General features: G+C 36.9%; 1 long non-coding RNA gene across 1 annotated transcript; it reads right to left on the reverse strand.

The window, feature by feature from the left end:
• Positions 1-25803: 25803 nt before the first annotated feature.
• Positions 25804-40725, reverse strand: LOC114136573 (uncharacterized). The gene is made up of 3 exons (XR_003593839.1): positions 40652-40725; positions 39188-39313; positions 25804-26483 (listed from the first exon to the last, which is right to left on the reverse strand). It is a non-coding gene; the product is annotated as an uncharacterized LOC114136573 (long non-coding RNA).
• Positions 40726-72089: the final 31364 nt, after the last annotated feature.

Below are 72089 nucleotides of genomic sequence, written 5' to 3' on the forward strand. Positions count from 1 at the left end.
TTGGTAACTGGAAAATGGACTGTTTCAAAAACCTTCCGGAATGTAACAAATCAGCAGGCACTGCCCGTCACCTAGCAACCAAAGCAAAGCCCAGCCCGTTACCTAGCAACCACAGTGGAACTCCGCCCCCTTGGGGTTCTTCTTTCAGAGTAGTTCAAATTCAAATATACTTTATTGATCCCAAGGGGAAAGTAAAGGTTGTTGTAACTCATGTTATTTTAAAAGTCTTTAAATTGTTACAGTAGGTACTGATGGCTGTCGGCAGGAAAGATCTACTAGTAATTCAGAGTCAAAAAAGTACAAAACTTGTACATTTCAATAAAATGCCTCGTTCTTGCAATCATTTCATTCATTCCTTCATTTTGAAAAAAAAAAACAAACAGAATCTGGTTAATAAAGTGTCACCAGCTGCGTTTCTATAAAAATGGGCAACTCGAAATTACGAAAAACTAATTTGTTAATGGAAAAAACCCAATTTGAATTTTGACTTTTTTGTTTTACGGCCGAATCGAAACACTTTTTTCACATCACAAGAGTCACGTGACCAACAGCCGATATGGCAAAAACAATCTAAACTAAACACAGTTGTATGATAAATTAAAAATAGATTTATTTGTGAACCTTAAATTTAAATATGTGTTTGTATTTAGGTGTATAAAAACCTAAATATAAAAACTATCAAGAAGTTGCTTGAAGAATACACATTCATTTTAGAAATAAACCGGAAAAACTGGAAATCCTGCATTTTTTTGTTATAAACATTGATTGTTTTTGAGCAGAGATAAAATGTATTGTTGAAGTGTCGATACACCCACCAGCTGATGCAGTAGGCCTTAACATTGTACAGTGATGTCAAGTGGATATTCAGCTTTAAATAATGAAACCACATGGGAGCACTTATGTAATTTTTACCTATGCGGTTCCCATTGAGTGTGTTTTTTATAATAATCTGTTGATCTAAAGGTCTGGTCAGTGTGACGTGAATACAAGCGGTGGTGATTAAGATTGATATTCTGACATTCTTTTTCAGCCACAACAAAGCGCTCCTGATGGGGCCCCTTATTTATTGTTATTCTGAACACACGGCTGGAGCTGCAGCTGAAAATAATGTGTGAAAACAACAGGTTTAATTCCAGGCTACATCATTCTGAGTGCCTCCGTGACTCAACAGGAAATTGGAGCAATACCGAAGAAAACAAGCATCGATCTTCCAATGAACATCCCCCCCAAGTCATGTTGGAGAGCCGCAAATATTAATTGCAAGTCTGCAAGACGTAAAAAACAGTCCAGATGATTCGGAGAGGAGAGAGACTTTGGTGTTTTTGAGCTGGTTTTTCTCTCCTCCAGCCGGGAACACTTCAGGTCACACTTTGAAACTGACCAGAGGATTGTTCTGGTCCCAGCGGGGCCGTGGAAAACTCCCAGCAGCAGACAGTAGCACAGCTGCGGACGCCCGAGGCAAACCTTTCTCTCCTCGGCGCCGGACTTCGTCACATCTAAACTGGGGCAAAAACTTTCTGCAAACAAACACAGACAGCAGGACTTTCTCATCTTCCCTTTTTGTGCAACCTACACGAATGTTGCAGCACCGAGCCAGTGTGGAGAAACAAAAACCCCGGCAGCGTCTGTCACAGCATTTCCACGTTTCTTTACTATGAGACATCAGTGATTAATCGTTGTCACAATGTTCTTGGATAAAATACAGCAGGTGTGGAAAGCACAACATTCACGATAATCCTGGAAAAAACCCAAGCTGGCTTTTTCAGTCTTTTGGCAAGAATACTTTCCCCACTAACAAGTATCTAGCTGAAGCCTGAAATAGGTATCTGCTCTGAGCCATGGGCTCGGTTCCTGCCAAAAGACATGCTGTTAAAACACATCAGCGAGCTGTGTTTCACTGTGCAGCGCTTTTCCTACACATCGTTTTATTTCAAGCCTGACCATGTGGATTATTCTTTACAAGATCTGCTATAACCTCTACACTTTATCTCTGATTGAATTTAAGCCCACCTTGTCTACTTTCGTTGGATTTAAAGGGCATCTATTAGAAATTCACATTTTGCGCGTTTTTGTACTTATATTTGGGTTTTTCTACTGCTTCTAAAAACAGACCAAGTCCTTAAATACATATTTTTTTGTCTCTGGAAAATGAGACGTTTCAAAAACGTTCCAAATTAGCAGGCACCACCCGTTACCTAGCAACCCCAGAAGAGTTCCGCCCCGTTACCTAGCAACCCCAGCAGAGTTCCAATAAGTTTGGTCACCTGGTTTTATATGTGCTGTACAATGGCTGCTGGAACAGACGTGTTTTGTTGTTGACTTACCATTCAGGAACCAGTTGCTGCATCTTTGTTGGTCGTGCAGGAGGCTCTACTTCTGCTTTTCAAGTATGTACGGTTGTATAAGTTGCACATCTATTTGCAGCCATTTTCACATCCGAGTAAAAACGTGAAAAAACAACAAGACTTTGAGAAATATTTATTTCTGATGTAAAAACAACACAGTAAAATACTGTAGGCCGTTTAGTTTTTAAAAATAAAAATAAAAATATTGTCAAACATACCTTACCACATTGTTTACGCTGCAATGCATTCTGGGTAGATAATGTCTAACAAGTCCTGTAGTGCTAGCTTTGGATCTACAAGCCCGTTCCTCCAAAAGAAAATCTGATTATTTGTTTAGTTAAAATAGTTTATTATTAAGTAGGTAAAAACCAATAATTTTACTGAATTTAGTTTTTTAAAATTAAATATTTTGGATCCAATGTTGAAGACTAATAAGGCCAGAAAACGACGAGAATTATTGCTGGCATAGATGGTTCTACAAAATATTGGGCATTTTTCCATACATGTGAATATTGGAAAAGGTTCAAATAAAATGTGTATGTAATATATACTTTTATATTTGCACAGTGCCTCAGTGCTCTGAATGGAATTTGATTGTTTCAACACAACTGAGAGCAAAACATACAAACATCTAAATCAAGTCTCGCTACTTGCAGCAGAAATACTTGAAATCTTACAGAAGCGATATGGCTTGTGGTGCTCACTGTGGGTGGTACAGTTTAGATTCAGTGAGGAATATCCACAGGTTCAAAGCAGGATGGATGCCAAGAACGAGAAGGGCCGCAGTGAGAGACGAGTCTGAGATTTAGTCAAGAGTGGAGGCATGCCGAGCCCGGCAGGAGAGGAGTGGGACTGTGGCTGTGGTTCAGGAAAACGCACGGAGCCAATAAAGATGTCTGAGTGGAATAATGATTAAATGAGTGCGGCGCATCACTGAAAGAAACAGGGTCCAAAATATGTTCTTCAGCTGTTTATTTATAAGAAGAATCTTGTTTCAACTATTGTTGAGACAGATGATTACATCTATGTATAGGTTAAAGCATTAGCTTTAGCCTATACATAGAAAATAAGTAAATGTAATTTAATTTTTAAATTAAAATGTTCAAAGATAGAAAGTTAGTTTTTCCTATCCAGCAGAGCTAATGCTACTCTGTCTGTCTATTAACCTGTTAGCATATGTAGCTAATTGCTGGTAGAGCTGTTGTTTTAGAGCCAGGTTTGAAAGAAAACAAAACTCTAAAAATGTAATATAAAAATTAGAGACCAACCAATATGATGGTTTATGTTAAAGTAAGCAGAGTTCCAATAAGCTTCAGGAAGTTAGCTTTGAATGCCTCCTTGCTAATATGAATACTTTTTAGCTTGTTATCTTTAAATGTCTTACAGCTAACCTCTCCTTGAGCGGATTGCTTATTTTTGCAACACACATGACACAGCCCAGCAACAAATGCATGTTAAAATGTCTAAGGTGAGAAAGTTGTTGCTATCCATCTGCGCTAATGCCTAACAATCTAAGAGTAGCTAAAATAATCTACTCTTATTTTAGCTGATTCTCTTCTCATGCTTCTTGAATTGCACCTGGTTATTTTTAGAAAAACAATAGAAAATTGTGTAAATAAAATTTTAAAGTTGAATTTTTTTAAGTTTGAAAAATTGACGACCGCAGATTCTACCTCAACAACTCGCAGTCAAACAGTAAAATATGCTTGGCCCCAATTCCAGACCACGGCAAAGTTTCTTTGCAAACATTTCTGATTAATTTTACAAGTCAACACACCTACTGTGCTGAATTCTTATATTTTGCCTCATAAATTGCTTCCCCATCCCTCCACCAGTTGGTAATATTCACAACAAGTGCCATTTTTTGGCCCAATTTTTCCGCCACCCATTTGATTGATGGTAAAGCCGGGCCTCCGCAGTGGGAGCCGGCTGTTTACGCCGAGGTGAATTGGCTCCTGGGAGTTTTCAGCTGGACTTAGAAAAACAAACAATATTCGTGTCATGATCTTCTGCGGCTCTGTGAAATAAAACAACAGCTCTGGATTTAGTGGGTTGTTTTCCTGAAACGATGTTTGTTTGCAGGTTAAAGCAAATGTTTCTTAGTTTGACTTTGAGTCTCCAGCCGATGGTAGCACCTTTTAGTTTTCGGGACGTTTTGTGTTTTAATTATTATCTGGCTTCATCCACATAATAAAACCGAATGTGTGCGTGTTGGAACAGCTGCTACAAGCTGTCACGCATTAAAAAGAAGCTCTAAAACAGAGAATGAAGGAAATTGGCACAGACCTACACAGGCAACAAAAATGTCATCTGTCGTGGAAGATTTGGAAAGCTCCCATGAAGAGTCTTGAAATGATATTGCACGTATAACCGCAGACAAATAAATAAGCGGCACTTTCTCAGCTTGAATTAAATCAGCCTCAGACATTGATTGGAACGAGAGTTTCATAGCATGTAATTGCCTCTGTGATTCTGATCATTGATCTAAATCTAAACAATTGTCTCAGAAAAATATTATTACTGCGGTCTACAACTGTATTTCATTACGAATGATTTCCATATCAATGCAGATTGATTTTGATCATTGAACACATTCAAAGGAAGGGAACTCGAACCCCCAGGGAAGCTTTTACAACAACAGGCTGTCCCCAGTGTTTCTAATAGTTATTTTAGCTAATTTTCCCTTGGTAACTGAATGAAATGTAATTTCATAGTCTATAATGTAATAACAGGAAAATAATTCATTTGAGGAAGGGAATGGGAGCTGACTTTTCTTCCTTTATTGCAGTTAAGGACATTATAAGTCCGTTTAGGCCGATTTAATTCAGCTGGAGCTTATTTTTCTTGAAAGTCCGGTTCGTTTGGGGAGGTGTGAATACGAAATCAAAAAAAGAAAAACAGAAACAAACTCTGGTCCGCCTACAAATCTCGGTCTCTGTTTCAAGTGAACTCTGGCGCGGTTTGAATTATATGAATGCCAAGCAGACCAGAGACCGCTCCAAAAGCAGGAAGTGGACTACAACCAGAACAAAGAGGCTAGCGTTAGCGGGACAAATGACTCGTCTTTTACCAAAGACAGACGAGAAATTTTACTGAACTTTGACACCACTCCATTTTTGTTTACATTTCATGAAGAAGGAAGTTGCGCTCATGTCTGAGGTTTTTCTGTGGTTTCCTTCAGTGGGTCTCTGTGCAGCGCCCCCACAGGTGAGGAGGGGAACAGGTTTTTCAAAGGCACAGATGACATCAAACACCCCAACCATTTTAGTTTCGGACAACAGCTATTAAAAATGGTGATTTTATTTGTGACCGGCTGATTTAGGTTATTAGTATGTACAATTTAATGCCCACCTGAGTTCCTAGCCTCATTGCTCATCTGTGCTGCCTGGACTTCTGCACTCTTTTGTGATCATCATTAAACCATCATTTCCACCATAACCTGGGCCTACCCCATCAATCCTCACCACTCTACACCATAATTCATGACAGAAATATTTTATTTTGCCTCATGACTTGCTTTCCTATCCTCAACCAGTTGATAATATTCGCAACAAGTTCCATTTTTTTGATAGTTGGTGCCATTGGAACCACACCAGCTGAAAACAAGATTTTTTCTTTGGAAAACTTTGATTTGCCCCAAAGCACTAGACCCTCAAAGTAAAGTTTGAATTCATTTTAACATTTGAATAATGAAGAAATCTAGTCTTCCAAACGTTCTTCAAATGCCACGATACTGTTTATGCTTTCTTTGAGCAACAGTGACACCATTTGCAGTCAACGCCAATGGAATCACACCTGCTGAAAATGCAACAAATGTGGCAGTTCTGGTCCTCAATCGAAAGAAGTGACACATCAAGACCAAATTTGTCATCGAAACTGACGCAGCAACAACAGCTGTTTGGTTACGAAAACTGCAGCAATGTAAACAACGTCAAAACCGCTAATCCCATGCAGCGAGGTGGTGATTGCTGAAAACAAACTGCGCCTTCAGAGACATCTAAATATTCTCCATTAGGGCAACAGCAATGCTTTTCCTCTGCCAGGCGTTTGACATTTGATGTGGAAAGAAGTGGCGTGAGTCAGAGCCGGGTCAGAATCTATATTTAGACCTGCCACAGCCGCAGTTTAATCTGTGGGCGAACATTGCCCATTTGTCGATTAAATATGAACGCTGACAGTTTACAGAAACCATAATGGATTTTCGAGCAACCTTATCAAGAATGTTCTTTGAAGAGCAGCTGTATCCTGGAGGCTTTTTCACTAAATTCAAAGAGTAGATTCCCTGTAGGATTCAGTTTTTTTCTTCTACTACTAACAGGTGAGAGTGCACTGAGTCAGCTAATCGAGAGAGTTCGATTATTTTAGACTCTCCAGGTCAACTTTGGTGCTCACATTAAATATAATGTTGCCTCTGTGAGGAAAATATGAACATTGGACGCTTGCTAACCAGCCCCAAAGAGCTTGATACTCAAAATAAAGTTTGAATTCATTTTAATGCCTGCATAATAAAGAGATCCAAGCTAATTAAGTAAATTCTCTCTCTTTGAAAAATAGATAACACTGACCTTCCCAGATGAATTTAAAACAAAGCCAAGAACACTAGAATATTCATTAAAAAGCAACGTTTATGTAACACTGAGAGGTTTATATGACTTTGCTTCCCAAAGGAAGGGAACCAGAAGGCAAGGTTGAAATATATAGTTTTAGCTTCAAAGCATAATACTGTATATTAGGTTAATTAATTCTGGTGCCTAGGGGGGTCTGAATGAAGCGTAGCAGCAATATATGCTTACATCAACTGGATATTTGCTTCAAGTTGAAGTCATTTCAGCTTTATTTTCTTTCTCCAGGAATTGCCGGTGTGAAAATGATTTCAGCAGGTGTGACAAACCTTTTAAAAGCGGGAAATCTTGGCAGGAGTCTGTTGGTGGGTGTTGACACAACGCCAGGAGGAAAAGACACCAGCAATGACCTTAGAGAAGCAATCGTTGCTGCCTATCAATCTTGGAAGGGTTAGAAGAGCATTTCAAACTCTCTGAAGTTTATCACAGTATTGAGACACAAGATTATGTAGTGCCAATCTTTCCAGGAGTGGCCTTCCTATTAAATTAACCCATGGACAAACTGTACAATACTCAAAGAAATTGCAAAAAAACCACCTGAGACTCTTCACAGTTCTTGAGAAAACAATTAAAGCATGAACCACAAGACTTCTGGAACAATCTTCTGTGGACAGACGAGACTAAAGTAGAGATATAATCCTTTGTACAGTGGTGGATAGGATATAATTGGAGCTTGATTTGGATGTGCACTCATTAAGTGAACAAATGACTGTAGAAAACCAAAGTTTTCTAGAGTCGAACATGAGGCTGTCAGGCTTTGGCAGGTAATCTTTGACAGAAACTTTACAACGTGGCTGACAAAGGAAAGCAATAAACCTTGACTTGGTTAAATTGACTCAACTTTGCGGGACGATAAAGGCTGTTTCTATTCTGTTCTATAAGATATACAGACATTATTCTCTGGATCAAAATCCTTTCATAATCGCTAGATGTGTTTCCATTGACTTTATAAATGCTCAAATTGGAATTACAAACATAAATATGCTTAATATACAATGTCTGTTTTTTAAAAAAAAAACTGTTAGAGAAAAGGTTTTTGCGATATGATCAAGTGGTTTTATGCCTGTACTGAAATTTGTTTGGCAAAACTAGAATGGAAACACTTTTTTGTCATGAATCACGTGATCGACAACCGGATGTTACTACTGCCAGAAACAACAAAGAAGACTACAGGAAGTGATATGAGGATGAGGTTTTTTAATGATTTATCACGTGAACAAACATAATCACTCATGATTTTAATTATGTTTCTTCTTTTTTTTTTTTCAAATTGTGTGTTTCAAAACTTGCAGAAAATTGACAGTTTTGTGCACATTTGTAATGGAAATGGAACTAATGGTAGTTGCTAACCATGGTTCAACAACCTGTTGGGTCATCCATGGAACAAATTTATTAGAAAAAGCTAATAAATAATAAGCTAATTTTCTTATAAAAAACCAGGTGGAGATAATTCTGCCTTAGCTTTATGTCTGTTTAATAAAATATTACAGAGTCCATTGGGTGTTCATGTATGCTTTAAATTCATAAAATTGATGAGTAAATCTCAGATTAATTTCATTTTGTCATGAAATGATAGAACTGAGTTGTTAAAGTTCGATACCGTCGGCCATTAAAGGACACACTGGTGTAGCGTTTTGTTAATGGATGATAAGACACGGACAGGACGAATCATCAATACCATAAAAAAGAATTTCATAAAGGTGAGCCCAGTGTCATGTTGTTAGTAGCAACAATTATCCATCAACCAGCGAATGAACCATCAGCGTTCACTGCCAGCTCTCCATCACACAAATCAGTCTTGATGGCTGCATGGAACAAGCTCACAGCCACCTTTAGATCTGCTCTAATGTCAGATCCCATTCCTTTAATCCCCCACATCCGCCATTAGCACAGTCGTTAACCATTTTTGTACCGGTACCTCTCTGAGCTTTAGCTGGAAGTTGCATCACCTCCCTTTGGGCCACATTTGGAGCTTTTTGCAGTGGAGCGTGCTGAAACGGCTGGGCAAAATAAAAAAGCACAGTAATATGCCAAATTAGGTGCCTAGCAAAGTAAAGTCTAAAAATAATCACACAGCACAGACATTTACAAGGAAGTCGTGTGTTGTATCTATGCTTTGGAAACCATCTAATCTGTTTATAAAGTTGGGATTTGAAGGAAAATAAACTGGAAAACATCTACTAACTAATTAGAATAATTGGCATCAACTTAACAGAATGACTGGGTATAAAAGGAAGTAAGGGGGTACTTAAGGAGACAAGGGGAGGAAGACGATGTGGGCTAATTGTTTAGTAATTTCAGAATAACAATTCTGAGAGTTAACTTTCAGATTAACTACGTATTTCATTATTTATGTCTCAGAAACATTCAAAGAAATCTCTGAACATGATTTAATCTACCTAAAAATGATTGATGCTCTTTCAAACTTTGGTGAAATTTATTTATGTGTAATAATACCAAATATTTTGGTCTAGTTTAATGTCAACTTTGTATTAAAAGTGTCATGATTTACCAAATGACACTTTATGACAAGTCATAAATATTCATGAAGACTTACTCATGTTCATGACAGGTGTTATGTCATGTTTATGACGGCGTCATGACAGTCTTATCATGACGCCGTCACATAAAGTGTTACCAAAGATCTTAATTCAGAGTTTCCTTGTACTAGCCAACCTCTGGAACAATACACGTCTTTGTTGCATCTGTCCGATCAGCTTCCTGACTGCTACCTAAATGTTCGTAATATTCAACCTACATGTCACACTGGTAGCTTTTTTTGTCCTTAACTACATTCCTGACCGTGTTTAAATATAAAACTTGTACCTCCCATATGACGAACTGTTGAACAAACCTCTGCAGTCTCTGGAGGCAGGATATGAGTTTTTGATTTGGATCATTAAAGATGTCCTCCAGCAGAGCCGCTTTAATTCCTGGCAGTGGGAGCTATTCTTGCTGTTCTTTGTCACTCATGCGCTCCCACACAGTCAAACTCAGCTCATTCTCCATTTGGTTACCATCACTGTCCAGTAAGCCTCTCAGCCATTATCTCCGGGAAGACTCAGCGGCTGATCTCTGCTCCTAAAAATGTATTGCTATTCTGTCCTAATGTCGTTCAGACCGTCTGCAGCGCTCCTGTCTGCGGCTTTCACTTCTTCCTCTTTGTCAGAAAGGGTTCGGCCCCGGCCTCCATCAGCCATCTGTTTACCCCGCTTCAGCATCGACACCAGTGTTGAGACAACAAGGGCAGTTCAGTCATCCTGGTTTTAATTTGCAAAACTACTGTGACTTCCATTTGGGTCTCTACTGCTTCTAAAAACCCAAGCGCTTAAAACCCCCCCCACCTAGATGGGTTTTTTGGCAATAACTTCATGTTTGGTTTTTTTTGTTGTCTGGAAAATAAGCCCTTTCGAAACAAGTCGCATTCCACGGGCAGTGTGCCGTTACCTAGCAACCCCAGCCAAAGCCAGCCCCGTTACCTAGCAACCCAAGCCGAGTTCCATTTGAAATAAAACAAAACTAACTTATAAGTAACTTTTCAGCAAGAAACAGGAGCTTGTTTTCAGTAAATAATTCCTTAATTTTGAGAGATAAATTCACTTCTCACATGGTAAGAATATTTTGTTATAATTTAAATAATCTGCCAGTGGAGCTAGCGCTTTTTCATCAATATTAAGGAATTATTTACTCAAAACAAGTCGATATATTATGCTGAAAAGTTACTTGTAAGTTGAATAACACAAAAGTAAGATATTTGCACTACAACGTAGACCAGAATTACTAACGATTTTGTGTTTTGGCAGTGTAGTTAGTACAATTCTATCCATTTAATAGATAATTTTAAATTTTTGTTGTGTGCTATTTGGGGACAAACAAAATTTCGCCCCCTCTGAGGATCAATAAAGTATTGTTATTATCATTATGTTCCTAATTTAACTAAAGACTATTTAACATGTGATATAATTCATTAGTGTAAATCCACTATAAAACTGTCAAATTTGAGCTTCTATAAAGTGAGAAAAAAAATGCCTAAATGCATAAAGTAGAATGAATTTATTAGCAACTGATGGGCTTGTGGACTTTGCCGTTCTGTCAGCTTTGTTTACCCCTTTAATTCGCAGAAGAGTTGATCTGATCTCCGTTCTTCCCTCACCATCTGTCGGTGTGGACTAAGACGTTCTCCTCGTTCTCACCGTGGAGTGGTTCACGTCCCCGTTGACGAGAGATTTTCATTTGCATTTCATATCAAAGTACAAATTACTGGCTTGTTTATGAGCCGGGGTTTTACATCAGCATCAGCAGGCTCTTCTGGGCATTCTGCGGTTCATAAAAAGAATTAAAAGACCCTGTGTGTTTCTGTACATGGATGTTTTTGATTAATAAATGTTCCAGACAACAGGCTCGTGAGCTCTGCTTGCAGAAAAGAGTAGCTGTACCACAGGTGTGAAGATCCCTGCAGAAATGTTTACCTTATTAACTTTTTAATCAACAAGAGGCCAAAATTAAAGCAGAGAAGATTACACAAAGTTCACGAGGTGTTCAATCATAAACAAAAACATTGAACAGCTTGGAAAATTAATCTGGGACTTTCTGAAGAAAATTGCTAGATGCCATTAAGCTGGTCTTGTTGAATCCTACTGTACTTTTATTAGTTTAATTAAATCCATTTTTATATAGTGTTATCTAAAGGCACTTAAAGAAAACATCCAATTTGTATACATATTGGATGTTTGTAAATACATAATGCATTACAATTGAATACTAAATAATGCAGTTAAGTTTAGTTCATCATTCAAATTTGGAAAGGAAACAAAGCAGTTTGCTGTGAATCAGTAGCTGTGTTTTGATTGCAAATGTGCACCAAACCAGGGTAGAAAAAACACTATTTCACAATCGCAGTGTTTCCATTAACTAAAAGACAGAATTAAAATCACATGTGACTAAGTTTGTTCACATAATAATTCATTTAAAAAATCACTTTTGTACTATTTCCTGTCGTCTTCTTTGTTGTTTCTGCCAGGAGCAACATCTGGTTGTTGATCACATGCTGGAAAAAAAGTGTTTCCAGTGCAGTTTTGTGAAAAACACAAAATTTGATACAGCTGAAAAAACATCTCTTCCTAGTATAAAAACTTACTAATGGAAAACGTTTCTTTTTTCTTTTGCAAAATTGGCTTTTCCTATTTATTTTCGGAATTTCAATTTGTGCAATTTTGAGGTCAATAGAAACGCAGCTAGTAGCACATCCAACTTGTTTTGAATTCCCATTATAAATGAGCGTAAAACTTTGTCGATATTTTGCTTGTCAAAACACAATTTCTATATTGCGATGTTTTCATTCCATCCATCCATCCATTGGTGTCTATAACCAGCTGTCAATGGGCGAGAGGCGGGGTCACCTGGACAGGTCGCCAGTCCATATCAGGGTTCATTACATAATAAACCCAATTAAAATCACATGTGAATAAGTTTGTTCACACAAGGAGTCACACAAGGAGACATGCAGCCCCATCTTTGTCCTACCACTTCCTGTCGTCTTACCCGTCGTTTCCCCCAGTAGTAACATCTTGTTGATAAGATGACTCGTTTGATGTGAAAAAAGTGTCCATTGCTGTTTTGCAAAATACACAAATTTCTATGTCTGAAAAACCAACTAATTTTAGCAGTTTATTTTTTAATTGGCATGCCTCTATCAACCAAATTTATTTTCGTAACTCTTAATTTTTTTTACGGTCAATGGAAACACAGCCAACTATGTAGTTTCAACACTGATAAGTTTAAGAATTTTTTGTTTTTTTAACCATAAATGCAGTTTGTCTTCAAAAGCTAAACCCAGTTGAGCATTCCTACTTTTATATTTCAGAGTCTAACCAATATGCATTTAAATACGGATGGAACGTGAAGTTTCTAATTTAAGTCCTATCACTTTCAGAGTTCGATCCTGACACCTCATTGTGTTTGTTTGTGTTTGCTCCAGCAACTCCAGCCTTTCAGTTACTTTCTTGAAGGATTTATTCTATTATAATCCTTCTCTGTTGTTTTAATTGACAGCTTTCTTGTTAGGACCCCTTTTCCTGTCAAGCATCCAGGTGCAACAGCTCATTAAGGCCTACAAGCCCACCCTTTCCTATTCAGACTCATTTACATAATAATTCTGGCTACTTCTACCTGGAGGTGTAAATACAGCAACGTAAAATTCACATCCCCTGCTGTCTGTGGGTTTGATGGAGTACCAAGCAGGTTTTATGTGTTTACCTGCTTTGATTTAATGAACCATGATGGAGTGCTGTTTGTGTAACCTTTTTTAAAGCCGATACTCTTCGTTTATTTAATTAATGATCCAGTTATTATCAACAGCTGAGTCCATGTACGTGGCTGACCCCATTAAAGATGTCTTAACCACACCGTAGGATAATTAACATCACTTGATCTGTCATATAGTTGGAAACAAACGCTTTAAATCCAGAAGGCAATACCTTGGATGTGTAATACTAGCACAAAAACCTTTAAACGTTTCTGGAACCTTTTTCTTTTAGCGGTGCAATATTATCAATATTGCTAAGAGTATCTTTTCACAGATCATTGCGAAAAAAGTTACAATCTAACAATTGTTTCTCACCCAGGCCTTAGCAGAATGGGATGTTGCTGATTTAATTTATTTTGGCATTTTATGATCTACTAGACCTAGAACAGATTATGGAATTCTGTGTTTGTTTTCTCTGAATATTTGCTTCAAATTTATCACTTAGTCTGCGTATTAGCTGGACAAACTAATGACTGAAAACTAATTACTGGTCACTTTTTGATGATTCGAGTGAATAATTGGTTGAATTTAGCTTTCATGTAGAAATAAAAGTTTGTTTCTTTTTATCCAGTAAATGTATGGTGAGATGGGAAACAGTAGCTGGGTAAAAATGCACAAATTGAAATTATGAAAATTAATTTGCTTACTGGAAACATGACAATTTTGAAAAAACTTGTTTTTCAATAAAAAAAATTGCTTTAGGATTAGGTGATTTTTCAGCTAAATTAAATTAATTAGTGTATTTTAAAAAATTTGCAATGGAAACACTTTTTCGCATCACATGATCAACAACAAGATGTTACTGCTGGCAGAAATGACAAATAAGACGACAGGAAGTGGTAACAGGATGATGACTTGTCATGATTTTAACATGTAAACAAACTTTTTCAGATGTAATTTTAATTGTGCTTCATCTTATTAAATATCATTTAATAAGATGATATTAAATACATCTTATTTAATAGAAATACCAGAACTGTGTGTGTGGTGTTTTTTTTATATATTAGCGGATTATCAACAAAGTTTTATGCATATTTGTAATGAAAGCGCAGCTACTGACAGCAACGTCAAAATAACTCCAGACGTTCAGTTTGAAACTTTCTGTACAGTTAGTCACAGACAGGTTTGAGTAAATGTGACTTCATGTCAAAGCTGATTTTACATGCATTTCATGACAAAAAAGAACTAGTTGAACATATTGGCCTAAATATGTTGTCATTTTCCTCTTAACCTAAATGTTTTTGTTTGTGAGCTTGACATTTTGCTCATGCTAACTTTGTTGCTAGCTAACTAGCTAAAGAAATACTAGCTCCACTGGCAGATTATTTCACTTATTACAACATATTATCCCCATGTTTTAGGTCTTCACATATAACTAGCACATTTTCATTAGTATTAATGAATTATTTTGTTAATATAAGCCCAGATTTCTCACTAAAAACTTACTTGTAATTTAATACACTTGAAATAAGACAAAAACTTGACATTTGCACTAGAAACTAGACAAAAATACTTAAGACTTTTTGTCTGTGCAGTGTACTCACTATCTGTTGCTGAAATATTACACATTTTACTGATATTTTACACAATTAACACCATTTTTATGAGAATCAGGTACATTTTTCTGATCTTGTTTATCAGGAAACAATTACCTACATCTTATTTGGTTATTTTATCCAAACAACAATAATTTTTCAGTTTTATTTTTGAAAAGGAGAGAAACTTTGACTCAATTATTTAGCTATAAGTGCAGCACAGGCTGCAGTAAAAGCAAGGCTATGGCATGAAAACATCGTGTTGCATTCACAGCGTGAGCCTGAGCCCAAATTGGTTGTGAAATAAGTGTTTATTAAGGACAAAAGATCAGCAGAGATAAGCCTCGCGCTGCGTGCAGACTGAGGAGAACGTGGGGAGCTCAAGCCTGGCAAACACGGGGACAGCTGGAGAGTCGCAGCTACAAACAGTTGATTCTCACTTTATGCCACATGAGGAGATTTGAATAGATTTCCAGCTCTTTGTGTCGGTTCTGCTGTCGCTCCAGTCTGAAGGGAAATCGAGAGTCCACCATTTGTAGGATTTCGTGGCGTTACATTGTCATTCAGCGAGCGTGTGAGAAACCCCGGTCAGTTTTTCTTGTCTTTCTACCAACTAAACTCATTTAACCTTCCTCCTCTTTGATCATGTTCTCTTCGCAGGAGGAGGCCGCGGTGGCTCCTCTGGCCACGCCGCACAGCAGACTAATGATTAAAACTTCTTTAAATAACGTCAGAAATCCCTTGCTTATTATTTCTCCCTCTGTTCTTCCATTCTATAATGACAAATCTTGGACCTTCAGAGTATACACAATTATTATTCCTTTTTTCTTCTGCTTCCCGTGGAGACGCTGCCTGGGTTGTTTGATGAGTGAATCCTCTGTGGTCTTTCTCCATTGTGCCTCTAAAATAAAGCACAATTTAAATTAAGCCCTGCTTCGTCTCTCATGTATTGCGCTGTATGTTTCTTTTTTTTATCCGACACTGCTTCCAGGAACTGGAGTTTTCTAGCTGAGAAAATGTAGTCTGCCGCTCCCGATTGTTTTTTCTTTCTAATCTTCTTGTAGAGCTCTGATTTAAGATCTTCTGGTTTCGCTAACCTTCGATTTGGAAAATCTTTTGTTTTTCTGCCGCGGATGGGGTTCAAAAACAGTGCAGAGGTTCAGGGCTTATAGGTGAGCATCGCATTCTGAAATTAAGTTGATCTTTAGGAAAAGTAGAAAAAAGTAAGTATTTTTGTGAAACGTATTTCTTTTAACATTTGTTTTCTGAATACTTTAAAACATAGATTTCATAAATTTGACTGACTCTTTAATTTTCTTGTTTTGTTTAATTGATTTTTTTTTTTTAATTAAATACGGATTATTTTTAATTTTTGTCTTCAAATAACGGAACATTTCCGCTCATTTTGTGTTAGTGTGTTTTGTTTTGTTTTAATTCGTGTTTATCTAGTTTTTTTTTATATTGCCCACATTTTTATTATTTACACAGTGCTTTACATACTCATTGTTTATTTAAAAAAAGTAAATATTACTGTGTATACTGCAACTATACACCATTAAACATGTAAACTGTGTAAAGAAAAAGCAGCTGAATGTATTTAACAAACGCATAATAATTCAGAAACAAACAATAACTGTGGCTCACTTTTTATGTTTCAATTTAAATTTTGTGAGAAATATTTACTGCTTATAATAATTACAATAATTATTTTAGACTTTAATTCTTAAGTAATAATCGGTCTATAGTGATTTCCAAAAAAAAAGAAAGAAAAAGAAATCCAGATAATTAGAACAGAATAAAAAACAGTTTTAGTCATTGCTTTATCTTATAAACCTTTAAAGGCCTTAAAAAAAGTCTTAAATACATTAGAAAAAAGATACGTTGGCCTTAAATACAATAATTACAGGTCTTAATTTTGTGGTGGCAGAACTATTTTATATTGTACATTTGATGTTTGAGTCGTGTAGACATCTTCACTGCTAACTAGCTGCTAGCGTGGCCTTCCTAGCTAGCTGCCTAGCTAGCTTTTGGCAAACTTGTTTACCACTGGGTCACTTTTGTTATCAACCAAAAAAAGCCCTGCAGTATTACTATTATACTATCTAAAACATTAGATTTTCTTTTGTATATTTCTCTCATGATGAAAGTCTTCAATTTCATTCATAGCAGTCTTAAATTTTGTATCTAAAATTAAGGCCATAAAAAGTCTTAAATACATTAGAAAAATGTAAATTGGCCTTAAATACATTAGTAACAGGACTTAGATTTTGTGGTGGCAGGACTATTTTACATTATACATTTGATGTTTGAGTCTTGTTCAGATATCTTCACTGCTAACTAGCTGCTAGCGTACCCTTGCTAGCTAGCTTTTTGCCACTGGGTCACTTCTGTTCCCCCCAAAAATACGACCTTTGTACTACTACATTAGTATCTAAAACATAAAATTTTCTTTTGTATTTCTGTTATGATGTACAGTAGGTCTTAAATTTCATTCATAGAGTTCTTAAAAAGTCTTACATTTTACAAATCGGCAAAACCCTGATTTATGCTGTGAGTAAATGCATTTACTAATTACGTTACTTTTGAAATGCACACCACTTTTTTCTGTTGGTTCATAAAGTCCCAAGAAATTCAAAGTCAGTGTTTGGAAACTGATACGTTTCCACCTAACTGCTGTTGTTTTTCACATATTTTTGTCCCCTCTTTTTAAACTTTGCATTGATGTTTTCCCCTATTTTGTCATTATATCATCTTGTCACTGTAGTTTACGCTTTGGGAGCCCCTGCTTTCTGGTTTCTTTCAACTATTCATCCCCTGATGGCTTGGCCTGCTTGAGTCATGGATTTGGACACTGCTTTCATGTGAAAAATTACTTTTACTTCACTTTTTTTCTGTATTCCCTAACCCCACATTTGCACTATCCTTCTCTTCATTGTATCAACCCTTTTCCCTCTCGAGTATTTGAGTTTCCCCCCAGTTGGGGTGAGATATTTTGGGAAGTTCTTGGGTTCTGCACGCGTGTTTGTCATGTTTGGTCCACGCCTCTCCGAGCATGTCCCTTCCATATCTCTTTTTCACAGACAAGGTCTCTGTGGAAGACAGATCTCGTCTTTCCCTCTGCGCCGGCACACACTGTGGTCCCGTCTTTCCAATTTCCCTCCCTTAAAAGCAACAAGAATACATTTCACACCCAGTTTGCATGATTTTTTTTCCCTTTTTGTACAACTTTTCATTCCAACCTCTAAGCTTTCGCTTCAAGCACTGGATTTAAATTTCTTTCTGTGTTTAACTCACCTTCAGTTGGTGTAAAACAGAACCGGCAGCGTTCAGGATGAAAGTACTCTGCTGTGTTCAGAGACGTTTGCCCCTGTGGGCTGAATTTCAAAAAACGGTGCAAATCCATACAGATCTTCGCCGATAGTTTTGGAAGATGTTTCTAAATTCTGTTGCATGTTTAAACACCAACAAAGGAGCATTTTCTTCCAAAGGTGGGCTGGGCGGTTGAATCCACAGTGAGGGAATCAGGCTGTATGCTGTGACTACCCAAGCAGGGTGGGAGGAAGAAAAAAAAAAGAAGAAACCGGTTTCGGGTCAGTAAGCAGGGGCACGTTAATCTTACGTGACTGCCCAGGTAGCATGATGGGAAACAAATGGAGTGTCATTTCCCACCAAATGACTCAGCAGCATGGGACAAGCGGCGGGCCGAACAGAGGAAGTAAGCACGATGTGACGCACCGTACACAGAAAACAGGACGCTGACAAATGGCTGGGCAATAAAACGTAGAGGACATTATTATCTGGTGACACGGTGGCGGACAAAGCTTATCTAACTCTAAACCCCAAAGTCTGGAATAAATATATTAAATCAAAACTCTTACGTGTTCAGAATGTTAATGAACTAATTCATTCGTAGAGTGTTTTCAGACTTGGTTTGACTGGCGATATCTACACAGCACCTGTAAGATGACATGAAGTAGGCCTAAATGGCTCAAAAAGCAACATATCAAACCTGAGAAGATGAGAAACAAATTCATTGCCTTTTGCCTATTTGGAAAGGGAAAATGAGGAAAATATAGACCAGTCAGAGGAGTGACCATCCTCCAAAAATGTAACGTCTCACTTTGTTTTTGTTTTTCGCATTTAAAGGAGGTTTCTTAAAGTCTTCTGTTCAGTTCAATTCCAAAATGCTTTATTTGCCCAAATATGAAGTTAAGGGTGTTTTCACACCTGATAGTCTGCTAGATTCAGTTCGATTGGGGATCAGAGTTGCAACATTTGTTACATTTTCAGAGGCTGCCGGTTCACTTTCACACTAAACTATGTCAAACAAACCAAACTTTTGAGCAACATCTTCCCCTCCTCGCCTTTGGGGGTGCTACACCAAGAACCTCTGAAGGAACAATTTAAATTAAACAACATGAAAACCTCTGAAGAAGACACTGAGCCTAACTACCTTCTTCACAAAATAACAAAAATGGAGAGACATCAGATTTTAGTGTTTGTTGGATTTCTCTTTTTCTCCCGCTAGCGCTAGACTTGTGCGTTTGTTTTGATTGTATTTACCCAGAATTCCCTACTGTAGCCCACTTCCTTCTTTTGGAGTGGTCTCCGGTCTGCTTGGCGTTCACATATGCATTCAAATCGCACCAGAGTTCAGTTTAACCAAACTGAGACCGAGGTTTATAGGTGGACCAGAGATCATTTTTTTTGATGACCATAACTTCCTTCTTCACGACATGTAAACAAAAATGGAGTAACGTCAGATTTTAGAGGTTGCAGGATTTCTCTCGTCTTTGGTAAAAGACAAAAACCATTTCTCCTGCTAGCGCTAGACTCACATATTTGTTTTGGTTGTATATCTGCCAGTCACCAGAACCTTGTATTCACACAAAGAATGCGTATGTTTTTTACAAATCCATTTAAACACCGACTATATGAATTGATAGATTTCAGGCTGTGAAGTTCCTCCATTGTGTATAAACTCTTTGTGTTCACTAGTTAGTTAACTACGTCACAGTAGATCGGAGGCAGCATGTCCACATCATCTGACATATTTTACTTCTCCGTCTTATACGGGTTGATCCCAACAGCAGCCATTTTGTTCATGTATCGCTTTCTCGTACATTGGTCAAGAGTGTCTACATATTTTCTTTTTGTTGGTCTCGAAGCCATGGGTCTGGTCTTGCCTACCAAGATGGCGTGGATCACTTTCAGTTGAGACTTGTGGTAACTATGCATAAAGCATTATAGGGAGATAGAGCTTCTCATTCAACATTGGCATCTGACTTCAAACTCCTAAACCTCATGAAAAGCTTTCCCAGAAGAGTCGACACAGCTATAACCTCAAAGGGTAGACTGACAAGTAAATGGTACAAGCAGCAGGTAAGACTTTTATGACATAAATTGAGAAGATTTAATTATTTATAGCAGAAGTATGTTATGATTGAATAGCAGGACACAGATTGACAGAAGCATTTTCCGTTGGTCCCAGGCTCCTGGACATTTCCCCATAGAGCTTTAACAGACTCAACCTGCTAGGTAAAGTCCTCAGGGTTGAAGAACCAGGCCTTGCTGCAGGGAGTAGATCTCCTAATTGGCTTGGAAGCTGTTTGACATTCTCTCCAAGAAGTTTTCCAGGACACCGATTCGCACACTGACATGGACAAAGCAGCTTAGCTGAAAAGGAAACTACCTCTCTGTTTATATTTCCACATAAGTGGGTAAATATGTCCTTCAGCCTGGTGTATTTCTTCTCAGATGCTTTTTTTAAAGGCGGTTCTTGCTGCTGCGAGGTAATTTACTTTGAACAGTTGGGATGTAAAACACAGTGACTTTCATGGATAATTGTGTAGAACAAGTGAGCAGTTTGCCGCGTCAGCTAAAAGAAAAAAGGTCCAACTTTGCAGGTAAGAGTGGAAAGAATGGGAAGCAGGAGCCTTCAATGATAAATAATTCATCCAAATATATTTAAAAGACTTCTGACATATTTATTCAGCGTGAAGCTGTAGAGGATGTGTCTACTTCAGTGGTTTTGATGCAAAATAGGCGTCTGTTTCTGATTATCATCTGTTTACTAATTGATTTAACAGCTGTATTAAATTCACAGGAAACTCATTGTTTATATCAAAGAATATCGCAGTCCCTCAAATGTTTGCGCGTTTTCTCACGATTCAAACACAAAGGATGTCCACACATCCTTAAAAAGTCTTAAATTAATGTATCTTAAGTCAAGGCATTAAATGTGGCTGGACTATTTAATCTCGCATTCTATGAATACTTAAGACCATTTTAATGCCATAATTATATTAACAGATAGGTTGTAAGGCCCTAAATGTATTAAGTTCATTTTAAAAAGTTACATTGGCCTTAAATATGTTCTTAAAGCCTTAAAATGTCACAAACTCATTTTTAAAAGCTAAGTTTGACTCAAATATGTTAATCATAGGTCTTAAAGCCTTAAAATGTCTTAAATTAATATTAAAATAGCCAAGTTAATCTTAAATATGTTAAGTGCAGTTCCTAAGGCCTTAAAATGTCTTAAATTCATTTTAAAAAATTACACTGGCCTTAAATATGTTAATCATAGCTCTTAAATTTAGTTGTAGCCAGACTATTTAATCTCATTTTATATGTAGTTGTTTTTTCTTGTGGAATTGCTTCATTGCATTTTGTAACTCAAGGCCATTGCGGCTAATGGTAAACAGCTGCTAACATACACTTGCTAGCTAGAACGAGTATATTAGCAGCAATATTAGCAGGAACCATTGGTTCTGGTTTCTGCAGAACCAATGGAGGTATGAGGAAAATGTAGCTAGCTAAAAAAGCTAGCTAGCTAGGATCTTTTGACTTAAAACAAGCTCCTATATCTTGCTGTAAACTTACATATAAGTTAATTTTGTCTTATTTAAAGTGCAGTCAGACTTTTACCCAAGAAACTTGACCAAAAATACAAAGATTTTGTGGATTGGCAGTTGTTAGCATTACATGGTGACCAAACTACTAGCTCCCAAAAACGCGATGTAAACAAAATTCCTGATTATTGGAAAATTAAACTGTAGTATCAGATTTATATGGAGATTAATACTCTAGGTTTATCTGCTTTTTTCTCTTTTTATGGTCACGTAAAAACTAAATCTGAAATATTTCTTGCATGTTTTCTCAGACTGAAGCAAAAATAAAGCTTTCAGCATCACATACAGTCTTATGTATGGTAATAAGCATTGATTTTTCTCTTCCAAGATTGTTTCTTTTTTGTTTCTTTGGACGGTGGCCTTTCCCCAAGTCTTTCTTGGAAACTTTTTAGATTAATAAACTCCTGACAATCAATAGCCAACCAGAGCGTGCAAGTGACCAGGCTTTGGTGCAAATAAACATCATCTTTCTTCTCATACTTTTACATTTTCCTCCTCCGGATTATTTCCTTTAGTTTCTCAAATCTGCATGTCGGCTCTCTGGAGCTGCCCGTCAACGCCGGACCGTGCCGACAGATCCAGACTTGGAGGCATCGTAGCGTGATCCGAGCCGTGACTGGGGTCAACCTGAGGGAGACAGGTGTCAGAGAGACCAACAGGTCCCATGTGGGTAAAGGTTCACCATTAATGCCCTGAGGGCTCCTTTGTGGGGAGCGACATGAGGTGGAAGGATCCGGATGAATACTGATGATGCCAGCTTCGGCGCGCAGACTAAAAGCAGCAGGTGGTCGAGAAGAAGAGGGCGCAGGGATGATATTATTTATTTATCAACTCAGGAACTGGGAAACCTAATCTGAAAATTTGATGCGGTTCTTGCATCATTTTTTTTTTAACAAAGATTAAAACACGTCACATGGTGACTTGCTGGAACCTGAGAGACTGTTTTTAATTAGAGCAGGCATGTAGAGAGAGTATAATTTTGTTCTTATCAGCTGGATGCAGCTGGATGCAGCAAATTTATCACAGTTGCTCTCATCTCCTTGATAAGGTTTTCCTCCTCAGACTGGTGAACGTTCAAATAAGACACAGAGCGAAGCTTTCTGACAGATTGTTGCTGGCAGCTTTGTGAAACAAGTAAACCTTGAGTCATTCTGTACACTCCTTTGCACAGATATGGGATTTCTCCTTCACTTGTTGGTTCTTTCATTGAAGATTTTCTGGTCTGCAGCTGGTATGGTTTTCATGGTTTGTAGATTTATCAAATGCACTGAAAATGTTTTCTCTTGGATGGGGAAGCAAAAAGAAAGAGGCAAATCACAGTTTGATAGTGGAAGAGTCTCAGCATCACTACAAATCCAATAAAGTGAAGATAGATATGACCTCAAAGAGACTCCTTGGAAGGTAAAGTATGTTCTAAAAGCAAGTTTTGTCAACCAATATCCCCAAGAAGCATTGTTGAACCACGATTCTGGAGCTTTCAGAGCTCCAGAAACCAAACCATTTTGGAAAGATCTTTGGTGTTTTATAGTTCACCAATCCATTTTTGGAAGCCAAAGTAGTAGGGCTACATAAACCACAGGCCCTACTTGTAAGAGGCAAGTGAACAGAAGACTCTTTGGAAGGTAAGTTGGGCTGTAGAGACAGGTTCCTTGCAGTTTGACTAGTGTTGTTCTCTCTAAATTGAAAAAGCATTGTTGAACCATCGTCCGGAACATAAAATGGCGTAAGGGTCTAAGCTAAACTATCCATCCATCCATCCATCCATCCATTTTCTAGCAACCTTGTCCCCTAGTGGTGTCTATTACTTAGAGAGGTGCTGCTGCCTCTCCAGCTAATGTTCCGGGCGAGAGGCGGGGTCACCCTGGACAGGTCGCCAGTCTGTCACAGGGCAACACAGAGACAAACAGGACAAACAGCCATGCACACACACACTCACACCTAGAGAGAATTTAGAGAGAACAATTAACCTAACAGTCATATTTTTGGACTGTGGGAGGAACCCGGAGAACCCGGAGTGAACCCACGCATGCACAGGGAGAACATGCAAACTCCATGCAGAAAGACCCCGGGCCAGAAATCGAACCCAGGACCTTCCTGCTGCAAGGCAACAGTGCTACCAACTGTGCCACTGTGCAGCCCATAAGCTAAACTAACATGGGCAAAACTAGAGAGAGAGAAGCCAAAGTGTTAGGGGTGAAGGTGTATTGGTCTTCAAGGAGTTTCTAAAGACAGATTCTTCAGAGTTTAACCAGTCTGGTTCTCCTTACATACAAACGGCATTGATGAACCATCGTCCGGAGCATTTAAAGGGGTTAAGAGCCTAAACTAAACCAGCCTGGACAAAACTATGGGGAGTAGTAGTACCAATCCAATGTTTGTGATGTCAATGGAAGCTTGATTATTAAGTATTATTTAAATCACTGCTAGTAAGGCCTTTAAGGAGAGTCCTTGGAAGGTAAGGTGTGTTGTCACAGCTGTTTCTTTGAAGTGTAACAAGTCTGGTTTTCCCACTACATTTAAAACAGACTCTTTTCAAGAGGTAGGACCTAAACCAAACCAACTTGGAAAGAACTCCGGTGAGTTATAGCTGACCAATCCATTGTTTGGATTGTAGAGGGAAGCCAAAATTGTAGAACTACATAACTCCATACTTGTAAGGTGAAGGTGTACTGGTCTTCAAGGAGTTTCTGAAGGCAGATTCAGATCAAGGACCTAAACTAACTTGGAGAAAACTGTGGGGACTTATAATACCAATCCATTGTTTGAGAACGCAAGGGAAACCAGATTATTAGGTCTATTTACACCACTGATAGTAAGGTGAACGTGGAGAGACTTCGTAAAGCCTTCCCAGAAGAGTTAAAGTATCAAAGATTGGGCCAATGATTAAATTAAATGTTATATGTTTGAAAATATTATCAGTGTATTATAGCTAGATCTCATTTTAATCCTCCCTCTCTACACTTTAACATGAAATAAAGCAATGAGCATCAACAGTTGCCTTTAAATTGCTCCAGCTCCCATTTGATGTCATCGTTATTTCAGACTCATTGTTATGAGGGTTTTGTTTTCTTTCTAATTTGAAAAAAAAAAGAAAAATGTCAATATTGTCCACAAGGACAGGCCGAGTGCTTAGAAACATGTCTGTCACTCAGAGAGCTGGAGGTTTTTCAAATTGTTTTTATTGTAATGGAGAGGTTACTGCCTGAAATGATGCAAAAATAAAAATAACCCAAGCGCTCCACTTTGAAAGTGTCGCAGCTCGACCCTTCATCCATTTTCTGTGCTGCTTTTGAAAATAGGAACTCAAAATCCTAAATTTGACATCTGTGTCGAAATGTTGGAGACTTACTATGAAAGTTGCTTTCTCTAGGTAAAAAATAACATTTTTCATGTCGCCGTTTCTTTTATTTTAAGTTTCTTACAAGATTGAGACCGGTAAATCCAAAAAAATATGACAATATACAGTGATACGCATTAACATATACGTATGCCAGATTATAAAGTTGTAGACAGTTTGGATCAACTGGAGAGTAACAGACGTTTTAAGAATTAAACTCTACATACCCCTTTACGACAGGGTATTTACCGCATTGTTGATTAAAAAAAGGAGTTAATATTTTATCAAAATATCAAAAACATTTTTGCTCAAATTTGCTAGAAAAAACTCAAAAATTTTGAGATAAATCTAAGAAATTTTCTAGAGAAAAAATGGGAAATTTCTGTGTTTGAAAAGTAAAGAATTTGCTCAGAAATTTTGAGATTACTCTCAGAAATAAAAGAAAACATGTAAAAATCTGAATTTGAAGTCAAAAACTTGCAAGAAAGAAACGCAGAACTTTTGAGATCAATCTGAGAAATTTACATCTTTTTTTTCCTCAAAGATTTCTGAGACTGATCTCAAAAGTTCTGCGTTTCTGTCTGAAAACTCAAAGAAAGATCAAAAATTTGCTAGAAAATCTCAGAAATTTGGAGGGAAAAAAACATGAGCATTTTTGAGATTGAAAAGTTTTTTGTTTTAGAAAAAAATGCAAATTTTCTACAAAAATCTTAGAAATTTCTGGTTTTTTTCTAGCCGATTTCTGAGCTTAGCCTCAAACTTTCTGTGTTTTTTAGCAAATTTTTGATTTTTCAAATTTGTTTTCTCTAGAATGTTTTTTGGCAGAAATGTACTCCTACATAATTGTTTCTACCTACATTGACGCCATTGTTTCACATTAGCCTTTAGCAAACTTCTGACATTTATTTGATCACAAACATCTAACATAACATCAGAGAATATCTGAGCTTTTATATTAGTTTATATTAAACTATTTTATTTTATGTCTTTCCCATTTTGGACATAAAATTGAGCTTTTATATGTGAAAGGTGTACAGTCTTTATTAAGTATACTTGTAATGTTTAAAATAAGCTGATAAACTAACATATTTAATAAATTTATGCCTTCAAACAAATTTAGCACATTTATCCTGCAAAATTGGGACTTGAGGTAAAATTCTTTGACACATACATGAGGGTATTTTGGTGAAAATTTGCTCTTTGTTGTTTTACTTTGGTCTACATTTGGCCCTAGCAGTTTTTTTGTGTGTGTATTGAGTTTAAAAGTAGCATAAAACTCCAGAAAGAGATCTTAAGATTTATCAAAAGCACCTGCAGTTCGGCGTGGATTCCTCTGCAGTTGGTCCTGCTGTTCATTAAAGCCTCTTCCAGCCTGCGGCCGTGGAAAACTCGGACTGCCCCCTTCAGGTTGGAGCATCTGGAGGTTTATCTGAAATATTGACGTTTGACAAAAACAGAACAAATCCATAAGCAGAAATAAAAAAAAACAACCTGCAGGCTTATCTGGAGAGAAACGCACCACATAATCACGGACGTGTTTTCGTTTCAACTCTTTGTGGTTTTGTTTTCGCTGGCCTTATCTTTCATTTCTATCCTCCTGGTAAAACAGCAGCAGGAACAGCTTGCTGAAAGTCACCGCGTATTAAAATAAAAATACGATATTCTCCTCAACTCCAGTTTCCTTAGCAGGTTTTTATTGCTTCTTCATATTCTATTACTTTTCCACATTCTTCTTGCTCTGTATTTATGAAGTCCAGGGTTCAGCAGTGGCATCGTCAGCTGCAGCTCGAGTCGAGTTACACTGTTGTCCCTCCAGGCATGAAGGAAATAACCAAAAAAAAACAGGATAAAAATGAATCCATAGAAACTGGAAGTGAAATAAATGACACTGTCTGCTCTTTCACACTCCTTCCATTTAAATACTCGCATTGCTAGAAAGAGAAAAGGCCTGAATGTAGCTCGATGAAACGTGTCCATCACCGGCGTTTTGAGGGATATTTACAGATATTTCTAAGCACGGAATAAAAAGACACATAACCTTTTTTATTCTCACTGTCTTGGCGCCAGATAAAAATAAAATGTCCATGTTTTAAGTGAAATCAGGGTTTGTATCGTCAATTTACAGTTGAAACCAGATATTTACATACACTTATTAAAAAGAATATATTTTTTTTCACCGTCTGAAATTAAATTAAACTTTTCTTAGTTTAGGTCAGTTAAACTATCTCTATTTGCTCAATGCTTTTTATTGTATTTATGAATATTTAATATTCCTGGTGGCTCAATGATTTAGTGATCTGTGTAAATTAAATAAAGGTTGGCCTGTATTTTATACATCCAAATTTCAAAACACTGAATTTTGTTTGTCCCTTCTGTACAGCATACAATACAATCAGAAGGTATATTTTCAAATATTTTGTTGTGGATTTGGATTGTTTTGTCTCCAAAATGTGTTCAAACTTCCCGTCGAATACTTGAAAAGAAAACGAGTTCTGTCCTGACCCGGGCTGAGGTGCCGCTCGGTGGGGAAGAAGCCAAATTACAGTTTGAAAATGAAGTCAAGGACAAAGAGAATCATCTTTAGAGACAATATTTAGTCATAATGATGACGCGAAAGATGAGGAAAAGAATATTGAAGCGACATCTCAAAGCATTTACCAGGAAGTTGGATGCAAATTGGTGGAAGAAAACCAAAAACGTTTAACACACATTATACAAAAAATACTAAACAAATGTTCTTAATGTTGTTCCAGATTTATACGTATTGCAGCCTGAGGTTGAAATAATAACGTGGAAAATTATTTTCTTTAATTTACATTTTTAATTTATGTATTTTATATATAATTTTATCTTATTTAATGTTCTTATTTATGTTTATTTTTTTAAATTCAATAAATTTATTTAAATGTTTTTATTTATTTTTTTATTTGTATAATTTTATTTAAAATATTACTACTTTATAAAAAAAGTTAATTTTATTTAAATATTATTTAATTTTTTATTTATATTTTTGTTTTTTCTCTATTTTTTTGCCAGGGTGGGAGCATGCTCTCCTGAGTTTGTTTTGTCGGTTCCTTGTGTTTTCTTTATTTATTTTCTCATATTTGTTTTACTTTCATTTACGGTACTAAGAAGAAAAAATGTTGGTCATTTTAACCAACTTGTTAAAACTGTCTTCATAAAAAGCAATTGCTTTGATTAAAAAAGTAATTTCAACACCTTTCATGCTTTGAATATGTTATTTTCCCCCTTTAAATAATATATTTTTATTTAATAATCAGTTTTGCTTTTAATATTTTGGGGTTTTCTTACCACTTTTTCCCCCTTGAGTCAAATGAATGCATCTCATTTAGAGATTTGACAAGATTATTCATGTTCTAATGAGAAAACACAAACTGCATATGAGCAACCAAGATGAATTTCTCTAAAATAAAGCGCTCATATCCAACGTTTACTGTTTGTTTCACACCTTTTCTGCAGAGAAAATGTGCCGTTTCTGATTAGATCTCCATCTGTGGAACCATTTTTCTGCCACTTTGTTGAATTCTCTAAAACCCACAGATTTCAGCAGCGAGGATATGCGAGCGCCATGTTTATTAATAGTATTTGTTTTGCATGGATTCCCAAGACTTGTTGCTGACTCGGAGCCTAAAGGGGGAAGAGGAGGAGGAGGGGAGGGGATCTTTGGCGCTGCAGCTGCTGATGCATTTTCTCAGATTTTTTTCTACAGTTCACTTGGCTGCAGAGCTAACAGGAAGATAAAGCGGCGCATATATCTGTCAGAGGCTTGGTACGCATCACTTCCCCCTGGGAGGACGCCACGCCCAGGAGGGAAACGCCTCGATGATTACAACTCAGATTATGCAGGCGGGAAACCGGATGAGAAGAGCGGAAAAGTGTGAAAAAGCAAGGTGCGTGCGCTTCAGGACAGATATCAGGAAGAATAACGAATGGCTCACGATGTTAAAAAATAAATATTTACCCCGAATAGAGTTATTACTTCTTGTAAATGTTTAATGTTTCAATGGCAAAGGTTGGTACGGTAAATACAAAGATCAGTTTTAGTGACTGAATTTATGAAGAGGAAAAACTATCCAAAGTAAAGTAATCAAACCCTAAATGGACTCGAGTGAGAAGAACTGATTCAATTAATTGATCAAATCTGATTAGCCAGACAGACGGATGTTTGATTGTAACCTTCAAAAAGTTTCCAGTTTTGTTTCGTTAGTCTTCAGAATATTTTCTCAATATTTTTGGGGAATCATTAAAGGGAATCAATTACACAAAATTCACTTTTTGCACATTTTTGTATTTCCATTTCTAAAACCCCAAACAGCAGTTCTTTCCATCCATCCATCCATTTTCTGTTCACCCTTGTCCCTAATGGGGTCGGGAGGGTTGCTGGTGCCCATCTCCAGCTACGTTCCGGGCGAGAGGCGGGGTACACCCCGGACAGGTCGCCAGTCTGTCGCAGGGCCAGCAGTTCTTTGCTGTACTGTAATTCTGCGGTACTTTGCACTTTTTGAAACATTCCAACAGTTTCTGAAATGGGAGACGTTGCGCTTTCTACCCAGTATGAGGTCATTACGGTAATTTCACTCGTACCGTTGCAGGAAGCAGGTTTTTCTTCATTTTAATCTGGTGAAACTCTTTTAATAGACGGTAAGTTGCAAATAACTGCTAGACATTGAAAGTTTCAGTTGTTATAGAGAAATAGGTTAAATTATTTACTCACAGGGGATTTAAAGAACTTTGTACAATTAAAATAAGCAAAAATATCCAGGCGGAGATTTGATACGCAGTCCTTAAAGGGTTATTAAGAGATTTCTTCATGTTTCTTTTTCATTCATTTTCATAAATCTTAATTTATTTCAAACAACGACCATTGGTTGTATGAGAGAAAATATGAAAACAAAACTATGTTTGAGGGGGTGAATACTTTTCCACGGCTGATTGTAAGTGGGTTGATATATTTGATGGATTTTCTGGACCTTATGAAAGTCAACCCAACACCTCCATGTGTTCCTCCTGCTCTAAGTTTTCTTTTGCCTCCAGCAAATCAGATTAAAGTTCAACCTTTCAATGTTTCTCAGACGAGCTGAAGAGCAAAAAAAAAAAAGTCATATTGATTTTTTTTCTTTAGCACTTATCATATTTCATTTTGTCTCCGAGTTAATATTTCAACAACAGCATGGCAGGTTGTACAGGCTTTCTTTTTATCTCTCCGGCACTGAATTCAAGCGGAGCAGCAGAATAATAAAGAAACAAGACATTTCATAATATCAGTCGTTGTGAATCGCTGTCTCTGAAAATATTCACAGGATCTCGGTGCTGCGCCTCAAACGCCTCTTTACAGGCAATAAATATCTCTAAAGTACTCCGCATCTCCTGCTTGCTAAATACATCTGTCTGTCTTTCGCCAAATAAAGCTCCCACAATGTGCAACTCTTCAGGCAATTTCCTCTTTCAGAGCATATTTTGTTCTAAAAACCCCTGCGGTGAATAAAAGTTCTGAAATGCGGCTTCATGGTCGGTGTTTTTCAAGCCATAATCGGGACCTGTAGCTTCTACTTCACGTTTTCTGGTTGATGCTTGACAATTATCTATAATTTTGCTCGTATTGAAGACAGACATTGAAGATTAAAGATATTTTATAATTGCAAAAAGTTGCTGTCTAATGAAATTTGCATCCAAACCAACCTTGTCCAATGGGAAAATAAACCCATCTGCATTCTTACACCCTTAGTATTTTTTGGTCAAATTTACTGATCTGTAGGATAAGGAAAAACCTCAAACTGTACCTGTTTGACAACACAAAGTGGGCTAAAAAAATGCCACAACTTTCTCCAGTAGAATAGAAACAAAACTGAAGTTATTATCACTCAACCTAACAGCTTCAGTTATTGTAACTAGAAACCAGCAATAAGGTCCAAAATGTGACTGTAGTGATGGACTCTGACCTGATGGACTGACCTGAACCTTCAGTCACATGAAGACGGTTACAAAGTCGGCCTTCTATCACCTGGAGAACATTTCCAGGATTAAACAAGATCTAGAGAAACTCATAAATGTGTTTGTCTTTAGGCGCACTGATTTCTGCCACGGTGTCTTTACAGGTCTGCCTAAAAAAATCAATCAGATCCAGAACGATGCTGCTGGCATTCTGACTAAAACCAGGAAGATGGAGCACATCACCCCAATCCTAAAGTCCGTACACTGAGAAAATAAATCACTGAACCACAATACATTAAAGATCTGATGTTGAAGAAGCAGCATTCAGCTTCTATGCAACACAAATCTGGAACAAATAGGCCTGTCACGATAGCAAATTTTGCTGAGCGATTAATTGTCTCAAAAATTATTGCGATAAACGATAATATTGTTTGAAGACCTTTTTACACTGATTTAATGGAAATGACATAATAATCCATGTGATTTCCTGCCAAAGATAGATACACTTTATTTTCAAAAGAATATTTAACACTGGAACTGATAAACAAAATAAACAAAACAACCAAAAACAAAAATAAAATGGTCTCCATTAACAGAAAACGCACTTAAAAAAAAAAATTAAACAACATAAAGTAAAAGTGGAAATAAATACTGCATTCAACCAAAAGAGTGCAGATTATGAAGTCTATATACTATATTGCCCTTCAGTAATAATTAGATTTAAATAGAGAAAATGGGCACATCGACTACCTGATGCAATAATTTACACTACATGATTTTTTGCTCCTATTTTTCCCTTTACAACAATCTTAGAACGTTGGTCTTCCTAAGATTGTGTGGTGTGTTACGGTAGATCATCGTTGCCGCTCCGATCCAAATCAGGGGTTTTCCCCGACTGGGAGCTTTAACTCAGCCTGTTGAATGTGACAGGTAGCCAATCAGAAAGCGAGGATTCTCCTCCGCACTTTCTGAGGGGAAATTACGTCGGGGAATCCCAAACAGCTGATACGGCGCAACCCGAAGTCCAGCCGACATTGGAGATGATATGTGGAAACAACATTAATGTTTATTCAACATGCAAAAAATATAGAAATGACAAGAGGAGGAGTTGGAGTGAAATTACTACCGCAGTTGATAAACCCGGTAACTTTTCAGCTGTTCTTCTTTAACGTGACGTAAATATGTTCTAATGATTTTCATTCAGTCAGGACTTTATGCTGACACTAGCAACATGCATTGCAGGTAGATTGTAGTAAAGCATTGATTAATGCCTGGTTTTAAAATGAGTTCACTGGACTTGTAGCCATTATTTTGTGCCCATTGTTGGACACCACACGGCAGGAACGAATCCGATCGAACCGTTATACCTAGGATTTCTGTCGGATTTCTGTCGGCTAATGTGTGGTCTCAGGTTTTGAAAATGGGCCGACAATCAGCCGACAGATCTAAGATCGTGTCGTGTGCGCTGGGCTTTATACTAAGGAAATGAGGAAGGGAGGAGTTGAGCCTTTTTACATTCAGTGTCATTAACAGAAAGAGAAAAAGGCCGGAAGAGACGATAATGCCGATAATTAAAATGACGTCAATAGTTTTAATGTATCGTACGATTAATCGATTTATCGTTTATCGCGACAGGCCTAGGAACAAACTTCCAGAAAACTGCAAGACAGCCGAAACACTGACTTCCTTTGAATCAAAGCTAAAAAAGTTGCATTTTATTAGTTGTAACTGAAACATTGATCAGCATTTTTTATGTATATTTGACTGATAACTGCGTTTGACAAATAGGATGGTTAATTACTTGCTTCATAATTGTTCACTGCATTTTTTATGATGTAAAGCACTTTGAACTGCCTTGTTACTGAAATGTGCTGCACAAATAAGCTTAAACTTTAGCAGATTTTCCACTGGTATATTAAACTAAAAGACAGCTGAGTGTCTATAATCTACAGGGAGGCACAGAAATTAATTATGCAAAAGACGTTACCAACAACTGCATCGTCTTTAGCATCCCACATTTAAAAATAGGATATAAAATAATCAAAATGTAACGTTTTTGTTATTTCTAAACTTTCTGAAGCTGTGATATACCTCCACGCTGACTCACACCTATTGCAGAAGCTGGATATTTGCAGTTGCCGGTAATCAGGGCTGCTTTGTTGTCTGCAGAAGACGGCTCAATGCTACTTTAGGAAGAGAACAAGAATAGCCTGAGTTTACGGTGTTTCACAGCTTTAATGCTTCCAAAGAGCGTTCAATAACAACAGCTAAAACACCGTTCTCCATCGGTAAATGTGTGCATCCCTCCGATCATCTCCACACACGGCGTTACGAGCCAATAAATAGCCTCTGCATTCATCTGCAGCAGATAAAGCACAATCATCCTTCCATCGCTTTGCCTCTAACTGTTCGATGTGTGTTTTTATTCCAGACGTTTCTTTTTGACTTGAACTTCCACAGCTGATCGCTTCTTCTTCTCCTTCTTTTTTTCTTTTCCCCATTCAACAGTTTCTGCTTTGTTTATGATTCAAGGCATCCAAGAACCAGAAAATAGCACACATTTCCTTCGCTTCGCCAGTGAGAGTTTCAGGAGAAAAGAAAAATGTGCCCTTGCTTTTGTTCTCGGGTCTGGTTAACAGGGGTGGAAAATGACTTGGAGACAAATAAAAATAGCAAATAAACTCTAAACAAGAAGAAGTTCAATGAAAAGTTTACCTTTTATCAAACAGCAGGGATTTTCTTTAATTTACACAGTTGAAAAGAAGGCAAGAGATACTAATTTCAAGCTAACTTTGTGTGCAAATGAACCTCCAATACAAAAAGAAAATTTGGTCTTATCCTGTCTGGATGTCTCCTTAAAGTTTTCAGTTTGAATAAGCTGTCAGTGACAATGTTCCTGATTTCTAAAGATTAAATATCTTTTTTCTTTCTCCTGCGATTTCTAAATAGTTTCTCATTCATCTTGAGAAACAAGACATTTCTCGACAAGATAATGACACAATTAACTCCTAAAGATCTCCAATAATAACGCACCAGGAAGGTGAAAACTGCATCATCTCCACGTGTGAAAACATTTTCTTAAAATAATATATCTGGATTGAACTGAAATTTACAAGTTGCAACATGTGAAATGTTGCAACTTTGGTCTCGAATCAAACCAGCACCATCACTGCAATAATTTGCTAACTTGCATCTTTTCATGTATTTCTAATATTGTATAAAAAATGTAATCTGCAAATTGTGCCGATTTTTTAAAAATCCAATACATAACTAAAATAATCATTAGTTGCAGGTCAAATTCTAATAGGTTAAAGGGACAAACAAATGTGCAACAGCCTCAGTTTTGAATTAGTGATGTCTAAACACAAGGTTAGAAGAACAAAAAAATGGAGTTGCTGCTGATGAAATGTTATCATCGTCACCCATATTGTAAACTCATCACGATACCTCAATCACTGTAATAACCCTGGCAACCGAAACTCAGCGATGTCTGCTGGCCAGCCGGGCAAGCATTTATAAGATCTTGTGCCAGGCCCAGAAGTCTGACATTATTTGGCGGAGACAGTAGCTTGGCAGAAGCAGCGCTAACAGGAGGGGCACAGAGAAACTGACAGGCAGCCAACAAAACCCAACTACAGTAATGCCTTTAAACGACTTGAAAGTCAAACTAATGTTGCAGCATCTTAGAGGAAATACGGGGCAGAAAAGTTAGGCTTCTGAACAAGAAAAAGCAACTGAGTCAAATCAGAGAAGCTTCTGGTTACTTAAAAACAGAAAACCTGTAGCCGTCCATCTTCATTTCTCGACACATTTGGACCAATGGAAGAAGCTTTTTCCATCGGTGCGTTTCATGTGGCTTTGAACCTGGGGAGAGTGTCATTTCTTTTCCAGCAGTGTGCATGTCAGGGACACCGCAGCAACAAGGTCCCCAAACGAAACGGGATATTATTAAGGACTTGAGAGACAAGGCAGACGAGATGAGGGGCACAGTGGCAGGATTGTGTTTGTGGAAGATTAAGGCTCTTCAGGACGGACGGATGATGGATGGACGGGAGTCCTTCATCCATCAAAGCCTGTTTACATCACCTTTAAACAGGCCACAAGTCTTGCTCTGTTTGCTCACTCTTAAAGGGACGGTGCTGATTTTTATTTCATCTTATCTTCTGTAGACGTCACAGCTGGATGTGGTAGAATATTATCAAAATGTTTCATTAATTTAAACACAAAACAGTTGAGTAATCAATCTATTTCTGTTCATTTTCTGATTAATACGGCTTATAGGGAGTGAAAAACCCAAACCAGAATGTACAAGGCTTCTTATTGCTGTTTTAGGCTACTTTATCCCCTTATAGTCTGGTAGATTTGGTTTGATTTGAAACCAAAATTGCAACATTTGTTACATTTTTAACTGCAATCTGTTCCCCTCCTCGCCTGTGCACCAAAAAACAACTGAAGGAAACGACAAAAAAACCTCTGAAGACGAAAAACGCAACTTCCTCAGTCACAAAAATGAAGTAACGTCAGTTTTTTGCAGTTGTATGATTTCTTTTATGTATTTGGCAAAGACTACGAGTCATTTCTCCCACTAGCACTAGGCTAACATTTTTCTTTTGGTTGTATTTACCCAGAATTCCCTGCTCTGTAGTCAACTTCCTTCTGCAAGACAAATGAATTATGTTTTTTTTTCTTTTTTTTGGATTAAATATCATATTGGCTTGCCTTATTGATAGGCCAAATTGGTAAGCATTCATGGATGTGACAAAAAGACATATGGAGCTGTTTACCCTCCACCTCCCGCCTGTTTTCTTCTGCTGAATCGGCGTTTTCACGCTGCATTACATCACTACATTTTAAACCCATCATTTCCCCTGAAATGTGACACCCTACTCTCTCCATCATTCATTCGTTTAGCGGTAAACACGTCCTGCTGTCCGCTCGGTTCCTAAGGAGCCCAAATGAGACGGGACCGCTGCCTGTCATGGTGGCTTTCCAGCCGTTATCAACAGCCAGACTTTTATCTGATTGCTTTCATTTCGTAGGCTTGAAACGCAAAGCGCCTTTTCAGAAACAGGAATTCAAAGCGAGCTTTCCGAACTGTTTTCACCAGTTCACAAAGAGCAGCCTTATTTCAGGATCCAAACTGGTTTCTTATTAGAGATCCCAGACTCATAAAAATTCCCTTTGAGGTTGGTTTATAGTGTTTCCCCTTATTTATAATGAGTATTTCCCCACAGTTTTAAAGCTGTATTTGAAATGCAGTTTGAAGTGAAAAGATTCTGCTTTTTTCTATTGTTTCTAAGCAGCGTAGAATCAAATCTGGAGGAAAAAATATTCCAATATATTGTATTTAAATTAAAAATATCTTCTAGTAAGTGTAATAATCTGCCTGCGGAACTAGTAAATCTTAGCTAGCTAGCTAACAACAACACTAGTGTAGAAAAAATGTCTTGTAATATGTGGAATAATCTCTTTTTTTAGCTAAATAGTTAGCAACAGAGCCAGCTAGCTACCTATTTACATAGCTTTGTTGCTAGCATGGGGAAAATGTCTTGTAGTAAGTGAAATAATCTGCCAATGGAACTAGTATTTTTAGCTAGTTAGCTAGTAATAAAGCTAGCATAGGAAAGTGTCTTGTAATAAGTGGAAAATTCTGCCGACTAGTATTATTTATCTAGGTAGCTAGCAACAAAACTAGTTAGCTACCTATCTGGCTAGTTTTGTTGCTAGCATGGGGAAAATGTCTTGTAGTAAGTGACATAATCTGCCAGTGGAAGCTCGTATTTTTTAATCAATGTAAAGGAATTATTGACTAAAAACAAGCTCCAAAGTTACTTGTAAGCTAGTTTTGTCTTATTTTAAGTGTACTAAGGTATTTGCAGTAGAAACTAGACAAAAATATTTGGTAAAATCTTGTGTTTTTGCAGCGTCCTCACATTTCCTTCACTTAGAAAAGACACTCAAAGTGGTTTCTTTGAACACAAACGAAGCTGGTGTCTAATTTGCTCTTGAAGGGTTATTACTAGAACTCCCTCTTCTTCGTCTCTTCTTCACGCAAATATGATTACAGATATCAGTACTTCCGTACATAATTATTAGAAGCTCTCGAGGATGGACCGCTTTTATTCTTTGGACTATTGCAAATATTAACCTTTGCCCCCTTTTCTTTCCGCTGGTATATTGTCAGATAATATTGAATTCCTTTATCTCCCTCTTGCAGTTACCTATATCATGCCGACCTGTTTAACCAGTCATCTACAGTGGGCCCGGTTTGCCACAAAGCGGCTTCCCAGGAGGAGCTGCATTATTCAGCACCGCTCTCTGGCTTCTCTCGGCCTGGTAATCTCCACGCCAGCAGGTCCGCCGAGGAAAACAGGAAGACCTCCGCTGCGGGTTCCTTCATAAAAAGAAATCCACCAAGGCGCTTTGTGGAAGACAACAAAATGTAAAAGAGAAATTACATGCTTCGTAGTTTTCACTACCAACTTTGCTTGTGTTGTAAAATTCAATTTAATGGACTGTATTTCCATCATTTGCTGGTGAGATGTGAAATATCTGCAGACAAAGCTTCATTTTTTCCTCTCTTTTTCAGTGATATGGCTCATCAAGTGCAAATATCAAATGAAATGCAGCTTTTGTTGCCATTTAACTGGAGCCCGTTATTGATCCCTGAGGGGGATTCAGTGTGTGGATGTATGGAAATGTGCAGCGTGTTGAACTCTTTCCTCTTTAAAGGGTTTTATTCACTCCAGAAGTTTTAAAATTATAGCCTAGAAAAGTAAAATATATAAAGAATCTGGCCAATATTAAAGACAACGCACTAAAAAACAGCAACACAATCATTTGTTGACAAGTAAAAATATTAATTTAGATTATAATACATATGACTCAGATCAACAAAGAGTCTGAAGACTTGGCAAACTATTCCGTGTCCAAGTCTTGTACTGACTTCTCAGGTTTTTGAGGGGTCGGTCCAAGTTAAGCTTCGACTTGGGACTTGAGTTGGAAAAACTGGTTGACTTGTCCCTCTCGTTTTGGGACCTGACTTGGTCTCACCTCTCGGAGACTTCAGAATTAAGTCCAAGTCAAGTCTTTGAGGGATAAGTCCAAGTTAAGTCAAGTCTTAAGTCTCTGAGAGGCAAGTCCAAGTCACGTATCAGATTTTGACATAGACACTTAGACAAGACTTGGAAAGTCAAGTATTGTCTGTCCAAGGTTAGTCAAGTCTCAAGTCTTTGAGGTGCAAGTCCAAGTCAAGTTTTGAGTCTTTCAGGGCAAGTCCAAGTCCCCAGTCAAGTCAAGACTTGGGACTTGACTGGGGACTTGGATTTCCATCAAGTTCAGGAGTTACTGACCGTTCTTCCAGAAAAACGATTCTGTCTTCACTTGACTTGGACTCGATCCTAAAAGACTTGCCTCTCAAATACTTAAGACTTGACTTGGGCTCAACTATCAAAAACCTGACACTTGACTTGGACTTACACTTCAAAGAATTGAGAATTAAGTTTTCAAATTTTACTTTGATTTGTACCTCGTCTCAAGTGTCTGAGTGGCGAGTCCAAGTCAAGTCTCAGGCCTTTGAGGATCGAGTCCAAGTCAAGTGAAGACAGAAACGTTTTCCTGGAAGACCGGCCAGTAACTCCTGAACTTGGTGGAAATCCTCCCCAGTAGATTTAAGGCTTTTTCACAGCCTCACAATGTTTGGCAAGTTATGATTAAACCTGTTTTCTGCTTTCATTTCCCAACATTAAATGGTTTGCCAGGTCGACTCGTGACTTGTTATTGCTTGTCAGCTCCATCCAGATGAAATACCGCCATAAAAAAAAGAAGCAGAATATCTGGAGCCATGATAAGACGGCGATGTGGATCTCAGGTAACGATTATGAAGCGTCACGCTTCCACTAATGACCTCATTACAAAGCAGCAAAGGAGGATTTTTAAGTTTAATCAAATTCCTTGCAAAAATAAAGCACCTATATTAAATTTCTCTCTTTAAAAATACCCACCTTGAAATTTCTCTGACTCGCTCTGGTGAAATGAAGTTACAGAGTTGAAGTAAAACAAGAAGAAAATGGTAATTTAATTCAAGGAGACATTCACAGTTAATATTAGCCTAAAAACGCACCTCATAAATACAGGAAATAAGAAGTGAGGCTTTGAGGTAATAATAATCATCCCACTCACAGGAATAACAGTCATTACAGGAACGATGCGCCCAGGCGACCTCAGTGGAGGGGAGACAGGATTTCCCCCTGCGCCATCAAACTCAAAACCAAGGACGAAGTAAGGGTGGAGAGTTTTCTCTACCTGCTGACAAAGGGGAAAAGATGATCACTCTAAATGCCGAGCACTAAATCTTTCACACTTGTCAAGTCCACTTTGTTCCTGCTGCCGGAGCCGACCCCTCTCTGCATCAGCAGGGATCCGGCCTTGGACGTCAGAACAAAGGGGGAGGAAAGTCAAGATGGAGGCTAAATTTATAACCCACCTTTGTGCTTCAATGAAACCTACAGACAGAGCTGGACAGAGGAACTAGTTACATTTACTCTATTACATCTACCTGAGTAATTATTTGGAAAAAATGTACTTTTAGGGGTGTTTTTACTACGCTGTACTTTTTACTTTTACTTAAGTAATTTAATTATGAAGTATCGCTACTTTTACTTGAGTAAAATTTCAGGATTTTCTACACACCGAATGAAAAACACACATATTTTAACCAAAAATTCATCAGACACACACCTGCAATTTTTGTTAAAGTTTCATAAGTTTTATATAGAAGGAAACTGACTTGGAAACATTTTCTTGTTACTTTTTTGAATAGTCACTTTCATACTTAATATAATGCTTAACTTTATATTTTGGTCCACCTTATGACGTAATTTTTAAACATTAAATAATTGATAATTTGCTCAGTTACTTGAGAAGTCTTTTGACCAAATATTTTTTACTCTTTCTTGGACGGCTACTTTTTACTTGAACTTGAGTAATTTTATTATGAAGTATTTCTACTCTTACTTGAGTAAAATGTCTGGATTTTCCACCCACTGAATGAACAAACATGTTTTAACCAAACATTCATCAGACACAGACACATACCTGCAGTTTTTGTTAAAGTTTTATATTGAATTAAACTGATTTTGAAACATTTTCTTTAGTTGTTAGTTATATGAATTATTGTCATTTTTGCCCTTAAAATACCAAAATTTCCATTTAACCTTATATTTTGATCCATCTGATTATGTAATTTCTAAATATTAACTGTTAATTTCTGTAATTAAATTCAAAAAGTAAGGCTCAAATATGAGAGATTTCTTACACAAGAGTGTACAGTGCAACAGACAAAATAAAAGCTCAAAATTTGGTTTGAATATAACATTGATCAATTAAACCGGATTTGTGACAGAAATATTGCTAACTTTACTCAAAGCACCACAGGTCAGAGTAAAACTGCAAAAGAAACAGCACGTCAGGTCGCTGAAATGGCATGAGAAGCTAATGCATGTGTCCGCTAGCTTAAATGCTAAACATGCTAACAGCTCAGATGCAACATTTCGATCAACTGAAAGTATATTTGTGTTTTAAGTAACTATACACTGTAAATATATGCTCCTACGTGTAAAATTATATTTTTTTTTACGAACTTACAGGTTGTGCTCCGCCGAATAAACAGCTGCAAACGATCGTAGAACAGTAATGCTAAACCGGAAGTGCAAACTCCGTGACTTCCGGTTTCCCGATTTTCAAAATTAAACTGAATAAACAATAAAAACCACACAAAAAACACGTGTCACAAAAATAAAATGTTTTGTTGCTCTTTTGTAATATTTACGTTTCCTGAGAAACTGAGTTGAGGTCTTCATTAGCTGTTAGTCACAATTGTCAATATTCACAGTGATAAACCCTTGAAATATATCCATATGAATCACACATAACACGTAAAAAGAACATCGAACATGTTGATTTAGTCCAGTTTAAGATGACATATAACATAAAGAACCATAAAGCATTCTTCTTTGTGACAACATCTATACTATGAAAAGCAGTTCTGCACAAGCAAAGTCATTTTGACTATTTTCTTCTATCAAGATTCAGTCCTGCGGATATATTTCAGCTCTGTACGTTGACAAGAATGACCTTGTATCGGCTGCACAGCAACATGTTGGGGTATATTAACTTCCATTTTGTGAAATGATGTCAAAACAACTATTATACACTTGGGTGGCAATGTGATTGTCACAAGGTTAGATAGCTCATATAAATGAAAAATAAAGTCTCTGAAGCATGCTGGGTGTAGTTTCCAAGGGCTCGGAGAAGACAAGACAATTTCAGCAGAGATTTCCACTGCAGACATGCAGAAGTTGGTTGTGGATTGAGTTTGAAAAATACAACTTTTATGGTGTTATTACTTGTAACACAAAAAATGACTTAAAGAAATTATTAGAATCAAATTATACTGGGTTATTGTGATGAAAAAACAAAAAATGAACACCAGTCATGTTTTTTGTTAGCGAGCCACGCGTTTTGTTTTGTGTTTTTAATAGCCTGGATTTTGGGACTGCATGAATAACTGACTTTTCAAATGGTTGAATATTGCAATTTTGCGTTTATTACATACATAGTTCATAAAACATTGTGTTTATTGTTGAGGAGATAAAAGACAAACAACAAAAAATGAGAATAAATTAATATTAGCATTTTTAATTTCATGAGTTTTGTGACCCAGTTTGTCAGTTTGGACACCACTGATCTAGAATCTTCAAGATAACATTTATGTGTTTAAGTGTTATTTTATCAAACTAATCAAAACCATTTCATTCTGAATAATGTCAAATTACATCAATATGAAAAGAAGTTTAACATTTAAAAGTGAACTATAATGCAAAGTTCTCACTTTGCACATTTTTGTCCTTCTATTTGGGTTCCTCCTGCTTCTAAAAACAGCACAAACATTAAAAAAAAAACAAAAAAAACCCGTCACAAATCAGCTACCCGTCACAAATCGGGCAGCCGTTGCTAGGTAACGGCTGCCCGTTACCTAGCAACCCAAACCAAGCCCAGCCCATTACCTAGCAACCCAATCTGAGTTCCACTATCAGCCGGTTTTAATGCTGTACAATGGCTGTTGGAAAAGACAAATGTTTTGTTGCTAACTTATTGCCTGAAATCACTTGCTGTATTCTTGTTGGTTGTGCAGGAGGCTCTTCTTCTGCTTTTCAAAGACGTACGGCTCTATAATTCCACGTCTGTTAAGTGACATGATGCCCTAAAACAGCTCATTCTGATTAAAATCTCATTATATAAGAATTATTTTGTGCATAAAATGTAATGATAGACCTATCCTAATCTGTTCAAGGAAGCATAAATGGTTACCTTCAATTTCAAGAAGCACTCACCACATGCAGAGAAAGATATGAATGTTATATTAACATTTTAACAGTTTTTAATGGGTAGCTTGATCAATACTTTCTGCCTCAACCAGCTGTTTGGAGTACATTTGTTATCTTGATGACGCCAAAAATCAAAATAAGTTCAGTACCTCTGCTCTAAGGTCTCGTACAGGGATTTCTAAATGTGATTTTCTTTCAATATTAATAACTGTGAAGATGATTTTATGTTTTTTTGGGATATAAATCTGGAAACTGTTTTGACTGCATTGCAAGAGTTTATCCAATTTAAAGATTTCTGTGAAGCTGCAGTGTTTTTGTACTCCACAGATCCCTGAACAGCACAGATGTCACAACTAGGAAATGGTTGTTGTTATCTTTCCGAAAGAGATCTCTGTGTCATATCAGTAGAAATGTATTTCCAGGCACCATAGAGATGCAAACTGGGAGACTAAGAATATCAGCTCTCCAGTTTTGGAAACTTTAATAGCTGACAGGCTTAAATAAGCTTACTCCTGAGGTGAATTTAAAATTCTGGCATATCTGTAGCAGCGACTTCCGCAGACAAGCAGATTTATCTCCTTTCTGCTGTATTTGCTGTGACCACATCATGGCACTGTAAGCGATAAGGAGCATGGTGAAAGAGTGAGAGGGATTTATCTGCAGCAGTGCTGAGTGGGGAGCTGATAACAGGGCTAACCCAGATGACTTGTTTTGACAGAAAAAGGCAGGAAGAGGAAAAAAAAGAAAGAAAAACTGTGTTAACAGCATTATGTAAAACAGGGAGGAGACACATTCTAATCACGACGACGACCCGAAAAAATGTCTTCTGGAGAAGGAGTGATGAGGAAGTTAAGAGTTGTAAAAAATCAGCTGAAATTAAGAAGGCTTGAGGGATTTATCTGCGTTTCCAGTAAAGGGGAAGACAGGTTGGTTCAGGTCAAAACCACACAATGATAAGAATAAAAAAAAGAAATAAAGAAAGAAAGTATTAACATTTATGCTTACAGCTTCATTTGGATTGACTTAGAAACATGGGGAAACATCTCAATGAGCAAGATGAATGTCTTAAGTTAGAACTAAAGGTGACTAGAATAGTTTAGGATATATTTATAGACGATATAAAACATTTTAATTACATTTTTTGCACAAAATCCTTTCAGATAATGAGAGTCAGAATGAGCTGTTTTAAAAACTACTGTCACTTTAAATCCAAATAAGCCTCTGCTGGCCACGCCCCCAAACTCAACGTTTACACTCACATGTGAAAATGGCTGCAAACCGATGTGCAATTGTACAACCGTACATCTTTGAAAACTAAAAGTGGAACCTCCTACACAATCAACAAGAATCCAAAAAGTGGTTTATGGATGGTACAACAAAACACTTATGTTTTCTAGCAGCCATTGTACAGTGCATACAGTGATAAAAGCTGCTGGTTGCTAAGTGATGTGCTAAGCTGGGGTGGCTAGGCAACAGGCCAGTGCCTGCTAATTTGTAACTTATTCTGGAGATTTTTGAAACGGCTCATTTTACAGCCATCAAAAAGCAAAGTTATTGTCATAAAACAGCTGGTTTAAGCCAGTAGTAGCTACCAATAAACTCTTAACTTGTTAGCTAGCTTTGGTGCTATCTGGTGAGCTAGCTTTGGTGAGTTAGCTTTGACGCTAGTAAACTAGCTAAAAATACTAATTCCACCGGCAGATTATTTCACTTATTACAAGACATTTTTCTCATAAGTGAAATAATCTGCCAATAGAATTAGAATTGTTTAACCAATATTTAGTAATTGTTGATCTAAAACAAGCAGCTATATGTTGATGAAAAGTTATTTGTAAGTTAGCTAAGATCGGTAAGATTTTGTTTTTTTGTAGGGCAGGTCTTACATTTTATTCATAATGGTTTCAGAAAGTCTCAAATTTGATTTGATGAAACCTGAAGAAATCCTGGTGAAGATCAATTTACACAATTTTGGAAACGTTCAATGTCGGAGATTGAGATATTTTTACATTTAAATTTATTAAGGTGAGGCTTTCAAACCTGTTTAGCCACTAAGCATGGCGGTGGCCGCATCAACTTTAGTCAGAGGCTTCCTTTGAGGTGATGCATTACAGACTGCTGCAGGAGATCCTTCCTGCCATTGTAGGAAATTTCACATTTAATTTCCCTCTGGATTATTAAAGAATTTTTAACATTTTAATTAAACATTTGAGTGTGTATTGATTAGGAGAAATCTGTTTGATTAAGTATTGATTTTCCCTTTTACGAATACAAAACAAGACCAGTTAGTTTCAAATGATCACACATTTACTTTCAGATTGAAAAGCCATCAGTGTCTTTATTTAACAACACAAAATAGCAGCTTTTCACAAAACAAGCCTGGGTTTTTAAGCATAAAAAGAAGTACTGCTAAGATAATTATTATTCATTCGCCTTATAGAGCTGCCCAGCTGGAGTTTTAAAAACAGAAAGTTCTCACATCCCACTGTGAATATGTAAAGCGAAGCTGCTCACTTTGAGACAACTTTAAGAGAAAGAGATTGTCTCTTTGAGAAATTTCTGCTGAAAACTAAATGAAATTGCTGTTTATCCTTCACTTTATTTTCTGCTGTTTTGCAACTAATCTAATGAAGACGCTGTTATTCTGCGCGCGAGGAGAAATCTGTGTTCTCCTGTGCAGCAGGAGGCTCGTATCTCGCAGGCTTACCCTTTCATATTGAAAGGTGTGGAGACATCTGTTTCTGGAGGCAGTAATTACGTTATTGTATAAGATAAACAAAACAACTTATAATGAGAAACCACATAAATTCACAGAGAAGCAGACAAAAAAATTCACACACCTTTGATCACTGGAAATGGATGCAAATTTACCTTCACTGGGTCTGCAAAACGCCCCGAATCTGGAATGATGCTAATTATCTCTGCACAGAAAACGCCTGCTGAACGCAGGACTGAAACCAAGACGGAGCGGAGAGAGTGTGTGTCCAGACTGTGGAGAGCGGCATGAACATCTGGCCGAAACTTGACCTCGGCGGATAAAAGGTTTGGCTCGATACTCGCTTCTTTTCTGCGCCAAGAAACAGAGGAAATAAAATTATTAGGACGAATCATAAGATTTATCTGTAAATGCTGCTGAAACAAGCTGCAGTATTTAATCAGAGGAAAACTGTTGATGCATATTTAACAGTCCTGTAGAGGTTTAAGTGTAATATTATTAATAATATATTTGTTTATAAACAAAAATACACAATTAATTAATTAAAGGCACTTAAATTCAAGATAAAGTCGTAGAAAGGATTTTTTGTAATTGTCGCAGCCTTATTACTGATTTTGTTGTGAATTTTTTAAGCTTTATTTTTAAATAACATGTTGTTACAAAAAATGGACATTTCTACACATAATCTTTTCTTTCCTTCACTGCAAAAATACAAAATCTTACCAGGATTTTGTATTTGGTGCTATTTTTATTTGTGCTAGAAACTAAACCAACTAATTTTGGTTTAGTTTCTAGCACAAATAAAAACTGGTTTTAAGTAAATAATTTTTTTATATTGCTGAAAAAGTACTAGTTTTATTGGCAGATAAATTAACTTATGACATGGGGAAAATGTCTTGTTATAAGTAAAACAAGCTGCCTGTGCAACTATAACTTTTTCGCCACAAGTGAATATTTACATAAAACAACTATTATATCTTGCCAAAAAGGTTATTTTAAGTTAGTTGTGTCTTATCTAAAGTTTACTAAGATATTTGCACTAGAAACTAGACCATAAATACTTGGTAAAAGTTTGTGTTTTTGCAGTGTTTTATTTTTCTCGTTAAGTTATAACCTGCCCTTACCTGCATGTCTCCTTCCTTCCTGACTCTTTTCATTCTGTGAATAATTTTTTCACAGAAATCGTGTGGAGAGCAACACTGAGCACAACTTCTGCAGCAAAATTAAAGAGGATTTGGTTTATTCCTGGCATTAACTAAACTGCAAGGGATGTAAAATACGGAAAACAACATTAGAATAGAATAGAATTCAACTTTATTGTCATTGCACTGTCACAAGTACAAGCAACGAGATGTAGTTTGCATCTATCCAGAAGTGCTCTAGGAGATATAAATATTTATTTACAGATGCACAAGACTATGTATGTATGGACTATAAGGGGTTATAGCAAAGAGATATAGATACTGTGTATAAATATAAATATGGGAGCTATATGCACAGATTATACAGAATATACAAGAATGTTAGGGAATGGATTATAGATAAATAATGGCAGATAAAATTTACAGGATGTATGTGTGTGTGTGAAGAAAACAGGCCGTGATGTGTGTGTGTGTGTGAGGATAGTCCATGTGTTATTGTTGTATGAGAGGATAGGGGAGTACAGTCCTTATAGTTTATGTTTTATGTCAGGAGGCGTTCAAAAGCGTGACAGCTGTGGGAAAGAAGCTGTTCCGGTGCCTGGTGGTTCTGGTCCGTAGGCTTCTGTAGCGCCTCCCAGAGGGCAGGAGAGAAAAGAGTGTGTGTGCTGGGTGAGTGGAGTCCTTTGTGATTTTCCCAGCCCTTTTCAAACACCGCTTCCTGTAGATGTCCTTGATGGCAGGGAGCGGTGCCCCGGCGATATACTGGGCAGTTTTCACCACCCTCTGCAGCGCCTGCCGGTCGGAGACAGAGCAGTTCCCGTACCAAACTGTCTGTGCATCTCCTGACCTGAAGGCGATGTTGCGGGCCTTCAGCAGGAGACAAACGTCTCGGTTCATCCAGGGTTTCTGGTTGGGGTACATGGTAATGCGTTTGCAGGTGGTGACACGTTCTATGGTGGTGGAAATATGGTTCAGTACAGATGAGGCGTACTGATCCAAGTCTGTATGATGGAAAATAGTCCAATCTGTATTCCTGAACCGGTCCTGGAGCACAGCGTCTGAGCCCTCTGGCCACACCTTTACTGTCCTCACGGTAGGTTTCACACGTTGGATGAGTGTTAAGTGCCGAGGTGTGAGGAACAGGGAGAGATGGTCTGATTGTCCGATGTCGGGGAGGGGTGTCACATTGTAGGCTACAGCCAGATTGGACTAGACATGGTCCAGGGTCTTATCTCGTCTGGTGTGGCAGGAGACATGTTGGTGGAATCTGGGAAGAACTGTCTTCAAGTTGGAGTGATTGAAATCACCTGCAACAATAAAAGCAGCCTCGGGGTATTTGGTTTGGTGTTTGCTAATAGCCGCATAGAGTTCTTTCATGGCTAGCTTGGCATTAGCATCCGGGGGGGTGTACACGGCAGTGAGGATGATCGAGGTGAATTCCCTTGGGAGGTAATAAGGTCTGCATTTGACCATTAAAAACTCCACATTCTGTGAGCAGTGACTCTCGGTAGTAGCAGAGTCTGTGCACCAAGCTTTGTTAATATAAATGCACAAACCTCCGCCTCTGGTCTTGCCGGAGTCATCTGCTGTCCTGTCAGCTCGGTGTGTGTGGCGTCCACTTAGCTGGATAGCATTGTCCGGGCAGCTGTTGTTTAGCCATGTTTCGGTGAAAAACATGACATTTGAGTCCATAATCCGTCTGTCACTCGTGATGGATAGTCGTAACTCGTCCATTTTATTAGCCAGAGAACGGACATTGGCGAGGAAAATGCTGGGTAAAGGGAGCCGATGTGGTGTTAGCTTTAGCCTAGCTCGCACCCCTCCACGCTTACCCCGCCTTTGTTTACGTTCTCGTCGCGGCCTGCGTACACTTCCACCCGGCCGGGAGAAGTGAGCAGCCCCCGGTGTTCTGGAGATCTCTGGGATGAGTCGGAGATCGGCGATCATAGAGTCAAAATTGTAGCTCCAAAGGTCCAGAAGTTCGTGTCTGCTGTAGTGCAGCAACGCTGTGCAATTCCGAAAAAAGTCCAGTCATGAATAGATAAAAAACCACTAAAGAGCAGATTCTGGAGAGACGCTGAGCCTCGCGTTGTTCACGCGCCGCCATCTTGGTCATCAATTATATTAGCATTCTTGCTAACAAGCTTAATGTAATAACATGGATTAGCTAGTCATCTGTTAGCTAACATTATCTGCATGGAGCAGCGTTACTCGGTTTGATTGGAAGAAAACTGCGAAGTATTTTGCCTTTTGGTTCTGGCTGAATATGAGCCTCCACTTTCAGATCCACAGGTCTAATTGGCACCGCCATGTTTACACTCCTGGTGCATTTAAAGACGACTCGGTAAATCACGTTACCACATCTAAACAATAAATAATCGAGCAAAGTAAAAGATATTTTTATGGATAATGAAGAAACACATCACAACCTCTCCATACTGCTCACTACAGCGGCATATTAGGACAATTTTAGATATAAAAAAGGAGCAAATTTCCTCCAAAAATCTGATAAATGTGGAGATTAATCTCAGAAATTTTCTAGAGAAAACGCAAAAACGCTTCCCTTTACCATATATGGAAAATATGCCACGGAACTACAAGGCCTCTGTTGTTAGCTCGGTGAGTGATGACGACGTATACTAAAAAAAACAAGCAGTAAATTTCAGCCACCAAAAAAAAAAATCTCTAACATTTTCTAGAACAAAATGTGAAATGTCTGAGTTTGAAAAGTCAAACATTTGCTAAAAATGAGAAAATTTCAGAAATTATGAGATGAATCTTAAAAAATTTAGAGAAAAAAAAACTTACATTTCTGAAATTTTCTTACATTTTGAGATTAATTTCAGCAATCTTTTTGACAAAAACTTAGAAATTTCTAAGTTTGAAAAGACAAAAACTTCATAGGAAAAATTTTAATTTTGAGATAAATCAGAAATGTTGGAAAAAACTTGGAACTTTCTGAGTTTGAAAAGTAAAAAAAAAAAAAAGCCTTAAAAAAACTCAGAAATTTGGAGATTAATCTTAGAAATTTTCAAAGAAAAAACATTGGTGGAAAATTTTAAGTTTCAAAAGTAAAACATTTTCAATTTTTGGACATTTTATGTGTTTCAAAGGTCGAAAATTTTTGATACTTTTGACTCAGGAATTTCCCCATATTTTTCCTCGACAACTTCTGAGATTAATCTAAAAAATTTTGACTGTTCAAACTAACTTAGAAATGTCCCAGTTTTGTCTCAAATCCGTCAAAAAAATGTATGAAAATGTAATACATTTTTTATTTTCCTGCAAATTTAGGAGATTCATCTCAAAATTTGAGTTTTATTCTAGCAAATGTTCTACTTTCCAAACTAAAAAAAAATCAAAAATTATTCTAAAAACTTCTGAAGTTTTTTTTCTAGAAAATTGCAAATACTGAGGCATGTCTTTCTCCATTAATAACAAACACATGGGCAGATGTTATCTCCATTTCCAAATATCATTATTTCTTCTTCTGAGGTAGAGCTGCATAGAAGGACAGATTGCCTTCTGCCGCCATTGAACCTTTGACCTTTTTGTTTTTATATGGGCCCAAAAAGCACCAGGCCAACCTGACAGCCTTGAATGTTCCTTGGCTGGTAAGGCTTGTGTGGTGACATTCAACCGTCTCCCAAGAGGGGGTTTTCTTGGCGCCGACTCTGCGTTTTACAAGGTCCCCCAGTCTCAGGCAGTCCACAAGCAGGTGGGGATAATAATTAAGTATGATTACAAGACATTAATCCATCCAAAGAGTGACAGCCACAGCTGCAGCAGCATTATACAGGCCCGGCAGGTGACTCCCAGCAGGCTCTGCAGCAAAAGCAGGCATCCTTTCAGCAGCATTTATATTCCAGTGTTTTGATACGGCACAGACTTCAAAAATGATGCAGCACCATGAAGGTAAAGCTAAAGCAGCCTAATGGTTAAGATGCAAAATGTATTGCATTTATTCAATCTCTTTTTTTCTACCACAAACATTTTCTTTCTTTTATAAAAAGATGTACTTTTACGCTTTCATTTTATCTTAAATGGAAGTTGTAAACAGTCCAAATAAATCACACATCTTTTAGAAATGAGATCTGTTTTCTGGTCCTGGTTAAAAATTGCTTAGTTTTCTGCAGAAATATGTTTTGTTTTTTTCTGTGAAATGACTAACAACTAAAAAAAGCACTACATGAAGTCCAGGTAGTTCAGACTTCCACTTTTTAAAACATTAACTTGATGTACAACACATCTGCTATTCTTAGCGAAACAAAGTTTGGATTATAAATCATCTCTGTCTTTTCTTCCTTTCAAAATGTTTTAATACATTTTGTTGACACAAAAAGCACAAAAGCCACAACAGCAACAACAACAGGTTAGCAACTAAACAGGTTCAGACTAATTAGCCAACAACTACCTAGCTTACTGGCTAATGAAGCTAACCTCTCAGTTCAGGCTATCTGCTGCTCAAGCTAACAGCTACACAGTCTATTACATACAAAAGTTATTTCCAATTAGGCTACTCATAGAAACAGCTGGTCAGTTTAAAGGCTTGTCAAACTGTAAGCTACATGGCATAATAGCAACCTAGGCTAAAGCATTCTTAAGCAAGAATTCTGTGCTACTTTAATGTTTTTTAATACTTTTTGTTGACTACACAGGGGTCAACAAAGTGCAAAAGCCACAACACAAGAACAATAGGTTAGCGGCCAAACAGGTTCACACTAATTAGCAGCTAAGCAAGCCAACAACTAGCTTAAGAGCTAATTCAGCTGACTTCTTAGTTCAGGCTAACAGTTGCTCAAGCTAACAGTTACCCAACTAACTGCTTACTCAAGCTATCCCCAGTTAGGCTACTCATACTAACAGTAAGTCAGTTTAAATGTTATTTAAATTGTGAACTACATAGCATCTTTGCACTTTGTTGACTTTAGAATGGTCAAAACAGTGCAAACGCAACAACAACAGATTAACAACTAAACAGGGCAACACTAAATAGCCAACAACTACTGTAGTTAGCTTACTGATTAATGTAGCAGACTTCTCAGTTCAGGCTAATGGTTGCTCAAGCTACTACTCAAGCTAATACATGCTCAAGGTATACCTATGGCAATCCAAGCAAAGTCATTCTCAAGCAAGCATTCTGTGGCTTTAATGATGTTTACATACATTTTGTTGTGTAAAGGTCACAACATTAGAACAACAAGTTAGCAAGTAAACAGGCTCACACTAATAAGCAACTATACAAGCCAACAACTAGCTAGCTTACTGGCTAATGAAGCTAACCGCTTAGTTTAAGCTAATGGTTGCTCAAGCTAAAGCTACCCATGCTAATACATACTCCAGCTATGCCAAGTTAGGCTACTCATGCTATCAGCTAGTCAGTTTGGCTGTTACTTAAGCTAACAGCTACGCAGCAAAATAACGCTGAGCCTTGTCAAGTCAATAAATAAGAACACAGCTCTTTAAGGAATAGAGAGATTTCTTCCTACAGCAGTCCTAAAATGCAAAAAAATAAAAATTTTCAGAGTTGCCCTTATTCAACATATATAAAATTTGCTTTTGAAAAATTAATACGCTTATTGTTTGGCAAATCATCCAATTTGGGCCTTTTTAAAGTCATATGTAAACTTCACCATAAGAAGAATTAGCTGCACTGTGGTTTAAAACACTACTTTTGCTATGAAGGATAAAAAAGGCAAGTTTGCTATTGGGTAATTAGTAGGATAAGGTCCATCTATATCCATTGGCAGCGGCTGACAGCTGGAAGCTGTTAGGCATGTGAAAATGGATTTCTTCTCACTGTGAAGCTAATTATGGACATACTAGCTTAGTGGGAGATCTCGGGTTTGGGTCTGCAGCACACCCCACGGCGTGTGCATAGCTAACAGACACATCAGCAACAGGTCAGCCCAGATCATGGCTCGGAAATTTAAACCGACCAGGAACTTTACACATTAAACAAAGCTAATGGAAGAAGTTTGAGAGTGCCTTGCATAGGTATTCCTAAACTTTGTTCTTTTTCAAATGTAAATAGATCAACACAAATTGAAGTTACTGTTTCACCAACTCAAATGTAAGACTTTTTAAAATCATAATAAATTAAATTTAAGACCTCTATCTCCACAGAACAAATGTCGTCCAGCCAACTGAAAATAAATTTGCACTTCTCCATGACATGGGAGTAGCTAGCTACTTAGCTAGTTAACTAGCTAGCGAGCTAGGTAGTTGTTCCCTTCCATAGCTACTAATTAGTGTGGGCTCGTTTAGTTTCTTACCTATTGCTGTTGTATTGTGGCTTTTGCACTTTGGGTCAACAAAAGCTAAAGCCACACAGAAGGCTTGCTTGAGAATGCTAGTTGTTGTCTTGCATAGTCGCTAATTAGTGTGAGCCTATTGTTGTTGTGGCTTTTACACCACAAAAAGTATTTAAATATCACTAAAGCAAAATAATGAATGCTCGAGAATGTTTTAGCCTGGTTTGCTATGAAGCTGTGTACATTACAGTTAGAAGAGCCTTTAAACTAACTAGCTGTTAATATGAGTAGCCTAACTAGCCATAATGTTAAATCTCTCTGTTCTCGGGCGTATTGTGGCCTTTAAGGTTTTGCAGTTTTCTTTCTACTTTTAGCAGCTCCAGAACATTTCTCTACGTCATAATACACGTGGGAGGTTGAATCTATCATTATTTCACCCTTTAAGCTTTTTAAAAGTCTTCCTCTGCTGAATAGCACATCTCTAACTGGCTGCAGCACATAATTCAACCCAGTTGAAGTGAAAAGGGTCTTAGAAATGCTTTTCGCTCTGCTTCTAAACCAAGGCTAAATTGGACGATAAAAAGCTGCCTAGGCTTTTAATGTTTCGGTCAGTTTTGATATTGCAACTTCATTATAAATCACAGACATTTTAAAATTAACTGAATTGTTCATTTGAACTGCAGATGAATGGAGGTATTCAGGTTTGTCCTTCACAGCCTGAAAAAACTGCCTTTATTTATCCAAGGCTGAGTTTTGCTGCTGAACACACCTGGCCCTGATTTGCCCATTCATCTTCATAAAAACTGCTTTTTTGTCAAATTTGAACCTTCCTCTCGCTCTATTTTTTTGTAACACAGTGCAGATTTTCTGTTGGACTGGCCTTGAGATGCAAAAAGAGAGAAAAAGTTAAATTGCAGCCCACTGCTTCTTAATTTTAAAAAAGAACATACCATTATTAATAATAAATCGCATAATAAAATGCAGCACCAAAAGAAACAATTTCATGGTGGTCTGGGAAATAATGGCACTTAATAAGAGCAAAATGATTGCAATTTTTCTGTCTGATTAATTCAGCTGTGATAATTACTTTTTTTTATTTTTACACCAGAGAAATTATAATTATTTTTACTTATTGAGTCATTATGAGAACTTGCGAGGAGAAAAACTAGTGAAATCAAAAGCAATGTGACACCCATGAAGAAATGTGAGATGTTTACATTCCAGAGCACCTGCAGGAAGTCATTTGTAATCCTCATTATTGAGCAAATATGAAGAAAAATTTCATTTTATTGAGCAAAAACCACAAGTATAAAGGAAGAATGTCTAATAAAGACAGAAAATATAAAAGCTGCACGAGTTCTTAATATTAAAGGAACAAAAAAAGCAAAAATATTTCCCAAAAGACACCATATTTTGAAATAATTCACTCCTACTTTAAAAAAGAAAATGAATCTAACAATCAGGAAGCAGAAATGTTTCTTCCCTCTTTTCTTATTCAACAGATTTTGTGAGTTTGTTTCTCTTGGGTTTTACTGCACAATTGCAAGCTGTCAAGGAGTGTAAAATGTCCTCTTAGGAGCAATCAAAAACAAATATAGGCCTCAAATAAAACTCATTTCACACATGCAGGTTGTGCTTGGTGGAGACTTTCGGTCTGATTGAGTGACAATTTAAACCCAGCTAATTTACCAGCATGAATGTTTTCAACAGCGTTATAAAAAGATTCATGTTGGCCTCTTTCTTTCGACATGGAAAAAGCCATCTGGTGAAAAACTGAGGTTCACAAAGCAATGTTTGGAAATGAAGTTCAACAAAACCGCTAGCTGGGCAGCTCACCCTTCTGCCATTTTGTAAGTTAGCTTCTTTTTTTTGGTTGGTTTGTCTTCAAATTTTGGGAAGAAGAATGCCAGGACAAAGTTTTGGGCTTTCCAATAATTTGATTCAACGTCGTAATACATAGTTCTCATGTGACATCACACTTCTGAGAACTGTAGCTGACGGCCATCTTGGAAGGCAAAATCGATTTTTCATTTATAAGAACTTTCTTTTTTTTTTTAAATGAGGAAAATCTTTTGAACAATCATAACATAAGGAAACATATCCACCATAAGTATTGCTGCCTTTACCTTTTATACCTTCACCCACCGTTCTGATCAGTCTGCATTTTGAAAATAGCCCTCACTTGTAGAGCACCTTTCTCTCCTTATCTTTCCTCTACAAAATGCTTTTTCACAGCATTTTTTTTGTGTGTGTTCACCCAAAAATCTTGCTTTCTACATATGCAGCATTTTTATTCTTAGTTGACAGGACTGAAGGGTGAACCACCCATTCTCCTACCGGAGGATCAAAGCCTCTACAACAAGCCTCAGCTGCCCACAGTTGCTCAACAACGACAAGTAGAGAAAAATAACATATTTATATCCATAAATATGCCACTCTGTTTAGGTTTGAGCATCGGAGGAGAGACGTCCCGGATTCCTCTACGCCGAGGCAGGATAACGATCCGAAGTGCACTATTAAAGGATTCTTGCAGCATTGTTATCCCGTAAGAGATTAGATTGTCGACAGATGTGCAAAAAATAAAAATAAATGTTGAATCTTGTCACTGCTACAGACTCCTTACCAGGTATTTGTTTAGTCCGCTTTAATCAAACTCTAGCTTGATTTTCTAGAAAGTCCGGTGTTTGTTTAGTTTTTAAAGCAAATATCTTAGTACATTTGAAATGAGACAAAACTGACTTTAAAGGAGTTAAACTGATAGTCTTTTTATTTAATTTTTACATTTTAGTGAAAATATTTTAGGTAGCTAACCAAAAATGCAATATCCAAATAAAATGGCTAGGTGCCATAAACCTTCCTCTATATTAATCTTTATCATAATACCTGCAATTTATAGCAGCTGCCAATGATTCTTGCAGCTACACTGTAAAAATACAAAATCTTACCAAGTATTTTGATCTAGTTTCCACTGCAAATGTATTTGTAGATTTCAAATAAGACAAAAATAACCAACTTATAGGTAACTTTTCAGCAAGATGTGGGAGCTTGTTTTAAGTCAATAATTGATCAATATTTATTAAAAAACTACTAGTTTCCCTGGCAGATTTCACTTATAACAAGACATTTTTCCCATGTTATAGTGAAATAATCTGTATGAAGGTTTTTTAGGGCCGTTAGAAATATATAGAAAAAGGAAGACTAAATATCCATCAAAAGAACTCAGACATTTAGATTAATCTCTGAAATTGTCTGGAAAAAATGAGAAATTTCTGAGTTTGAAAAAACAAACATTTGCCAGCAAAAAATTCTGAAATTCTTAGATTGATTACGGAAAGTTTCTAGAAAAATCTGAACATTTTCTGAACTCAAAAAGACAAACATTTTCAACTTTGAAACTGAGAAAATTTCCAAAACATAAAACATTTTCCACTTCACAAGCACACAAAGAGTATTTTCTACAAAAGATGCAAAATAGATCTAAAAAATTCTGAGGTTTTTTTTTCTCACAAATTTTCTGCATTTCAAGCTCAGAAATTACCACAATTTTTAAAATAAAATTTCTGATATTAATCTCAAACTTTCTGATTTTTTTTTCTTGCAAATTTTATACTTTGAGCTCAGAAAATTTCCCGTTTGTTTAGATAAAATATGTAAAATTAATCTCAACATTTCTGAGTTTGTTTCTTGTAAATTTTACACTTTAAATGTAGAAAATTCTGAGTTTTTTCTTAAATAAAATTTGAGGTTAATCTAAAAATTTCTGAGTTTTTGGCAGAAATATATTTTCAACTTTGCAAACTCAGAAATTTCCAAGTTTTTTTAAACATTTGTGAGATTTATCTCAAAATTTCTGATTTTTTTTGCAAAAATGTACTCCTTTTTTGTACAATCGTACTCCAGTTGGAACTAGTACTTTTTCACCAATACCAAGAAATTAAAAAAAATCTAAACCAAGCTATTTTTGCTTAAAAGTTACTTGTGAGCTAGTTTTGCCTTATTTCAAATGAACTAAAATATTTCCACAAGAAACTAAACAAAAATACTTAGATGTGACAATGACAATAAAGATCTATCTATCTATCTATCTATCTATCTATCTATCTATCTATCTATCTATCTATCTATCTATCTATCTATCTATCTATCTATCTATCTATCTATCTATCTATCTATCTATCTATCTATCTATCTATCTATCTATCTATCTATCTACTTAAGACTTTGTGTTTTTGCAGTAAATTACTACATTTCATGAAAATGTTTAACCTGAAGCCAGCGTTACATTCCCCTTCACATCAACTCTGATTCAGCTACGATGAGCCACTGAGGCTAACATAAAATAAAAAAATAATACATAATGAGTGACAAATTACATTTGCTGCACGAGGCACAGAAAGCGAGAGGCCCACTATACGGAGGTAAATGTTGGCCGGCCGTATCCGGTAATAAATTGACTGCCACTCCAATCAAAGGAACAACATCGGGATGCCCCGCTGCATCAGGACGTTCCTTTTAATTAGGTCGAATCCTTCCAACTGCGGCGCAACGTCACGGTACAGAAACGTCTGGAACCAGCATGGACTCCAACTTTTCATTCATTAGCAAAAAATCAGGTCGGGTTGTGAATCTGCAGGAGATCCAAGGTGAAAGATATTAAGTAATACCCAAACATAGCTCTGTTGTTTTCTTAAGCTACTTCAAAGACATTCAGTGTTTCCATTAAAGTAACAAAGGAAATAGTGAATCATTAGTTGCAGGAACAAAACAATATTCGACTAAAAAATCTAATAAAAACATGTGGATAATTTGAAAAGATTGAATTAGTTCATGGTTGGACAGATGTTGATGAGGTATGCATTAACTTTGCAAACAGAAATGAAACGGATCAAATTTATAATAAACAGCTTTATGCCCTTCAGCTGCAAAACAAGAAAACATCAATAAATAATTCTGAAATATTTAAAATGTTACTCCATCCTTCTGTTCCCCTGTAATTTTAAACCACAACAGTTTTATTAGGAGCCGTTTATTAGAGTTTTGCCATGATAACACCTGTTTAACATGCTGAAATATGTAAAAAAAAAAAAAAAAAGAAGTACATTTCCTTTTGTGTTACACCGCACTATTATCACCAAGTAAAACAATGAGTTTAATGAATAATTAATGGCTTAATTTAATTTAGTTTAATACCTAGTGTGATAGTATAATTGGTCTTGTGCTTCAGTATTAAGGAATTGCTAACTTAAAACAAGCTCCTATATTTTTCTGAAAAGTTACTTTTTAGTTATTTTTAATCTATTTTCATGTGAAGGTATTTGCACTAAAAACTAGACAAACATACTTGGTAAGACTCTGTGTGTTTGCAGTGTAAAATCAATCCAACTCACTTTATGATACAGCTAGCATCAGTTAATTTAGAAAGTAGTTCTGAACACTGCAAAAACACAAAATCTTACCGAGTAGGGTTGGTAGGAGGTTGTGTTTTGGCAGTGTATACTTGACTTAAATAAACAAACACATACAGCAGTAAAACTAGCTGACCAAATGAGCTGGAGCTCAGCTTGGATTGCTAAGTAATGGGCGGAACTCTGCTGGGGTTGCCAGGTAACGGATAGAACTCTGCTGGGGTTGCTAGGTAACAGTCAGTGCTTGCTGATTTGTTATGTTACAGTCCGGAAGTTTTTGAAACAGCCCATTTTCTAGACACCAAAAGACATTAATTTATTGAGAAAAATGGCTGGTTGGTTGTTTTTAGAATTAATAAAAACCAGAATGGAAATACAAAAGACATACAAAACCTGAATTTTCCTTAACGTGTCTTGTTTAAAATATTCTTTCAGAGTCTGAGCCGGAGCTCTGGTGAAGAAAAATGGATTCAACTTGTGTTTGACATACAGCAGGAAAAGACTCAGCCTCTTCGGTGAGATTAAACAGCTTGAGCGATGATTTGTTGCAGACTGGTTGGATGGAGCGGATCGTGGAAGAGCGCTCTGCAGGTGGGTTGTCTGATCCTGCCCTGGAGACGGGTTGTAAGTGGCGGGTGGAGACGCTGCGCCTGCAACACAAGATAGGGAGACAATGAAGGAAAACAAAACTATTTAAAAGACAGGTAGATGATATGAGGTGGCGTGAGTGTTTAAATGATCCTGCTGCTTAAAGTACTTTCCACACAAAATAACCAATTTTAGCAGCAGAGACAGAAATACGGGGATTTCTATTTTTATTTCAGGATGTTTCCATGTATTAAACTCTTCATGTGAATCTTTTCTGACTGACAGGGTTTAAAAAAAAACATGTTTGCATGCTTCCATTAAAAACTTGGACTCATTATCTTAATTGCAATCTCGGTCTTTAATTAACAACACACACACACACACACACAGAGTTATTCAGGTGTGATCAATGGCCTCCATAATCTCCCAGCATAAAATGAAAAGAAAATAATATCAGTGTTTTACCATCTTTAATTAGAATGTAATGTCAAAATTAATAACAATCAAGTCAATTAGCATTCAGAGTTGGCTGATGCGCTGATTCTGGTCTCTAATATTACTGCGATTCCTGGTTAATTGTCGTCATTATGGGAGCATTCAGCGGCGCTTCCAAGGAAATTAATGGAGTGAGCGGAGCTGACGGGAAAAGCTGTGGAAAACTGTAGAGCTGAGACAAAAAAAGATGCAGCAGAAGAAGAAGGCGTCTCACCTCAGCAGGATCGCTGATTTTACTGCGTCTAAATTAGATCGCTCTCCCAGAAACACAAAACCCAACCTGTCAGAGGAACCACTCTCCTATCAGGAGGCGGGAGGGGTTTTATTGTCTTACAGACACCAAATCTATTACCACGACGACTTAGAGCTATTATAGGAAGAAATTTAAGAAAAGGAGGAGTAAATGTCCGCTAAAAAAAATCTGAAAGTTTGAGATTAATCTCAGAAATGAATCCAGAGCTCCAAAAAGTTGTTAGGGCAAAAAAAAATCAGAACCTTTCTGGAAAATACAAGAAAATTTCTGAGTTTGAAAAGTTGAAAATTTAGTAGAAAAATCTCAGATTTGTGAGATTAAACTAGAAGATTTTCTAGAAATTTTGAGCTCCAAAATTTGACGGCTTGAGCTCAAAAGTAAAACTGTGCAAGAAAACATTTACTTTTGGAGCTCAGAAATTTGCACAAAAAGAAATTGTCAAAAAATTTAGAAATTTGTGAGTTTCAAATGTCAAAAATGTTCAACTTTTGGAAGTTTTCTGTAAAGTACTATTTCCACCAGCCAATGTTGTATTAAGGCCATTCGAGACAGAAAAAAATAAGTAATTTTTCCCCCACTTTTTTGAAATTTTGAGATTCATTTCAGAATTTTTTTTTACCAAAATCAATTTGGACATTTCTGAGTTTGAAAAGTCAAATGTTTTCTAGAAAAAAAACTTAAAAGATTAATCTCATAATTTATTTTAAGTCACAAATTTGCTGGAAACACTTCAGAAGTTTTGAGTTCAATCAGATCTTTTTGATCTTTGAAATTTCAAAAATATTTCCTAGAAAATTTCTCAGATTGATCTCAAAATTTTAGATTTAAAAAAAAATGTTTTTAACTTTTCAAACTCAGAAAGTTCAAAACTTTTTTCCCTCTGCTTAATCTCCAAATTTGAGTTGTTTGGTGGAAATTTCCTCCTTTCTTATTATAACAATGTTATATGTGCCGTTATAATCATAAGACGAACATGTTGTAGTTATTCAGTCAATCACTGTTGTATTCAGTTGTTCATGAGGTCACGCTGGAATTTATCAATAATTTTCCAGACTCAATTTGGGTTTTGCAAATTGAATAAACTTTATTTTGATCTGTAAATGCTCTTAAGCGCATGTCCCCCACTGACGACACTTAAAAAAAATATTTTTAAAAATATTTTCCACCAAATTTCTTTGTCAGAGATTCAGTTCCTCCAGGTAAGAGGCATTTTGTTTGGGACAAATAATATATTTGTTTAGTGTAGTTCATTCTGTGCGGTGTCTTGTGGGAATAATAACTGTTTTGAAGATACTTTTAATGCTCTGGCACTGAAATAACAGAAAATAGTCAGAACCAGCGCCTGTTTAACCAGCAACAATACTATTTTCAGCAACTTTGTTAGCAATGTTTCATGTAACATAAGAGCTGCTAAATATCTGCTAACACAGTCCTACGGCTCTTTAACGAAGCTTAACTGCTAAGTTACAAATTGGAAGATCTCTTAATGCTCAAAATACATCTGTTAAGCACAGAAAAAGAAACCTTCATACTTTTTCCAGCGGAATAAAAGAGGCCTTCCGTTAGCATGGGAAAACAATTCGCCCGCCATAATGTTACCTTTTCTGTTTAAACACCGAACTAACTCTCAAATACCAAACTATGAGCTTAATAAGCTATAAATTAAAGATAATTATTCACAATTACAGTCATAACAACACATTTAATGCAAATAAAATCAAAATGTCCAAACCGGAAGTTACCTGGTGTTTTGAAGCGGCTCTGCCGGCTTTTCAAAATAAAAGCTACCGGTGCTCATTTAATTTCCTACCATAATGAACTTCCCGTTTCACATGGTTACATTTGCACTAGAAACTATACTTAAATAATTGGTAAGATTTAGTTTTTTGCAATGTAACACACCTGTCAAAACAACTGTTTTTGTAGTTTTCAGGAGATTTTCTCTATTACAAACCATAAAAGCAAGAATGTTATGTTTTCTTCACTTGAGAAATGGGTTTAGGTCGTCATTTGATTTTGTAAAATTTATTTAGTCCGATCTTTTCCCATGATTTGTCTGCTTTAAGAAGTGAATGATCTACAATGAGGTAATTTCCAGAAGAAACGCAGGGAAAAAAGACCTGATGTAGGGGAGAACGTTTGAAACTAAAGCTGTTGGTTTGAGTCCGCTCTTTCTACTTCCAGCTCGGAGAAACACATTAAGCAGGACTGGAAACGTAGGATCATCAATTAATGATTTCCCGGGCTGCGGTTTTCCTGCCCTGAGCCTGGTTCTGTAATCAGTGAGTGAATAACTTTGTACAGGACGGCTGCTAATGAGGGCCAATAAAGATGTTGGCCACAGGCTTCAGAGGATGAACTTGGATCCTATTTAAGAGTTTGCCCTTTGGGATGAGATGACCCACTAGAGACCGCCGGGCCGTTGAGATGTTTACCTTGAGATTCCTCACTAAATATTAGATCTTAATTATCTTTGCAGCCATTTGGGATACGCCGGTATATCCAGGAGCGAGTTTTCTCCTTCCGCTGCAAAAACACAAAGTATTACCAAGTATTTTTGGTCTAGTTTCTAGTACAAAAGCTTTGGATGCTTGAAGTAAGACAAAACTAACTTTTCAAAATGATATAGGAGCTTGTTTTATACCTATAATTCCTAAATATTGACACCCAGCCTTTGTCAGTTGCCTTTTTGGTTTGCCACTTAAACTATTCTCAATAAAGTTTAACAATTCAATAAAAATACCATCAGTTTATCTTGTCTTATTTCAAGTGTACTGAAAACTAGACAAAAGTACTTGGTAAGATTTTGTGTTTTTTCAGTGTACAGCTAAAGTAAACTCAAATAAAACACGGGCTTTCCAGAGATAAAGTACTTGCACTGCAAAAACACAAAATCTTAGTGTTTTTGTCTAGTTTCTAGTGCAAATATCTTACTATATCTGAATCTATTCCTATTTGTGATAGACACTAGACCAAAAATACGTTTGTCTGTTTGCAGTGTGGTGCGATTTCTTTCTTTGCCAAACAGTTTGTAAAAGTTTGGGACAACTCAAAGGGTCCAGAGGTGATACATGAGCGCACAGCTACGTCGTTAAACCCCATTACTCCTGACCTGAGGAGGGAAGTTGGGATTATCTCAATGCTATTGTCTTACATTTGGAGAAGAGCCGAGGGTTTAATCAAATCGTGGAGCAATCAATGCAGCGGCTCCAGCGGACACTTCCCGCTGCCCTTGGAACCCAAGGAGTATTCAGAGACGACACCAGCGGCTAAAAGAGTCGCTTCGGATACATCATCACGGAGAATGAGATTAACCTCCCCTCCCCCGCCCACCGGGATATCTAATGTCACCGAGCTTATCTTCTAAGCGCTCAATCAACCTCCAAGAGTCTGGAGAAAAAAACCGCCACCACCTCGCGGCCATTTTGTTTCTCTTTCAACTCCCACGACATGGTGGCGACTCGTGTTTGTTCGCTTTTCAACTTTTCATGGAGACGATCCAGAGAGCCAACCTGCTGTGCTGGTGGGAGTGTTTCTGTGGGATAAGAGAGGAAGAAAAGTGGGGATAAAGACGCATTTTGTGGCTGAAATATTGGGACACAAACCCCTGCGGCCATGACTGGACTCTGTCCCAGATACCCTTATTTATTATTGAAATGTTTTCCTCTTTTTCTCCTTAGTCCATTTGTTCATCTCAACAACATTTAAAGAGACACATCCGAGCTTCTTATAGCGTAAAAATATATATTTTTCCACACAACAACAACAAACTTTATTGTATTCATTTTAATAGCACTTATATTATAGGGCAACACAGGGATTCAGACTTGAAGTAAAATTACGCATTTAAAATATTTTACCCCCCAAAATTTGTGTTTAACCCCCTTTTCTCTTATAACACTAAATGTAATGCAGTCCAACCAACTGCCTTCAGAATAATTACTAAAAAGTCAATAAATACAAATTTATTGTTCACAAATGAAAAGAATATGAGGTGCTGTTTGTAAAATTACAGTGAAAAATTAACACCCTGTCATAAAAATTTTCATATTTTCACCTTCTCTTAACTATGTTACAGTTTCAAACTAAATGTTTAACTAGCAAACTAAATATTTAGCATATATTTAGCTAGCAAGCTGAATATTTAGTATGTAATCTAAATATTTAGTTCCATATTTAGTTGCAAGCTAGACATTTATCTAAATATTTAATTTGCTAACTAAATATTTAGTTGGCTAAGTACTTAGCTTCATGCTTACTTAAATGCTTAATATATATTTAGCTCCATATTTAGTTAGTAAACTAAATATTTAGGAAATCAGCTAAATATTTAGCTCCATATTTAGTTAGCAGAGGAAAAAAGTCCTTCTAAAATCTTTCAGAAAATCGTAAAAGTGCATCGAATTGTATCGTTTGCCAAATATTGTGATACATATCGTATTGTGATCAGAATACCGTATATTGTATCATATTGGGAGATTATTGTATCGCTACAGCCCTACTAAATATTTAGCTCCATATTAGGCTAGCAAGCTAAATATTATTGTCATTCAATATAATCATAATTACAGCGTTTACCAGCAGGGGTATTTAAACATCTTCTTTATGATTTTTATCTTGTTTTTATGTCTTTTTTAAATACTTTATATGTGTGTTGAAGATTAATTTCTTTCAGAAAAATTAAATGTTCTATTCTAGTTTGAAGCTAAATATTTTTGTTAGCAAGCTAAATTGTTAGTTTACAAATGAACAATCTCACTTTCAGTTAAACATTATCTTAGAACTCGTATGAAAATTCACTTGCCGACAACCAGAAATAGATTATCAAAAATAAAAGCTGGGTTTTCATTTTATAACAACAGTGTCTTCAGACAGAGGTTTAACCAGAGCAGCTGGAATACAGACTGCTACTGGAGATCCTTCCTGGCACAACTCTTTAAAGAAACTTATAAAATGTGCTACGTTTAATGTCTAGTATTTTTTAAATTTGAACTGAACTGTATTATAATCTCAGAATGGTTGTAAAAACATATTAATACAAATGTATTAATTGCATGAAAATGTTCTGCATTGTTCTGCCACTCATTTTCTCTCCATGTGTGTGTGTGTGTGTGTGTGTGTGTGTGTGTGTGTGTGTTAAATTGAGCCCCTGAGCAGAAAGTGGACTCTGACTTCTTTTACTGGAAACCAAATTGGACGAAAACCTTAGCTGAATGCAGAAAATACATTTACATTAATGTGACCTCCTTTTTCATTTCGGCCAAGCCTGGTTTTACAGAGAAAATTACAGCCAGCCCATCATCTGAGGTAAATGATATATGTGAATGCATATTTTAAATATATTAATCCAAAAGCAATTTTCAGGTTGGCTCCCTGTCAGGTCGGCAGTCATCTTTTCTTTTTTTTTTTTCCGCCCCTTCCAGCTCAGGCATTGTTTCGCTAATCTAAAAAGATGAGTATTAAGGTTTATTTTGTCAGTGCAGCTTTCCATGTCAGAATATCCTGGAGCTGTAATCGTCCAGTGCAGAAAAGTTTATTCTATTTCCTCTAATTACCCAAAGAAATGTTCATATTTCAATGGACAGGAGGCCTAAACAGCTTTGTTTACAAATACGCAGGCAGAACAGAAGAAATTTGGAAAATGCAATGTTTTCTCCTTTACAGATTTATTCTTTTGTCACATTTAAAGGGGACCTATTATGAAAAAAATGCACATATTTGTACCTCCATCTGCTCAAAACGAAACAGCCCAAGAATGTGTAAAGTTTAAATCCTTAAATTTGTTGTGAAATTAATCAAATATGGTTAATTTAGGTTATAACCATAGAGTTTAATCATAAATAAATCAAGTGATGCCCAGTGATTAATTAGATTTTTGTTTTATTTGTATTGATTTCTGCATCCCGAGTAACTTTTTGTTGTGTTGGTTTATACATTTTCCAGAAGAGTCCATGAATATTTGCACTCTGGCTATAGAAAAGCCTGTGGTATTTGTCAAATGTACATTTCATAAAAGAGCTGAATGGAAACTCTCACTTACACACAATTGCCTTATTAATTCATTATGTGCTAACTGCTTACTTTGATAAATAATAGAAAGACTTCCAGCCTTGTAGGTGTCAGTCATCCTTGATTTTTGTGCTAAATTGTGTTTGAAATGTAAATTCTGACAAATTCACCTTCAGTAATGTTTGAAAGCATAAACTATTGCGCATGTTTGATTATCTTTGCTTTTAATCTCTACGAATGAGCAGCTTCTCCTTTTGTTTCATGAGACTCCTATGGGAATTCTGACTTTCTGACCGAACACAGATCTCTGCTTTGAAGATAATGAGAGGAATCTTGAAATCGGCTTTGTTTAATTGATAGTCAGTGTTAAAAACACATCCTAACAATCCGTGGCTCAGTCCGACTGAAAGCAGATCTTCCCTCTGAAATTTGGTACAGAGGTTTTCTGTTTTTACAACTTTGTGTGTGAAAAAATATGTTTTTAATGCAAAACCAGATATAAAGTTGGATTTAATAAAACCTATTATGCTTCCTTTAAAAGCTTAAAAATTTTAGAATAGGTCTACATAATAAAAAAACATATTCATTACATTTTTGCACGAAATCATTCTTAGTTAATAAGATTTTAATCTGTTTTTTTATGTCTTTGAAAAGCAGAAGTGGAGCCTCCTGTACAACCAAGAAGAATGCAGAAAGTGGTTTCTGGATGGTAAGTCAGAACAAAACACTTGTCTTTTCCAGCAGCCATTATACAGCAAATACAGTGGCAATACCAGCTGATAAAACTTACTAAAGCTCCGCTTGGATTGCTAGGTAACGGCACGGAACTCTACTGGCGTTTCTAGGTAACGGCTGATTCATGTCGTTATATTCCAAAGGTTTTTAAAACGGCTCTTTTTCCCAACACCAAAAAGCATGAACATATTACCAAAAATCATGGGGTGGATTTTTTTAAGCGCTTGGCTTGTTTTTAAACGCAGTAAAGACTCAAATGGAAGTAAGAAATGTGAAGTTTACATCACAGGTTTCCTTTAAGAAGCTCCAATTTTTTCCTGACACTTCGCCTTCTTCACATCATCACAACAATGCCTCTCATTTTGCTGTTTACAATCGTTCTCAGGACCATTGGAGTGAGAAGTAGTTTGTATAAGAAGCTCAGCAGACTCACAGTTCGACTAGGTGTTTGCTAATTGCTGCTGCCGCTAGTCTAGGGGAGCTGACTAGCACCCTGTGAGGTCAATGCTCAGCTAAAGACTTCAAAGTTCATATTCAGCATAAAATTTGTGCCAAAAATGAGAATGCAGCAGCTGGTTTGTATAGAAACATGTAAAACTGGGTCAGTTTCATTGACTCCATCTTTAAATGAAACGTTTGTTGCAGCAGAAGTTGAAATTTGGATGTAGGAAGTGGCGAGTTGGGGGATGGGACCCACTTTTTTCCCCCTGGAAAGTCTCTTTCTCTGCATTGCTGCTCTGCCGACCCACACAGCAGCACAGATATCCTCCTTCTGAGGTGTGGAAAATCACCTACAGAAGGAGAAGAAGCCGACTGAGAAAAGCCTGACACAAAGGGATGAATTACAACACTATCCTGTGATGCAGTGAACAACCGATTGATTGATGGCTCTCAGCTTTGTGCTAAAGTGACCAAAGGTGTATTTTTTATTCCAAACAGCCCAACATTGCCTCTGCTTTTTGCCGCAACAATAAAATTCAGATTTTATTGCTCCTTCTGAGAAGATTACAACTCTTCTGCTTCTGTTTTAAACAAATATTCAGTGGTTTCGGGCATTATGTGGAAGAACCGTACGGCCATTTTGTTTTATTTGAGCCGATTACATGAAGTGTGTTATCTCTTTTTCTGTATCTGCTAGTTTTGAGCAGAAGCAGCAAAGATTAAGAGTGCATCTTCATGAACAGTTAACCTAAAAAAAATAATAAAAACCTCCACACATATATTGGTGCTTCAGAAAACGTTAAACGTTGTGAATCCTGCTGCTCATCTGTTAAAATTTATCAGAAAGGATCAGAATGATGCATCTTAAAAGCTTGACCGTTTTAAAAAGTAAGATAGAAGCCCTACAGGAAGGAGTGAGGGTGTTCAACGTGGGGTGCGTGGGCCATTTGTGGCTCATGGACTGATTTTTTTTGCTGCTATTAACTAGTAAGAAAAAACTATTACTTTTAAATTGAAATTTACTTACAGAACATCCAACACAAAGTGATAAAATGGGTCCCTTCTGTCGTCATGGCAGCTAGGACCACATCTACTCATTGGTGCACCAAGTTGAAGATTTGGGTGCAATTAAAAGCTTTGATGGGCTGAAATGATTAATCGTGTTTTAGGTCTCTGCAGGTCCTAAAATAATAACTTCATTATAACTCCACATATTGATTTGTATTGATTTGTCATAATCATTGTTCAGTGTTTAAAGTGTCCTGGTTACATTGTAATGTAGAGTAATGCATCACCTGCATACTTACAGCTAATCTTGTTGCTTGTTGTAACCTGAATAGGAGAGGCCCAAGGATTGAACCTTGTGGTTCCACACATGTAACATTTGTCCACTCCAGTGAAATGTTACCAACTGACACAAAAAAAAAAATTGGAGTCCAAAACTCTTAGAAATTACTTTGTAACTGTAGAGGTCAATGGCTTTAGGCCTTTTGTCTGTTGTTTAATCTGTTTAGATCAGGGCATGAAGTTTTACCTTTTGGGATTCAATTAGCAAGCTACAGGGAGTTACAAACGTATTCATACCCATTGAACTTTTCCATATTTAGTCACATTACAACCACAAAAATAAAAATACACCATTGGGCTTTTATGTGAAAGACCAACACAAGGTGGTTCCATAAAGTATTGATTCAGGGGGGCTGAATACTTTTTCACAGCGCATTTTCACATTTATTATATGTAAATAATGTTTAGAATCATCTTCACATAGCGTATCACTTTGTGTTGGTGTATGAATGCTTCTGCAAGTCACCGTGTTATGCCAAAGATTCAAAGTCTAAAGAATTTTTGTAAGAATTTGGTAATTGTCTAAGACATAATTTTAATATTTAATTTTTTTTTACAGTCTTAGATATTTTTCGTTTTTGTTTTTTACCTAATTTCTAAGTGTTTCACATCAGAACGACGTAAAGAGTTAATCATCCGTGCATGAAACGGTGATTTGGCTTGTTGTGGATTCACTGTAATCCTTCCAGTAGCTGTTAGCGCTCTGATTCTCGGTTTATTCTCTCTTGTTTTGTGCAGAGGGGTCATCAGAGACGGAGCCGTCTCTCTCCTCACATCAGATCTCTGTCATAACACGTCTCTGGCATTCGACACTGCAGCAGAACTCACAGATGAAACACTCCTTTGATCAGAGAGCCCTTTGAGTGCGCTCTTTAAACCTCCACTGCCACATTCAGGAGGCATTAGCAGCAATGCCACAACACCGCCATTGTGCCTGGGCCTCTTGCACAACAAAACTCACAGAGACGATCCAGGAAAAAAGAAAAAAAAACAAAAAACACCAGAGGCGGGCCATCAAACCGCATCAGCGGCGCGTCAAGATTAAATCGTTTTATATTACATCGGACGTGCGAGTAATGCTGCCGTGTCAAACGTCAGGCTTGCAGTTCAGTAACGCTTCTTCAGCTTGATCCTGGCATTTGCATTTTTAAAGACAGTTCCTCTAATGAACATGAAGTTGCTTTTAATCACAGTTACCATCTTCTTCAGGAGAAATTGTTGATGTGACAACCCAGCTTTCTGCAGGAGAAACCTCAGCTGAAAACGCCTCAAAAGCAAATATAAGCTCTATTTATTTTAACACAAAAAATAAAGTTTTCACCAGTTTGATACCACATACAAATCATGGGAAAATGGGTTTGACACACAGGATAACCAGCTATATGGAGTTAATTTCCTGCCAAAACATTTGACACAAATAAAAATGGTTTATCTGCTTATTTTAAGTGGATATATGCAAATCCAGGAGATTTTAAAGTGAAGTCTATGCGTATCACATAGACTACTCCTCTGCAGACTCTACCTACCATTAGTGATTTGCTTTATGGTGGAAGCTGGGAGATAATTGTTTTTTGGAAAGAAAGTCATGCCCAAATAAGTAACTTCAGGTTCAAGAACAAGCCCCTGAAAACCGTAACTTATGAAATTTCAAGCCACTTTAGAAAAAAGAAACCAAGCCCAAAGCTGTTTATAATAAGTGGACTTGGCAATATTACCTCTTGTCACTTTAAATCTAAATAAGCTGTTGATGCCATGCCCACCAACTCAATGTTTACACTAGCATCTGAACATGGCTGCAAACAGATGCGCAATTATACAACCGTACATCTTTGAAAAGCAGAAGTGGAGCCTCCTGCACAACCAACAAGAATTCAGCAAGGGGTTTCTGGATGGTAAGTCAACAACAAAACTCTCGTCTTTTCCAGCAGCCATCATACAGCGCACGCAGCAGTAAAACCAGCTGAACAAACATGCTGGTTGTTGGTAACAATACACCTGGTTTTGTTGAACCAGGTGTGTTTTATAGGGATTAAGAATCTCTTTTTCAAGAGATATATGGCCAAGACTGGCAGCAATTACAAATCAAAGCAATAGTAATGCTGTGTCGTTGCTGTTGCTAGGTAACGGAACAACTCATTCTCAAGACACGAAAAAAAACAGTAACTTATTTCTAAATAATGGCTGGATTTTTTTTAAGCACTTGGGCAGATTTAAGAAGCAGTAAAAAATATGAATTTCAGAAAACAGAGAAAAATTCATTAAAAAAAAGCATAATTGGTCTCCTTTTGGATCAGAAAATATTTCAATAATTCTTATAGTTGGAGGCAGTCTGAGCTGTAAAATACTTCCTTTTAATACAGAATACGTTTTGGGACTTAACTGCGGACTTTGTTCTGAAATGTTTGTTCTGAAAATCACAAAAGCTCCAGTTGTCTCAAGCTGGACTCTGATCAAGACGAGTTCACTGAACTGCAGTGACACCCGGAGTCACCAGATCTCAATCCAACAGAGGACCTTTCACATGTGGAGCAGCCAAAAGATGCTTTCATGTCAAAATGGACCAAAATGTCCACGGCACCAAGAATTTAGTCGGTTCTGAGGTCCAACGATGAACCGTTCAACTGTACCTAGTTACACACAGAGCCTATAAAATGTATTTTTCCCCATGGATATGGTACCATTTAATGTTTTTACAAGCAGAATTTGGCTTTTTTGAGACAACAAATTGCAAAGAAAATGGTTAATATCTCATATTTTTATCTTAGTGCATTTAAAATAAGACAAAACTAACTTACAGTAACTTTTCAGCAAGATATAGGAGTTTAAAGTCAATAATTCCTTAATATTGATGGAAAAAAATGCTAGTTTCACTGGAGGTTTATTTAAGATATAATAAGGCATTTTCCCCTCTTATAAGGCCAATAATCTTCCCGTGGAACTGGTATTTTTAATTTAGTTTTGTCTTATTTAAAGTGTACTAAGATAAACTAAATACTTGGTAATATTTTGTGTTTTGCAGTGTAACTGATTCCCACCAACCTGACAGAACTGGAAAATTTTCACAGCAAATCTTTGAATATCTGTGTCTTTGTATACTAATGTACATAAAATTGTTTGCTCTTTGCAGCTTTGTTGCTTTTATTGTTTCTGTTTCAGTCATAAGATGAGCTTCAGAGTATTTGCTGCCTTCACTTGTTAGAATAAATATTACAGAAGTTTATATTGAATGGATTTGAAGAGAACTATGAACTTCCTGATGTCCTTTTCATTTCTTCCTTTTTCTTCAAGCGTAATTACAGATAAGGGACCAAATACAAGGCGTTCAGCCCTTTAGATGCCTTAGATTCAGTCTAAGTGCATCTTTCTAACAAGTGTCTTCTAAAGAAAGAAGGACGTTTTTACATTTATTGTTAACTTCGTCAATGAAAAGGAAGAGCTTGACATTTTTCTGCTGCATTTAAACGATTCAGGTTTTTTTTTCTATATGCGAAGCATAGAAGAAGAAAAAAAGTGTCTTCTAAATGTAATTTTTTTTTTTTACCTGGAAAACGTCCAGAGGAAAAAATCCAAGGGGAGAATCAGTGGTCAACAACTCCACAGATTCTTAGACCAGGAATTTTACAATGTGAGAATTCAAAATGTTTACATTTTTGCAAACAATGGATGAAGTTAATTTCTATGACGGTGGATTAGGGGCATTGTAGAAAGAAAAGAAGGAGCAAATTTTAGCCAGAAATCTCAGAAATCTTCAAGAAACAACGAGGATGTTCTCTGAGTTTGAAAGGTGGTAAATCTGTGAGAAAAAACTAAAATATTTTGACATTATTTTCACATATCTTTAAGAAAAAAATGTCGGAACTCGAGCTTTTGTCTCACAAATTTATAACTTTTCGAGCTCAGAGAATTTCCCAGTTTTTCTACAAAATGTTTTGTTTTTTGGCAGAAATGTACTCCTTGATTTTGTTTTTCAACCTACAATGGCACCAAATGGAGTGGCATCAGATTATAGGAGTTACGGTTTCTTTTTTGTCTTTAGAAAAAAACCACGAGCCATTTCTCCAGCTAGCGTTAGCCAAGCGCAACTGTTTTGGTTGTATTTACCCAGAATTCCCTGTGCAAAATGTAGCAGGTTTTCTGAAAAAAAGGAAGAATAAAAACAGACCCTAATCAAACTCCGGTCTGCCTACAAACCTCGGCCTTGGTTTGGTAGAAGTAAAGTCTGGTGCTATTTTAATGCGTATGTGAATGTGAAGTGGACTACAGCGCAGTGCATTCTGGGTAAATACAACCAAAACGACTGCAACATGTTAATGC

This window comes from Xiphophorus couchianus, chromosome 21, assembly GCF_001444195.1.
Source record: "Xiphophorus couchianus chromosome 21, X_couchianus-1.0, whole genome shotgun sequence".
Classification (NCBI taxonomy): Eukaryota; Metazoa; Chordata; class Actinopteri; order Cyprinodontiformes; family Poeciliidae; genus Xiphophorus; species Xiphophorus couchianus.